The sequence below is a fragment of the Heloderma suspectum genome, chromosome 1 (genome assembly GCF_057233095.1).
Source record: "Heloderma suspectum isolate Gila_16-S chromosome 1, 16-S_ref, whole genome shotgun sequence".
Lineage (NCBI taxonomy): Eukaryota > Metazoa > Chordata > Lepidosauria > Squamata > Helodermatidae > Heloderma > Heloderma suspectum.
In genome coordinates, this window is record NC_139458.1 from 54,720,947 (window position 1) to 54,793,035 (window position 72,089).

General features: G+C 44.9%; 1 protein-coding gene across 1 annotated transcript; it reads left to right on the forward strand.

Moving 5' to 3' along the window:
• Nucleotides 1-1,303: 1,303 nt before the first annotated feature.
• On the forward strand, nt 1,304-32,495 carry SPTSSA (serine palmitoyltransferase small subunit A). The gene is made up of 2 exons (XM_084843888.1): nt 1,304-1,477; nt 12,779-32,495. Exons 1-2 carry the CDS (start codon nt 1,375-1,377, stop codon nt 12,880-12,882), a joined length of 207 nt encoding a protein of 68 aa, XP_084700014.1. The 5' UTR covers nt 1,304-1,374; the 3' UTR covers nt 12,883-32,495.
• The last annotated feature ends 39,594 nt before the right edge of the window (nt 32,496-72,089 follow it).

Genomic DNA, 72,089 nt, shown 5'->3' on the forward strand with positions numbered 1-72,089 from the left:
CTCTGCCTTTTACTATGCATGTAGCTGAAGAAAGCCTTTTTGTTGCTTTTAGCATCCCTCGCTAACCTCAGCTCATTCTCAGCTTTAGCCTTCCTGATGCCATCCCTGCAATTCTGTGCTACCTGCTTGTACTCTTCCTTTGTAGCTTGGCCTTCCATCGTTTTGGCCAAGGCCCACTCCTTAACGGAGGCCTCTGGCCAACCATTAGGCTTTATTACCGTAACTCTCAAAACTTCCTCTTTTCCACTCACTTTCCATTTCTTTCATTATCAACAACTTCATGTTAGTAGCAACTACCTTCCCGACCATCTGCTCCCATCGGTAGTACATGCCCTGGTCTCCTCTCATTTAGACTACTGTAATGCGCTCTACGTGGGGTTACCCTTGAAGACGGTTTGGAAGCTGCAGCTGGTACAGAATGCAGCGGCTTGCCGGATTAAAGGCAGCCTCCAGGGAGATCACATCACTCCAATGCTGAAGGAGTCGCACTGGTTACCAGTTGTTTTCCAAGCCAAATTCAAGGTGTTGGTTTAGACCTTTAAAACCCTATATGGTTCTGGCCCAGCCTATCTTAAGGAGCGCCTCCAACACCAGACAGGCCGCTCATCAAGATCAACCTCGGATGGCCTTCTCTCTGTCCCATCAGCCAGGATAGCTAGACTGGCGGGGATGAGGGAGAGGGCCTTCTCTGCAGTGGCCCCCACTCTGTGGAACTCCCTCCCTAGGGAACTCCGCCATGACCCCTCTTTAATGAGCTTCCGCCGTGCATTAAAAACATGGTTGTTCAGGCAAGCGTTTGGGGTGGGTTAGGGTATTTTTTAGAAATATGTTTTTCCTGTAGAATTTTATTGTTTTAAACTGTTTCATTATACACTTTGTACATCGCCCAGAGTGGCTGGGTGATTAATAAATGTAATAAGCAAACAAACTCTTTGAGGGGGAGGCTTCCCAAGAGCCAGACAGTAAACTTCGAGCCTGAGCAGGGTCTTGAACGTCAGTCGTCTGCCTGCGAATCACACTAGTTCGTCCATGACAGTCGCAGAAGTTTAGAGGAAAGCTCACGGCTGAGGCCTCAGGCGCGACGGGCGCCTTCTTCCCTCGCACGCCCAACCCCGCCGACAGGTACCGGCGGAAGGAGGCCGCCTCAAGGGTTATGAATCAACACAGCAGAATTTCGCGTCAGTCACCCCCGGGGGATTGGTCCGCCCTGCCGGGGAAGGGCGGGAAGAGGCCCAGCCAATCCGCGAAGAAGCTGGCGCCAAAGCGCCCTCCCGCTTTACCAGCCCCCCTCGGCCGCCTTTCTGCCTCGGCTCGGCTGTTCTACGTGCCTGTCCGGCTCGGGTGAGGCTCACGCGCGGAGGCGCTGCCGCGGAGATGGCGCTGAGCTCGGCCTGGAAGCAAATGTCGTGGCTGTATTACCAGTATCTGCTGGTCACCGCGCTCTACATGCTGGAGCCCTGGGAGCGGACGGTGTTCAGTATCCTTTCGTGCGTTCAACTGAGGGGGCTCGGGAGGGGCGGGTGGCGGGCAGCGCGACGGAAGTCCCGTTTAAACCGGGCGCGGCCCGGGCTGGGTGACCAGGGCAGGGCGCGACGGCACTGGCAGGTAGAGGGCGAACGGGCGCGGCGGGGAGCCGCCTGGCTTTGGAGGAGGAGGAAGGCCGCCGCTGGGCTACCGATTCCTGGGTCAGGATGTGCGCACAGCTAGCTCTGAGGGGTTGGGGTTGAGGGAGTGGTGGGAGCTGTAGGTGGAAAATTCATGTTGGGGTCTGCTCTGCTGCAGCCGAAACAACAAAGATGCAAGTAGTGAAGTGAACTAATCCCCAAAAGCTTATACCGTAATACTTTTTTCTTTTCTTTTTTTAATAGTCTTTAAGCTGCCACACACTCTTCGGTATGTTTGGGACTGAATATATATCTTGGGTTGTCAGCTAGGCCTGCTCCTTCCTGGAGGAAAGGTCATGGCTAAGCGTAAGGTGTGTTTTTTTAAAATACACAGTTACTATACTTCTATCTCGCCCTTCCTGTCTTCCCCGCCCTCTCCCCCCATCCCCTAGTTCAGAGCAGCTCCCATTTTTTTCTCATCCAAGTACTGATCAGGGTCAACACCTCTTGAGCTTGGCCATTGCTATGGTTTTAGGTACTCCAGGGCTAATCACTGGGTTTGGTAGTGGAAGGGGAGGCATGGCCTGGAACCACCAAGTGGCACTTGGCCTCGATCTTCACTTAGCTGCTTAGGTTGAATTCTCTACCAAGATGGGAAGCCTTTGCTGTGTGTTTCCTGAGCTATGTTTGTGTAGTAGCGGCATTGTGTATTGTGTGCTTCTGATTTTGAGGCTGAGGGGGCTGTGTGAGTTATATCAGTGCTCTACCTAGTCCATGATGCTGGGAAAACCCAGTTTTGATAAACAGGGTACTTGGGATGCCCCCTGAGTGCTTGAGTGAGCGAAGCAATGAGAAAATAAGTACCATCGTGCCTTTGTGCCCTCCTCAGTTTCTCAGTGGATGAGAAACAAATAAAATGGAGAGGAGTTCTGAGGATAAGAGGCTTCAAGTGCTTGTAGTTTGGGATAATAAAATCTGAGGAATGTTAAAAAGGCTTCATTGGTTATTATTATTATTATTATTATTAATTAAATTTATTAATCGCCCATCTGGCTGGTCACCCAGCCACTATGGGCGATGTACAACATATAATAAAACAGTTTAAAACAATAAAATTCTACAATAAAAACATTTTCTAAAATACCCTAACCCACCCCAAATACCTGCCTGAACAACCACGCTTTTAATGCACGGCGGAAGCTCATTAAAGAGGGGGCATGACGGAGTTCCCTAGGGAGGGAGTTCCACAGAGTGGGGGCCACCACAGAAAAGGCCCTCTCCCTCGTCCCCACCAAGTCTAGCTGTACTGGCTGATGGGACAGAGAGAAGGCCATCCGAGGCTGATCTTGTTAAGCGGCCTGTCTGGTGTTCCTGGAGGCATTCCTTAAGATAGGCTGGGCTGGAACCATATAGGGTTTTAAAGGTCAAAACCAAAACCTTGAATTTGGCCCGGAAAACAACTGGTAACCAGTGCAACTCCTTCAGCACTGGAGTGATGTGATCTTGCCAGCGGCTGCCTTTAATCAGGTGAGCTGCCGCATTCTGTACCAGCTGCAGCTTCCGAACCATCTTCAAGGGTAACCCCACATAGAGCGCATTACAGTAGTCTAAATGAGAGGAGACCAGGGCATGTACTACCGATGGGAGCAGATGGTCGGGAAGGAAGGGGCGCAGCCGCTGTATCAGGTGGAGTTGATACAGTGCTGTCCGGCTCACAGCTGACACCTGAGCCTCCGTGGACAGCTGGGAATCCAAAATGACCCCCAGGCTGCGGACCTGGTCTTTCAAGGGTAGCCGTACCCCATTCAACACCAGGTCAACATCCCCCAGCCTCCTTTTGTCTCCCATCAGTTATTCCTCCCCATCCAGCCACTCACCGTCTCCAGACATTTGGACAGGGATTCTACGGCCAACCTTGGTGAAGATTTGAATGAGAGGTAGAGCTGCGTGTCATCCGCATATTGATGACACCGCACCCCAAACCTCCTGATGATAGCCCCCAGCGGCTTCACATAGATGTTAAATAGCATCGGGGAGAGGATGGAACCCTGTGGCACCCCACAAGTGAGTGGCCACAGGTCCGAAACCTCCTCTCCCAGTGCTACCCTCTGGTACCTGCTGGAGAGGAAGGACCGGAACCACCGCAATACGGTGTCCCCAATGCCCAACCCCTCCAGGTGGAGGATACCGTGGTCAATGGTATCAAAGCCACTGAGAGGTCGAGGAGAACAAGGAAGGAGCATTCACCCCTATCCAGAGCCCTCCTCATATCATCCACCAAGGCGACCAAGGCCGTTTCTGTCCCATGCCCAAGCCTGAAGCCCGACTGAAATGGGTCTAGATAATCGGTTTCTTCCAAGTGTGCCTTCAACTGCATCGCCACCACCCGCTCAATCACCTTGCCCCAAAATGGCAGATTTGAGACTGGGCGAAAGTTGTTCAGAGCTTGGGGATCCAAGGAGGGCTTCTTTAAGAGCAGTCTTATCACTGCCTCCTTGAGGGCTGATGGCATCACTCCCTCCTCAAGGGAGGCGTTCACCACTGCCCTGATCCCCTCACCCAGTCTATCTCTGCAGCCCATAATGAGCCAAGATGGGCAAGGATCAAGTAAGCAGGTGGTCGGCCATACAGATGAAAGCACCTTGTCCACTTCATCAGAAGGAAGAAACTGGAACCGATCCCACAAAACCAGTTTACCACAGGCCACCTCTTGCTCACTAACTGTATCCACAGCGTGCGGAGTAACACTCCTAATCCGGTCAATTTTATCTGCAAAGTGCCTTGCCAAGGCCTCACAGGAGGCCTTAGAATGCTCCAGTGGTTCCGGAGCCACAGGACCGACCAGGCTCTGGACCACTTGGAACAGCCTCCTGGGACAGCACTCTGCAGACACGATAGAGGCAGCATAATATTCATTTTTTGCTGCCTTCACCGCCACGTGATAGGCTGAAGATACAGCTGTAGCCCGTGTCTGATTGTCTTTGGAGCAAGACTTCCGCCACCGGTGCTCTAGCTGTCTCACCTCCTGTTTCAGAGCTCGTAACTGTGGATTGAACCATGGTGCAGTCCGAGCCCTGTTCAGGGGGAGAGGGCGTTTCAGAGCCACCCAATCTAATGCCCCAGTGATTGCGGCATTCCAGCCACCCACCAGGGTCTCGACCGAGTGGCCGTTGGCGTGCCCCAGAGAATCCCCAAGCGCGTTCAGGAATCCATTCGGATCCATAAGACACCTGGGGCGGATCATTTTAATGGGTCCTCCACTCTGCGGAGGGGTTGTGGAACCGAGAAATCTAACGTCACCAGATAGTGATCTGACCATGACAAGGGGGTGGTGGATATACCCCCCACTTCCAGCTCACTCCCCGCTTCTCCAGAAACAAACACAAGGTCTAGTGCATGACCGGCTACATGGGTGGGCCCAGTTAGAATATGGTGCAGCTCCCAGGAAGCCATGGTCTCCATGAAGTCCCGAGGTGCTCCTGTGAGGATGGCCTCTGAATGTACATTGAAGTGCCCCAACACCAGTAAGTTAGGGGACTGTACACGCACATGAGAGACCACCTCAAGCACCTCGGCCAGGGAGTCAGTCGTGCAGCAGGGTGGACGGTACACGAGCAGAATCCCCAGACTGCCCTTCAGGCCCAACCTCCAGTACATGCACTCAGCAACCTTGGTCTCCCGGAAAGGGGGTCTGGTGAAGACCAAGGACTCTCGGTAGATAACAGCCACTCCCCCTCCCCAATCCCCAGCTCTCGGCTGCTGTGCATATGAAAATCCAGCTGGACACATGGCCGCAAGAGTTGGAGCAGCAGCCTCGGCCAACCAGGTCTCCGTAATACATGCCAGGTCTGCACCCTCGTCCAGGATCATGTCATGGATGAGGGAGGTTTTCTGGGTAACAGACCTGGCATTGCAGAGCAGCAAACGAAGGCCAGAAGATGGAGTCACTCTTCCCCTAGCCATCCTTTGGCTCTGGACAGGGCCGGAGCAGGGGACAGATACTACACATCTCTCCCTTGTTCCCCTTACCTGGCATGGCCTGCCCCTAGTGCTCCACCAGCGCCTGCCGCCCAGCCTCAGTATGTTCTGGCCCCCAACACTCCCCCCACTGCCTCCATCAGGTGGACACATGCCCCCTCACTCCTGCCTATCAGGCAGGCTACCCACCCCTAAAAACACAACAGAATCCCCCAGAAATTATATAAAAACAACAATTAAAAAATTCCCTTAAACATAATGCTAGGCAGAAGTCCGTGGGGAAGGCCTGGTGGTGGTGGTGGTGGTGGTGGTGGTGGTGGTGGTGGCGGCGGCGGCGGCGGCGGCGGCGGCGGCGGCGGCAGGCCTCTTCCCCGGTGGTGGTGGCTTCTCCTGCAGGCCCTGGCTATCCCAGGCCACCTCAGCCAGCCAGCTTATGTAGCCCCTCCAGGGAGGGCAGGTGGAAGCAGCACAGCTGGCTTGGTACCTGGGGGCCTGGTCCTGCAGGGACTGGTGGTCTGCCAGGCAGAAGTCTGTAGGGAAGGCCTAGTGTTGGTGGAGGCAGCAGCGGCAGCAGGCCCAGCAGCAGCAGGCACGCCTCTTCCCCGGTGGTGGTGGCTTCTCCTGCAGGCCCTGGCTCTCCTCTCTTAGGCTGAGTAACTTTTCTCCTTTAGTCTCTTGAGGCACCTTCCACTTGTACATTCTTACATTACTCATTTCATGAGATGTACAAATTAACAATTGTACTCTGCCTTGAATGCTTTCAACACCCACTGAACTAAGTGAGATCTGACTAGGGATGTCAGAGAATTTTGCCACGGATCACGGTATTTGCGTTCCCCTTATTTTCTCCGTAGTCTACGTAAATGTTTACGTAGACTAGTCGTGCCAGCCCATCGGTGCCGCCATTTGCATACGCGTGTGGTTTTTGTTTTACTCAGCCATGATAGGCTATGTAAACGTTTACGTAGCCTATCACGGCTGACTGCAGGGACGCAAACAGCCGCCATTTGCAGACCCGGCTATGGCCGCCGCCATTTGCAGACCCGGCCGGCCAGGATTCGCAGCGGGAGGGACGGGGCGCCTCCCCCCGGCCAGAATTTCGGGGGGGAGGGACGGCGTGCCTCTCCCCGGCCAGAATTTCGGGGGGAGGGACGGAGCGCCTCCCCCCCACCGCGAAGCAATTTCGTCATAAGGTAAGTGACTTTCGTACATCCCTAGATCTGAGTAGTCACATCAGATAAGTGACTTTGGTGCTCTGTGTTCAGCTCCTGTTTCAAGGTGGTAAGTTATCCTGGCCTACCTGGAATGTGTATAAATTTAATCGGATGCTTCTTCTGTTTCAAGCATGGATAAAAAGGTAATACAACTGGCATTTCTGTTTAGAGCAAGAGCATTCCTGGAGAAAGAGAAATACAGTATTGAGATGCTGTTTGTCAGAAGAGCATGATTTTCACCAAGGTTCATCAAGGGGCTTCACTGAGTGGAGGCGTTAACATTGCTGTGGTTTGGGTCTGGAGAACCGTGAGGGTTTGGAGAACTGTGTTTCATAGGGAGAGTTATGCAGCATGTTGTAGTTCAGGGGTCCTCAACCTCTTTGGACCTATGGGCACATTTGGGAATTTGAGAGACTGCTGTGGGTACCGCCACAAAATGGTTCCCTTAGAGGATGTGGCTAGTCACATAATGACTGCCATGGGTGTCTGGCTAGTCAAAAGAGGTGTGTGTGTGGAGAAATAGCCAACCTAGAGGCTGGAGGTGAGGAGGGAATAGCAAGGCAAAGGAGGAGAGGGCATGAGGCTAGGAGATGGGATAAAGAGCAAGGTAAAGAGGTGGGAGAGAAAGAGCAAGGTTAGGGGCTGGGAGTGGAGAGAAACTGAGATGAAGGGGCGAGTGGGAAAGAAAGCAGGGCTAGGGGCTAGGAAGGAAGAGGAAGAAGGGAAGGGAGGCAAATAGCAAGGAAAGGGGTTGGGAAGAGAAATAATGAGGATAGCGAGAGGGAGTGGAGAAAAAGTAAAGGAGAAAGGTCTGTGTGGGTGGAAGAAGATCTGGTTGGGCCAGAAAGCAACTCTTTCCTTCTCTTCCTGCACGCTGAACAGCTGATCAGCAGCAGGAACAGGAACCTGGTGTCCTAACATTTTCAACTTTTAAAAAATTAACAGGAGAGCTTAGTGAGTGCTGTTGGAGGTGCCTGTGGGTGTAATCACACCCACGGGTGCCACATTGGGGACTCCTGTAGTAGCTGACCTTGAAAGGATCTGAGGGTGGCTCTTCAGAGTAGTGTGATGAGCAATTGGGGCTGTGGCTTCTGCCAGGGTTTCCTGTACAGGCTTTATTTTAAAACACAGTTGGGAAATCATGCTAGAAAGAAAAGCTGTTGTTTCTCATGGTAACTTTTGTATATTTCACTAGAGTTCAAAACAAGTTATTGAAGGGAATGTTTCTTGATGTTACTATTTATGTACCAGGAATAAGAAAAAACTATTTCTGTACCACTGGCCAAAAGAAAAGTCCTTGCCTACCCACTATATGGCATGGTTTTATCATAAGGACTCTAACAAATGTTGCCCAAGTTAAAAGAGAAACGGCATTGTGTGCCTGCCAAGAAGTAATGCATGGTACCAAATATTAGTATCCATTTCATGGGACTACTTGGTCTTTAAGTGTGTTTTCCATTCAGTGGTAGCTCAGTTATTTCTATGCTTCTCTTGATTTTTAACTTTCTCTGTCGGCCGTTGGCTGGAGTATAAGAGTTTCTGTTAAGGCTTCCCAGTAAAAATTTATTTTCAGATCATCAGCAGTATATTTCTACATTTCTCCCTACTGACTCTTCACTACTGAACATTCTATTATATTCTTTCTTTTCTAGTACATGCTGTTAGAATTTGGAGTTATCTTTATTTTGTTTCGAGCCTTGTGTGGCGCAGAGTGGGAGGCGGCAGTATTGCAACCGAAACTCTCCCCACGACCTGAGTTCGATCCCAGCGGAAGCTGGGTCTCGGGTAGCCGGCTCAGGTTGACTCAGCCTTCCATCCTTCCGCGGTCGGTAAAATGAGTACCCAGCTTGCTGGGGCAAAGGTAGTCACGACTGGGGAAGGCAATGGCAAACTACCCCGCTACAGTCTGCCAGGAAAATGCCAGCAAAAGCGGCGTCCCTCTAGGGGTCAGTAATGACCCAGTACTTGCACAGGAGGAATCTTTCCTTTCCTTATTTTGTTTCAGAACTTTTTGCCTTTGCTTACACTGAACAGATGTTAAATTGGTTCAGGATATTTAATATATGGATATAATTACTGTAAGCTTAGGTATGTTACATATAACTGTTTTCCTCTAATTTTTTTTATTTATTTATTACATTTATATCCCGCCATTTTTCCTCTTTAAGAAACCGAAGGTGGCGTACATAATCTTCCTCCTCTCCATTTTATCCAATCTACTCTAATTTACTCTAATCAGTGCCAAAGGTGGCCATTTGAACAGTCTAAGATGTAATCCCCCAGACCTGGTATATTTTCCTAATTTTTCAACCAGTTGTTTATTTTAACTATGCAGTGGCTCCCAGAAAATAAACACTAATGCCCCCAACCAGAAAACTATAGAAGACTTTATGCCTGCTGCTATATCCATGCTTTTACAAAACATTTGCTGCATGCAGTAATGTGTGTGGTTCTGTTTCCGTTAGTTATATATCCAGTGCTGTATATGCTTATTTTCTCACATATTTATGCACATTATTTAAAAGGCTTATTACAAGCAAGTCTGTTACAAAAATATTAACTTGCAACATTTGTAATTATACTTGTATTATGATTTATAATGCCAGCATTTCATTGTCCTTATCAAAGTCTAACTTCCTCTGTGGGCCAGATTGGGAATGTCCATGGGTCAAATTCAGCCTCTGTACCAGACGTTCCCCACCGCTGACTGAAGTCATATTTTTGCCTTTGTCTGCTTAAAATGCTTTTCTCTGATAAGTAAGATATTCCTGCATTTTTTCAGACTTATTCTTGTGTTGCAATAGAAACATTATTCAACCAATCTTGTTATTTACCAATTATATTTGGTTGCCACACTCTAAAATCACAGTGTTCATCTAAATTGAAGTTTCAGTCTTTAAATATAGATGCTAAAGGTGAAATACTAGAAACTAATTTCTATCATTTTTTTTACCCCAAATGTCAAGACAGGTGTTTGTTATAAAATTGTTAGTATTTTTTCCCCTCATTTTAAGAAATACCATCAACTGACTTGTTCAATTTTACTTGAAGCCACCTCTGAGAATAAAATATATACTCTCTTCCTTTTTCAACCATTGAAAAGCCATGCCAATTTGCTTGCACCATAATTAACAGCCCTCCCTTTCCCCAAGGTTTGCTTGCTCTTGTTCTTATTCTTGCTTTCCTGCCATCTCAGATTCATATTTTTTTGCCATTCTTGCAGGGTTTTTGTCAGCTATTGTAAAAGAGACATTTTGAAATTAATTTTGGGTAAATGCATTAACTTTCCTCATTAAGGATAATGCTTAATTTTCCAATACATCCAAAATTTTCTGTACTAATTCTTTTAACTGGGCGTAACTATTTTTATATACCTATCTAGACCTGCCATCAGTATTTACCCCCAGGTATTTAATTGTCTTTTTTGTGCAGATTTTACACATTCAGCTATTAGGGTTTTCTTCCTAAAAATAAGAAGGGGCAGAGGTTCTGGCTTCTTGTTATTTACTTAGAAGCCAGCTATTTCCCCATAACTCTGAAATATACACATATTCTCATTCCGTGTGTGAGTGAGTGAGAGAGAGAGACATATAATTTCATTGGCCTATAAACCCAATTTGTTCTCTACCTCCAATTTTGATTCCTTTGATCTGGGTTTCCTGTCATATCATAGTTGCAAAAGGTTTAAGTGAAATTTCAAATAATAATGCTGACATTGGGGAGCCTCATCTAGTACCTCTGCCGAGCTTAAACGTTTCAGAATTCTGTCCATTAATTAATGTTTATGCTCTTGGGTTAGAGTCTTTGTTGTTTCAGCCAAGTAAGCTTTTTGATACTGGGATCACCGTTATATTAAGCCAAGGATTTATGCTTATCTTTTTACTGACAAATGTTCACGTGGCCCATTAAATGAATTAAAAGATCATGGCTTAGGTGTAAGTTGAGTACTGCATGCTTCTATCTGTCTAACCTCTCCTCAGTAATTATACATGGGTGCCGTGTCATAAATTGCTGTCAGGTATAATATTACCAGCATTACCTTGTCCTTCTATATGATACTTACCTGCAAAAAATGGTCCAGGTTATGCACTATGCTGCACGTAGTACAGAACCTGGCCAGACAAAAGTGAGAAAATTGCGTGTGTGGCCAACATCATACGTTTCTGGGTCCACCGGTTCTGGTCAGCAGGGAACATTTCCTTCTTGTTGCTGCTAAGTGGCAAATGATGAGACTAATATTGACAAACATTCACTCTTTGGGATGAATGTATTGGGCAGAAACTGGTAGTTATCCCAGGCCAAGGAGTGATATCTGCTCCCTCTCCAGATGCTACATCTCGATGTCTCCTTGTCTTCTTCCTGAAATAGCTCAAGGGATCCTGTGGAGGGGAGGAGCCCTACTTATTTTTTGTCATCATTTCTGAAATCACGGTGGGGATGAAAAATTTGTGTGCCTCTCTTTGTGTGCCTCTCTCTCCTCCCACACTTTGTGCTATATGTTCTAATATATATTGCCACAGTTCTGTAACTCCCAATCAATATTATTGCATAAGTCTTCACCAATGCACACCTGGTTCAGCTTGTTTAATGTAGTTCCGGTAGGCTTTTTGAATGGTCACTATTGGTGTGGGAGAAGCTTCACCTGCTCGCAAAACAAATTGCAAACTAGTAATTAACTTACCTTGGCCCCCATTTTGAGCCTAAATTAAGTGAGATCTTGTAGCTGTAACTGCATCAACTTGAACTTAGCATGAGAGCCAGTTTGTTTAGTTTGCAATCTAATTCCCACTTATCTGGGAGTAAGTCCTATTGCATTCAATGGGACTTACTTCTGAGTCAGTAAGTATAGGATTGCCTTGTCTCTTAAAAATGTATGCAAAAAGAAAAAGTGACAGACAAGAAAGTTAAGTTTTTCTTCTTTATTTATCACATTTCTATATTGCTCAATAGCTGAAGCTCTCTGGGCTGTTCGCAAAAATTAATACCACAAAATACAGCATAAAATACAACATAAAATATATATGCTTAAAACTACAGTATAAAAGTACAACCAGAATAAAACCTAGCAGCAGTGCAGAGATTTAAAATGCAATAGCAGATTTAAAACACAGCTAAAAGGCTAAAATGCCTGGGAAAATAAAAAGGTCTTCACCTGGTGCTGGAATGTAGATGCCAGTCAAGCCTCTCTAGGAAGCTCTGTCTGCAAAGAGGGTGCCACAGAAACCCTCCTCCTGGTAGCCACCCACCTCACTTCCTTTAGCAGGGGCTCCTGGAGAAGGACCACTGAAGATGATCTTAGGGTCTGGGCAGGTACATATGGGAGGAGACGATCCTTCAGATAACCTGGCCCCAAGCCATTTAGGGCTTTGAATATTAATGCCAGCAGTTTGAATCAGGTCTGGAAATGGACTAGCAGCCAGTTTAGCTGGAAAAGTACCAGCATAATATGATCACGCTGGCCAGTCCCTGTTAACAATTTTGCTGCCCTGTTTTGGACCAGCTGAAGTTTTTGGACCATTTTGAAAGGCAGCCCCACATGTAATGCATTGCAGTAATCCAGACAAGAGGCGATCAGAGCTCATTTGTCCATTCCCTTGCTAGTGGTAAGCAAATTGGGGATTTGTAGGCTTTCAGTCCAATCAGAAGCTAAATCCTTTAGCAGGGCTAAATTAATTCCAGTTATTTCAGATTAACTGGCTTGGTTATTGTGTTGGGTCTCAAAATGTAGTAGTTTGTCTTCATAGTTTTGCCGTCATAGTTATGCTGAGTTGCTGAACTTTGATATTCTGTATTAATCCAGTTGACTATCTACAACTAAACTTAGGCTGCAGTCCTGTACGCACTTACCTTGGAGTAAGCCCCATTTAACTCAAGTGAGACTTCTCTAGACTTGTATAAGATTGTGGTGTATTACTCAACACGTGGCTTTCATTTTAGCTTTAGTGTGCTGTCAATGTGTGGTTTTCCTTCACTGTCATTCAGATTCCATGTTAGTGTCCATCCTTGGAATGGCTCTTTACACTGGCTATGTTTTCATGCCTCAGCATATTATGGCCATATTACATTATTTTGAAATCGTGCAGTGATGAAGAACATCACAAGCAGTGACCAGTCAGAAGTTAAGGATGAGGCTGCTAAGAAGAACTAACCATCTACGATTAAGGATTTCTACAGATGATAAAACAAGCAAGACATGGTGGTGGTGATTGCCAGTTGTGCACACAAAGAGATTCAACATGCCTTGAGTTCTGGTGGCATTTTCTTCCTTCACGAAATTCCCTTGTATAGTAATTTTTGTCTATTAGCATTGTAATTGTTTGTACCTTTGATATCAGTATTTTCTTAACTTTGTGACAGTCTCAGTATTACACTGTGAAAGGTTTTCTTAATGTAACTTTGAGTACATTTTGCCTTCTATTTTTAATCAAAAAATCATCTTATTAAATGGGGCTTGAAGCTTTTGCTATTGTATAGTTATGTCCATCTGGGTATATTTCTAGTAACACATTTTGTAAGAAAAAAGTGTTTAGATTCATATGGAGATGTGGATATATTCATGGAATCTTTCTTACAAAACCTTGTTTGTAAGACCTAACTCAGGTGCTTAAATTGCTATCTGGACTGTTCAACAGAATATTTGGTATCTTTGCTTTAGCAATAAATGGAAAGTTTTTTGTGTTCCATTTGGAGAAGAATGTGACAACTTAGTACTTTATGTATGGAACAACATTGTGTAAGGGAAAAGAACTGGACCCAAACCTTGTGCGCACTTAAAAGATTTAGTTTATTTTATGCATGTCATCTGGAATTTTGTGATAGCACCATAATGCTGCTATTATAGCTTCTGATTGAACTATACTTGTATATGTTTATTTCCTAAGGAGCATATTTTAATATAGACTGAGTAAAAAGACCGTGGCTATGGCTGTTGTCTATAGTATAATCATGTCTGTATTGTGAACCCATTGTTGTAACTTTGAACACTTTCAAAGTATTGAAAGAACTTTGAATACTTAGACCAAATGACCAAAATTTAAGGTTTGATGTGGACTTGAGTTAAGACCTACAGCAATAAGGAGCTGTCTACTAGGTTTAAATCTTGTCTTAGTTTTTATAGCTTTTTTCAGATTTGTATTCTGAAGTGTAAGATGGCAATTTTTAAGGTGGGGGCTATTTTTTTTCCAAAATAAAAGCTGAAAGCAGAGTTGATGCCTAATTGTGTCTCCTTAATTTTAGGAGATTGTATTAGATAATACTTTTTGAACAATGCTACAGTTGTCTCAGGCAGCGGATGCTGGGAGGAGGCAGCAAAGCGTTGGAGGAGACAGCTGTGGGCAATATGACCTGCCCTACCTTCCGTAAGCTAGCATGTGTGGTGGAGGATGCTGTCCCATCGCCAGTGTTGAGGAAAGATTGAATGCCAGTCCAGTTAGCCTTTGTACATGGAATGGGAGGGGGCACCATCTTGTCCTTCACCTCACGCAGCAAAATGTCTTGGGCTGATGCTGTGAATAAAACCTCTGAGGGCAGAGGTACAGAACGTCAGACCCTAGTCCAAACCTGGTCCTCTTCGGGTCCCAAGAGGGTTCCCCAGAAGGACCTTCCCCTTCCCCTGGCCTCACCCTTTCCCCTAACCTCCAATCATTTGGAGGTTTCCTGGGTTTGTGCAGTTTTCCCTCATTCTGAAACGTTACAATGCCTCTCCGAAGGCTTAGTTACTGGCAATAAGAACTTTAAGCTAAAATGTGCAGATATAGTCGGTATTTTTGGCCCTGCTCCTTTTTCCTTTAGCTCCACCCACCACTGGAGTGCAGCTTCTCCAAAATGCAATTCAGCCCCTCCAGCTGAAATAACTTCTACACCCCTGCCCTAGGGTCTACACATAGAAGGAACTATGTTCTGTGTAGGAAGTCCTGGACAGGATCCTCAGAGGAGAGAGATGCTGACAGCTGGGAAGCTGAATAGAAAAAGAGACCAGAGTTAAGTTGATGGAAGAAAGTGGGTAGGATTCAAAAGCTGGGACCAGAGGGAACGTTGGTTGAAGAAGGCAGAGACCTGCAAGGGGATGTGGGGAGGAACCACAGGATTGAGGGGGGTCTGGAAAGACGGGTTTGGGAAAAACTGTACACAAGTGAAAGCATGGCTTTCGGCTAAGCAGGCAAACTAGAGGCTGGGTGACTACAGACCAGGTAATAAAAGTGGGAAAGAGGCCGAGCAAAGGGGCATTGAGGGAGAAAGAAATTTCACCCTTTGATTTGAGCCAGCCAGCCATATCTTAGCTTCATACAATATCTGATCCATGAGATATGGCAAAAATAACTTTAGTATGTTACAACTGAACTTATATTAACTACAGAAAAGAAATCTGGACAAATTTGAGTTATTACTGAAAGAACAAGGGCTTTACATACATACGTTTGTACCCACAGACTAATTTCCCAAACCTACAGCTCAGTCAACAACACAGCTTAGCTGAAGTAAGTGGATTTTAAAATGTATTTAAGGTGCAATCCTTCACATGTTTATAGAGAAAAAAAGTCCTACCATTCCCAGCATTTTCCAGCTACCCATGGAGGCTGGAGAATGCTGGGGATTGTAGGACTTTTTCTGTCTAAACATGCATAGGATTGCATCCTTAGTTTATGAGCAGGAAGTTGGTAGTTAGGAATATACATGAGATTATATTATTCTACTTTACACTGTTACTTTCTAAACAGTTCTGATCCCATTTAAAACTAAAAAGCACAGGTTGTCTTCTTTTTCTAACATGAAACCTGCAATGTTGCACCCAGCTCATTTATTTATTTCCTCTGATTTTAATACATATGTATCAGAACACAGGGTTGTAACCTAGGGTTTTCTTATGGAAGGGTCCATTGCTCAGTGATAGTGCAATAATAGAGTTCTGACTGAAACCCAGAGTGGATTCACCACCCTCCTGACACTGGAGCCACCAGCCTCCACTGAGGGGGATTCTGGTTCATGAAAGCTAGGCCAGCCTATATATGCTCCTTCTGAGGCGGTAGTCTGAAGAAGCTGTTGGTGATGTATTCCGGCTGCTTAGGAAGGGATGTTGTGTGTGCTCAGCCTTATTCCTTTCCTCCTGTCAGCATCTTGTTATCTGTTATGATGAAAGTTGGTCTATAAATAAATGAAATGGCTCACAGCATCATAAAATACAATTACATTAAAAATACCTTACAACTAAAACATTAAAACTAAAAATATAGACCCATTCAAATACACATTGGGGTGCAGTGGCATGAAGAGAAGAGAAAAAGGACAGGCTGGTAAATGGAATTTTGAAAAAATTTAAAACAAAATAAATCTCACACATTTAGGGCACAATCCTATGGCCGCTAGTCAGCGGCTAGACAGCCATCGGATAGGTTGGTTCCTGGGAACTGACCTCGGAGCCCACGCTCTGAGGTCAGTTCCAGGAGAACTGACCCCCCCCCCCGTATCGCTCTGTAGGCAGCGCGGATTGGCTCTGTGCTTGTAAGAGCAGCGCAGAGTGGCGAAAACAGGGCGTTCCTGAGGGTGGACCGGGGCAGCGAGGTTGGAAATGCCGGTACAACATCCTATGTGTCGTCCAGCTGCTGCTTCCTGCGCACCAAGGTCCTGCGGCTAGACAGCTGAAATTGGCTGTCTAGCTGTAAAAGCAGAGCAGGGAGAGCAAGGAGGAGATCCGCTCCTCACCACACCTGCCCTGCATTGGGTAGGTAGTCGCCGCTGGGGTTGACCATCGATCCACATAGGATTGCTCCCTCCAAATGTTTAGTTCATCTGAATGTGGGGGAAAGGAAGCAGCAGAAGGGCCTTCGGGGACAAACTTTTTTCCTGAAAGTGCCACAGTGCTATGCCGTCCAAAGTGCCCAATACCTCTCATCAGTAATTCCAATCAGATTTCTGACCAGCACATGCACAATGGAGCACTTTCCTCTGTTTTGCTGTCCTCCTTTGCACAGGTGCAGTACAACATAAAGAAAGCACCAGGCAGGCTGGTAGGGGGGATCATTTGCCCAGATATTTTTAAAAAAGATTTTACTAGTTTTCCAAAACAAAATCAACCAAACCACCAGCACCCTGAAAAAGAGACAAAAAGGGAACTAAACAGATAAAAATAAATACATTAAGTTTAAATCTAATTATTGACAAAGGGTAGTACATTTAACATCTATTCATATTTTTCCACTTTACAGTTCAAGATATAAGTGGAATTCATAGGCTGCATAAAAGTTTTCATTATAATTCTTTAATATATCATGTTGATAATTAGGGCGCAATCCTATCAAGATAGGTGGCCGCCTATCCAAAGCAAGGCAGAAGAGGCATGGGAGGGAGGGGATTGTTCCATCCACGCCTCTCCTGCCCTGCTATTTTCCACTAGACAGCTGTTTTCGGATGTCTAGCCGGGGACCGACTGGGAGAGGAGGCTGCGTGTACGACACATCCTACACAGCTCTGCTCTCCCCGCCCTGGAATGCCCCAGCCCCGCCCCTTTTCAGTCACTCTACGTTCCTCTTCTGAGGGCAGAGGACGGGACTTCTCTGTGCTGCCTCCGAGAAACGAGCATATCCTATGGCCCTCTAGACAGTGTCTAGTGGCCATAGGATGGCTCCCTTAGTCTCTTTTCCATAATCTGAGGAAAGATGTTGACAAATAGTGCTCTGTATGTCCCTGATCACTATATAGAATAAAATCCTGCCATATTTGATAAAAGTCAGATGTTCTGACTTTGCCTTTAGCTAATTTCAGTTGATATGTCAATTTTTCTGCCATGGCTATTTGCCATAATTCCATATACCATGATTTCAGTGTTAAAAGTTCTGCAGTTTTCCAGCTTTTAGCTGTGACTCCTTAGGCTGCTATCAGCATGAACTCAATTAAATCCTTAGATGTCATTTTTGCATTTTGTTTTCCCCATATTGTTAATAAGGCCAACACTGGTGTGACGTGTATGGCTTGATGTGTAATATCATTTGCCCATACTGACCTACCTGGTTGCTAAATATGGTCTTCAGTTGTACTCTGCCACACTCACATGCCAGGCATCAGGTTGCTGTGAAGAGGACAGAAATGGGTGGGGGGTACCACATTTTTAGAATATTTTTCTGGGCATGCATAGCAGAACAGGAAATAGGTATCCATTTCCTGTTCTTCGACTAGACAGAGGAAGCAGTAGCATTAAGCAGCGCACGCACTATGAGTAAAGAAGCAAGCAAACTTGGAGTCCAGTGGAGACTCTATCCCTGTTCAGGCATTCGCCTGAACACGTGAGGGCATAAAGTGGGTAGAGTGATGGGGCTGTGCACACCGCCCCTGCCCTCCACCATGTCTCCAGGTGCATTGCCCCCCCCCCCAATTCAGACCTTGTTGAATCAACAAAGTCTCAGGGGGAGTTCTATCCACATTGACTTGAAAGTGAGTAGAACTCTTCATGCGATCGTGGTCATGGACCCTTCCTTATCAGAACTTCCTTTCAGACCTTGCTGATTCAACACAGCAAGGACTGAACTGTGGGGGGCAGGTTCAGCGTGCCTGGAGACATGGGGCAGGGCCAGCATGACAGTCTACCCACTTTAAGCCCTCACATGTTCAGGTGAATGCCTGAACAGGGCTAGTGTAAGTGTTTTAAAAGAATCTCTGTGTGTAGCAGTACTGGAGCGACCTGGGCAGCCACAGCATATCCAAGGCAGGCTCTCTGCTTTTTTATTGTGTTGACAGTTGTGCTTGCCTGGCAATTAATTTTTTTTAATTGCTTGTGGGGGCTGTGCTTGCCTGGCAATTTTAAAAAATGAATATGGGGCTGTGCTTGCCTAGTGTTTTTTTAAAAAATGTTTAATTTTTTGAACAGCCGTCCTGTCTCGTGTTTCTTCTTGTTATTTTTAAACTGCTTCTGGGGGCTGTATGTCTGTTTTTTCTACTCCCCACCAGCTACAAAGCTTGCTTATTGATTGATTGATTGATTGCATTTATACCTCGCCTTTTTTCCTCTTTCAAGGAACCCAAGGCGGCTTACATTATCCTCCTCCTCTCCATTTTATCCTCACAACAACAACCCTGTGAGGTGGGTTGGGCTGAGAGTGTGTGACTGGCCCAAAGTCACCCAGTGAGCTTCCATGGCCGAGCGGGGACTAGAACCTGGATCTCCCAGCTCCTAGTCCAACACTCTTGCCACTACACCATGCTGGAGGGGAGGGGGGGGGGCTGTGCTTGGCAATTGGCTTTTAAAAAAATGCTTGTGGGGGTGGGCTGTGCCTGGCAATGTTTATTTTTGTGTTTTAACATCTCTTGAGGACTTATTATTAAGTCATCATATCATGGTGTGCTGTGCATTCATGGTCTAGAATTTCATGTACCCCATTTTTCGGTTTCTGTTGTATGGCTTACTGGCTGCTGTGGTTTAAGAATGGTTTCTGTGTTACTCCCGGGACATTATCATTATTGTTGAAATTAGTGTTATTATCATGTTGTGCTTTGCATTTATGATCTATATGTTCATGAGCTCCAGTGTCCACTTGCTGTGGTATGACTTGCTGGTTGGAGTGGATGACAGAGACTTGTTTTCTGTGTTACTGTGTGGATTCCCCCCCCCCCCACCGCCACACACACTGCTTTTCAGCCATGACTCTACAGTTTGTTTTTGCTCAGAACACCTTTCTCAAGGTTGGGTTTTGCTGGGGGCAAAGTCCTCCTTCAATGAGTGGGATGCATAACTGGAGGATGGGGTAGCTGTAAGGGGAGGTGGAGGCCACACACCTTTTCTCCCAGCATAGAACCACGTTTGACAACACCCAGACTTTCTGAATCAAGGAAAGACACTATTCTTTATTTATGCATTGCATAATAATGCTCACCAGAATGCTCAGGGTTACTGTGAGATGGAAAACGAAATGAGGGAGGCCTCCAAATTAAGAAGTGTTGTAATAATGAGTGACTTCAATTACCCCCACATTGACTGGATAAATGCATATTCCAGTCACAACAAAGAGGCTAAATTTCTCGATGTCCTAAATGATTGTGCCTTAGAACAGTTGGTCATGGCACTGACCAGAGGGGAGGCAACCATGGATTTAATCCTAAATCGTGTTGCCCAGGACCTTGTTACGTGATGTGCTCTAGTTAGACCTGTGTACAAACTTGCACATGTTCTAACGAGACTCACACAACCGCTTATAAGGAATCTTTAGACATTGGCAATAGAGCGTCTATGGCTAAGAAGGCAATTCCCACCCAAAGAGATTTATACTCAAGACACTGTTGGAGAGGATAATGCCACAATGGCACATTTATTGGGGTTTATAAAGATTCAAATGCACAAGCTAGTTTTGGGGAATTAGCTGAGCAAATGGATTCAGCACTTAGGACCAATTGGGGATGCTCCAGCCTTCACCAAGTTGTGCTTTGGTGGGGAAATTAGCTGCATTCTTGGTGAAGCTGAGCTCCAGGCCTAAAAGTGGTTTTCAAGACCGTGGGAAGGAGTCTTCCTGAAGCTTGAAGCACAGAGAGAGAGAAGAGAAGAGAAGAGAAGAGAAGAGAAGAGAAGAGAAGAGAAGGGAGTTGGCGGCAGCTACAATTTCTAGAAACAACCTCTAAAAGCAATATACCTTTCCTTGGGCTGAAACCCTTTCCTGAAGACAGGAACTAGTGTGCACTGCAATTCCTGGTCTCAGGTGAAGAGGAAGGAAAGCACAGAGCCTTGACTAGGGGAGGCAAAGCACCCACTGTTGGCACCTTGCTCTGGTATCTTGGCGATTTCAGTGATTTCAACATGGAGCCTTTCCTCTGGGAGGAGAGACTCTGAATGATTTCAGCAGCAGTGTGGCACCATCCCCCTGGAGGGGTGAGGCAGCCAGTGATTTCAGCAGCATGGCCCCCCACCTCTAGGAAGAGGGGGACTCAGGACTGCCCCAACCTGAGGCTTCTTATACAGTTGAGAGAAAGGCAGTGACATCGCAACTCTGATGATCCAGACACTGCTCATAGGTGCTGGGAATGGTGCTGCTTGCTATGGGAGAAAGACTGAGTTGGCTTTCCATCCTGTATAACAAAAGAGGGTGCTTGGGGATGATGGGTGTGCTTGCCAGAAGCAAAAGCCCTACTTACTATCTCTTACTCACTTAACAACAGATGACCTTGCATCTTAATGACTGTCTTAAAGACAGGTGTCAAGGCTGGAGTTCAACTATAGGAGCATATTGCAGGTGGTTGACTAGGTAACTTACCAGATATCACTCTTGCTATCCAGCATATTCATAATTTGCTGAATTTTGACCCACACCTTTGCCTTTGGGGAATGCATTTTAAGAAGTCCATTAGAAACTGAATTGCTTGATCTAGTCTTGCATGTTGCTCTCAACCCCATTCCTGTGCCTTTCTTCCACTTTTGGTAAAGCTGGGGATAAAGATGCCTGGCTTTGTGGCTGTGTCTCAAAATGGAGTCAGTACTGTTCACTCAAAAGAAAGCTACTTTGTAACAACCTAGTACAAAATGTGAGTATTGTTGAACCAACTGTAAAGAGATTGCAGAGAAGCTGAATGAATTATTCATCGATCTTCACTGCAGCAGATATAGGACAGATACCTGTGCTTGAACGGGTGTTTTCAGGAAGGGAGTCTGAGGAACTGAGGCAAACAGTGCTGACAAAAGATGACGTTCTCAACCTTACTGATAAATTAAAAGCAAATAAATCACCAGGCCTAGATGGTGTCCATCCATGAGTTCTCAAAGAACTCAAATATGAAATTGCTGATCTGCTAACCAAAATCTGCAACATGTTCCTAAGATCAATCTTTGAACCAGAGGATTGGAAGATGGACTATGTAACACCAATTTTTAAAAGGATCCAGGGGGGATCCGGGAAATTACAGGCCAGTTAGCCTAACATCTGTTCCATGTAAGTTGGTTGAAAGCATCATTAAAGATAAAAGTAGTAAGCATATAGAAGGACAAGCCCTGCTGAAAAAAGGAGGGTAAGGGGAGACATGACAGAGGTATACAAAATTATGCATGGTGTGAAGAATGTGGATAGACAGACATTTTTCTCCCTCTCTCAAAATATTAGAACCCAGGATCATCCCATGAAGCTGATTGGTGGGAGATTCAGGACAGATAAAAGGAAGTATTTCTTCATGCAGTGCATAGTTAAACTATGGAATTCACTTCCTCAAAATGTAGTGATGGCTACCACTTTGGATGGCTTTAGAAGGCTACTAGTCCTGATGGCTATGTGCTACCTCCAGTATCAGAGGCGGAAAGCTTATGTACACCAGTTGCTGGAGAATATGGGCAGGTGGGTACTCTTGCACTCATGTCCTGCTTGTGGGTTCCTGCTCAACAGCTGGTTGGCCACTGTGTGAACAGAATGCTGGACTAGATGGCCCCTTGGTCTGATCCAGCATGGCTCTTCTTATGCTCTTATGTTCTTATTGCTTAAGTGCACCTAGACCTTGCAAGGGAGGACGTTGTGTAGCAATCTTGATGAAGTTGGCTTTGTCTCTGGTGGTCTGCCTTCTCCCCCACCAGCCACAGTGGGCAGCAGCTGCCACTGCTAGTGATTGGGTCTTCCATGTGTCCTTCCCTTTCCTGACTCTCATGCAGGGCTGTTGGTCTTTCATGGCCCCTGAAATAGGAGCAGGGATTGTCCAACTGATTGAGGAAGCAGGCATGTAACAGTGCCACCACCTCCTTCCTCCTTTTGATACCTCTATATGAGAGTCAGTCAGTAAGATCCAAATGTCTTTGTTTCTTTCAGTTTATTTTTATTATTGCTTGCCACTTTTGTAAAATGGATGAGTCAAGGAGATATATATGTCTCCCCCCACCCCGCCCGCAGAATAAATAAAACCAATGCATAGTTAAACTATGGAATTCATTTCCACAATATGTAGTGATGGCCACAAACCTGGACAGCTTTAAAAAGGGATCAGACAAATTCATGATGGATAAGGCTCTCAATGGCTACTAGTCATGATGGCTATCTATTACCTCCACTATCAGAGGCAGTATGCCTCTGAACCTCAGTTACTGAGGAACGCAAGTGGGAAGGTGCTATTGCACTCATGTCCTGCTTGGGAGCTTCACTTAGGCATTTGATTGGCTGCTGAGAACAAAATGCTGGACTGGATAGGCCCTTGGTATGATTCAGCACAGCTTTTCTTATGTTCCTTACCACAATAAAATATATACAGTATTTTAAAAAACAACCCAAGAAATTAACATTAAAAACCTGAGTAAAACAGCAATAAAAACCACTGTAAGTGTCAACGGCAGGCATGCTTGGGCATCTGCCAAGGACCCACACACCAGCAGAAGCCCACTGGCGAGAGCCCCCTGGAGCTGCTCCTTCTCTTCACTATTGCAACCTGCTTGTTCACCTGCCTCTTGCTCTGGCCCAGGCAACATGGCAAGAAGGAGAAGCAGTAGGTGCCACTGTCTATTAGCTCACTGACTCTTTGCCTGTCAAGCAAGCAAGTGGTAGAGAAAGAAAGATCAGGGAAAGAATGATGAGAAAGAAAGATCAGGGAAAGAAGATCAGGGACAATAGCAACTAGTGACAATGGCAGTGAGAAGGTAGACTCACTGAGGGAAGGGACCGATTGAGGTGTCTTGCCCAAGGACCCTCAAAATCCTGGCACTGACAATACAATATTGACCCAATTTGCATGACATGCTTGGCTCTTTGGGGGTTGTTTGACCCATGATAAGCTGTGGGGTGTGCTGAGTGACATTTTGAATATGCAACCCCCACTCGGAGGTTGCCATGTCATGAGAACCCAGCCACTGAGGGTTATTTGAGAGTTGAACAACTCATGATGACAAGCTCAAAATGGCACCTGGCACATGCCATGGCTCATTGGCGGGGTCAGTGTAGCATGTTGTGCAAACTGGCCCATTGTTTTATTTTATCAAATGTATAATACAGCTGCATTAGAGAATAGGTAACCTACTACAAACAGAAAATAACTGAACTGAAAAAAATCTGAGAAAAGAAATTCAGTTAGTATAGAGCAGGGGAGTTTTCAAAAAGTTTAGGGAAGAAAATTCTCTTGCATCTATACTTCACTACATAATGCTCTCAAGTAATTCAATGTAGCGAGTAGAGAATGTAGAATTTCACAGAAACGGTAACTTCAAAGCGCTCCACGTCCTACAAGCCCCTATCACCTTTCAACACAATCTCCAATTTCTCATATAATGAAGCTTCAAAGTTTCCTCTGAATGTTAGCTATTCTAATAAAAACTGGTTTTATAGCCCATCTTCTCCCTGCTGTACTAGTCATGTTTTAAATATCTTGATTAAGTTGAGACATCAAACGGACAATTTCCAAATCCCTTTTCCTAGACACAGAATAAGGAAATAGTATCCTGTTTGTGTGTGTGTGTGTGTGTGTGTGTGTGAGAGAGAGAGAGAGATGGAGATTCTGTCCTCCACTTCAGTAGGTGTAGGTATGAAGTCTAGAATTGTTTATTAAATGATGGCTTATGCTATTTTAAAGCTACAGTTCTATGCATACTTGCATGGGAGTAAATCCCATTGAACCTAGTGAGACTTCTTAGGGCTTTTCTACATGAGCGATTTATTGCACACTTGTGATTGGCCACGCATGAAAATTTGCAGGTCCTTTACATGATGTTGTCAACCTCCAGAACATGTCCCACATTTTTCTCCATTTATCCTGCTTTCAAAAAGATTGGAGAAAAGCTGGAATACCGCCCCCCCCCCCCGCGGGATATCGCCAGTGTGTAATGCTGGTGTAGTGCTATAATTCAGACACTAGATGGCAGTGTTTCATTGAACATATAGAGCATTGCTGAGAAAGGAAGTTTTCAATTCTACATCACATGCTCACTGTCTAAAGGAGCCTGTCGTAATTCTGCAAAGAAATGGAAGCAGAAAGCCCTGGTAAAGTTGTGGAATTTTAGCCTGCTGTAGAAATGCTCTTAATATAGAAGTGAATTTTATCTTTGAAGGCTATTTGCTTTGCTGCCCTGAAGCCTTCATGTGTTTGGGTCTATAACCTTGCATGCTACATACTGCTGAAACACAGATTTCTTTCTTTTTTTTTTTAATGGGCTTTGTATCAGAATAGAGGGGGATCTCAAGAATGTAGGTATCTCCAATGGGGGAGTGGACCCAAAGAATGTTCATTATATAGAAAGAACCAGACATGGAGATCTGGGTAACAGTCAATAAAGTGTTATAGACTCAAGTGTTAACCATTGCCCCCCCTACAGAACACTTGAAATGAGCTGGGTAGGAGTGTCCCAAAGCTATAGGGAAATTGCTAATAGGAAATGACAAGGCAATCAAGATAGCAAATGTAGAGGTTAACTTGAAGCACAAGGCTGAGGGCACAACTTTTCCGGCGACATTTCATGCTGAAGTTGGATGAAATGTCGTTACAACCTTTATTAAATACAAGTGTGTGAAGGTTAACTGGGGCAGGTGAAAAAATGGGTGTGTGTGAAGAGGAACCATCCTGGATGTCCCTCAGATGCTGTGCTCACGCTTCAGCCTAAAACCCTGTAGTGAAGCCTTCAGCATGGTGTGTAGGTTAGGCAGTGAGCAGGTACCATCTATAACTGCTGCCAAAATCAACAGCGGGCAAGTCCTTGCCCCTCTGCTCCACCCACTAGCTGAGTACAGATGACTCCACCTACCTTGGGGGCAGCCCTCCTGTCCCTTGTTAACTAGGAACACAGGAAGCTGCCTTATACTGAGTAAGACCCTTGGTCCATCTAGCTCAGTATTGTCGACACTGACTGGCAGCGGCTGTCCAAGATTTCCAGCAGGAGTTTTTCCAGTCTTACTTGGAGATGTTGGGGATAGAGGCTGGGACCTTCTGCATGCAGAGCATGTGCTCTGTCACACTGAGCCATGGCCCTTCCTAGAACGAGAGGGACTTCCGGCCCTCACAAAACCACAGCTCTCCCCGTTGCCTTGTAATGGCTGGAATCCTCTAGCCATTGCAGGGTAGCCACTTGTGAATTGCCAAAAAAGAGGACAAAAGCAGACACCAATTCTTATCTTATATATATAATTCAAAGTTGGGAGTTAGTTGGTCATCCCTTTTTGACTGCCTTCCTGTTGACCGATTCTCATGAAACACACTTCATTAGAAAGCTCTTGACACACAGATTCCATGAATAACAACAGTTTTCACTATAATTCAAAGTTGGAAGTTTATTTATGTCCATAAATCTTTTAGCAAGGCAGCTATACTTACTAATGCAGGCAAGGTTATTCTGTAACCCAAGAACAAGCACTGTGACTACACCAACCAGATGGTATTACCCAGAACAGAAGGTGAGGGAAAGACCTACCTGAGCACAGACTAAGTCACTGGTGATGATGCCAGGCTCAATGTGTCATGCCCTTCGGGGTTCATAAACACTCTCAAGTGGTTTGCCACCAAATAAGTTGACTCTGAAGAAGGGAGCTGTGGTCATCCTGCTAAGGAACCTGGATGTGACTCAAGGTCTTAACAATGGCACAAGATTCATTGTACTTGCCATGCACAAGCAATGTCTGCATTAGGAAGCCCTCTCTGGATAGGCTAAGGGTAAGCAGATCTTTCTGCCAAGGATAAGCCTTGCACCTTCCAACTCATCTCTCCTATTCCAGTTCAAGTGTCACCAGTTTCCCATTTGTCTGGCCTTTGCCATTAACATCAACAAGAACCAGAGAGAGACTGTGGATCAAATAGGCATCTATCTGCCTACACCTGTCTTCTGCCATAGACAACTCTACGTTGCCATGAGTCATGTGCACTCACTAGCACATCTCAAAATTCAAGTCATCAATGGATCAGAACAAAGACGTTACAGTGGCCACCCTGGAGTTTACACCAAGAACACTGTATTTAAGGAAGATGTGTAAAGATAAAAGATATAACACTTTGAATGTTTCAATAAACAGAGTTAGTTAAGTTAAACCTTTCCTTAGGCTGGCTGGCTTGAAGACTTAAGTTAAGCACGGCAAATTGCTGATTTTTCTCCGCGAACGGTGTTTGTGGGTAACCAACTGGTTTGCATAAAATTTGCATATGCTAATTTATATATGCGGGTGCACACGTAGAAAGAATTTTTATAATTTAAATAGAAATACAGTACATCTCACCATCGTGTGGAAGACTGTGACTTGGTGATCTGTATGCCTGCTCAGTCTGCTGTCCATGTGCTGTTGATGGACAACTTCAGGGCAAATCTCAAAAATCTCAAATCTCCCTTTGGATGGTTCTTTATCTTTAAACCGGACTTGGACTAGACGGACGTTTAAATAGAGGACACCTTCAAAATAGAGGACAGTCTGTTGGCAGCCCTTCAAATTGATGACTGTCCACTGTAAAATAGGACACATTGGCCACCCTAGGCCATCACAAAATTGGCTTCAGAGAGGTCCAAGAAAACCTGTGTTGCCTCTAGGGCCCACCCCAAGCTTCCCCACACCCTGCAGGTAATTGTTGTAGTTCAGGGCGGCCTTGCATCTAGCTAAAGAGTAAACTCTGCCAATAAAGGTATTTTAGAAAAGCTGGGATTGATTGCCTGACAGTGAGTGAAGAGGAATGTTCTCCAACTAGTTCCAGCATTGCAAAGAGCCTTTCATTAGGCAAGGTGTGTCTTGTCTTTTCCCTCACAAAATCTTTATGTTGCTCTGACAGGTTGGTTTAGGTAAGTGCGATGCAGAAATAAGTTTTCTTGAAAACAACTTTTTAAAAAATCAGAATTTTTGTCTCGGGGAAAGTGTTTCTCCTCATCTGCAAAGGTTAGAGAATGCTTACTGATTTTGATGTATTTGTATTTATTTAAAATATTTATAATGCGCTTCTCTGTGAAAAAGGAAACGCCTAAAGTGGCTTAAAAGATAGACATAAAAGCAATAAAATACAGTCAAAAGAATAATAAATATATAATTTAAACAGCTGAGAGAATAAAATAGGTAAAAGGAAAAGCAACCATGCAACCCAGTGGAAGAGAATGTAGCAAGTAAAAATTTAATCTTCTACCCCTAAAATCTCTCTGAAACAAAAGGATGCTAGATGGCCAGGAGTGAAAGGGAATGGGAGTTGTAAATGGCTACATATTACCTTCAGTATCTGAGGCAGTTTGCCTCTCTATAACGATTCAGTGGTAACTGGTAACTTCTGGGGCTGGTAGGGCAGGAAACAGGCTACTGGCAGAGGCGGAGCCAAGGGGTTGCCATGGGTGGAGCCTAGCAAAAAAATTAAGTATTAATAAAAATAACATAAGCTGATAGTTCTGTTAGAAACAAAAAATGAAATCCTGTGCCCTGTAACACTGTCCTTCTATGCACAGTCATATAAGTGCAAGACCCATTACACAAAGTGGAACTTACTTCCAGGTGAAAATACAGGGGATTTCAAGATGTCCTATGAGGGAAATTCCATAACTGGCCAGTGTTGAGTGAGGATGCTTGGTTTGGCCAAGGAATGTTATGATGGTGACTGTTCGAGGAGGAAATGATGGAAAAGTGGGGTTGAGGGAGAGGGGATGTAACAGGGCCAGGTGAAGACCTTATTTTCCCAGGCATTTTAGTCTTTCAGTTTCTGTTTTAAATCTGTTACTGTATTTTAAATGTTTACATTGCTGCCAGTTTTTATTTTGGTTTTTACTTCTATTTTACACTGTAATTTTAAACTTTTATAGTGTATTTTATGTTGTATTTTATTACTTTAATTATTGTGAACTGCCCAGAGAGCTTTGGCTATTGGGCAGTATAGAAATCTAATAAATAAACAAATATTTGTTCTTCTGGAAAAGGGCATGCTTGGCTGGCTGGCTTGCTTGAAGACTTAAGTTAAGCACAGCACATTTCTGATTCAAAACAAAGTGGGGGAAGCAGAAAGCCATTTCACAGAGAGGCACATTGAGGCAATATGCACATGTGAGAGTCAATACAGTCAGAGACAATGACTGCAAATTAAAATTTAAATCAGACCACCACAGCATATTAACACAGCGAGGGGCATTCTCCCACTGAGAGATCAAGGTGGGTTTTAAAAAAAAGTTTGCTAGAACAAGGCAGAAGTGCCTTTACACATTAAACAGAAGGAATTTAGCAAGAAATGCATGTCCTAGGACAGGGGTGGGTAGAATGTAGATCTCCAGACGTTTTGGACTTCTCATGGACCCAGCTAACCATGGATGACAGCACACAGAACAGAGCCTCAGCCAACAGCCCAACAGTGGGCGGGATCTTACGGGAGAAGAAGTTGATCCTGAAGATATCCGATCCCAGGCTGTTTAAGGTCAATAGCAGCACTTTGAATAGAGCCTGTAAGCAAATGTGGAGGTAATGCAGTGAACACGGGATCGATTTCATATATTCCCGGAGTGGGTTCCATTTAGAATGCTCGCTGCTGCCTTTGGTAACAGCTTCCAGTTCAAAGACTTGCCAAAGGCAGCTTCACATAGAGCAGGTTACAGTACTCCAACCCGGATGCTACCAACGCTAAGACATGTGTGACTGTGGCCAGGTCAGATCTCGCCAGAAGAGGGTGCAGCTGGCTTAAATGACTCCTGTGCAGAAGGAGTCCTCCTTGTTGTGATGTGCCTCAGTATATTTGTAGACAACTAATCATAATCCAGAAGAACAGAATAAAGTTTGGCTCAAAAAAAAAGAAAAAAGATCTCTCTCTTTTATTAGTCACTCTTACGATCAAAGCATCCATACTTGGAAATAGTTTCTCTGAAAACAATGGGGCTTGCTTCCAAGAAAGTCTGCAAAGGATTAAATTATAAACATTGTGTGTGCACTTTTATAGAGCTGACAAGAGCCTAGAAGATCCTGTGGCTAAAGGAAGATGAAGGAATGGATTCCAGTGAGGCAGATACATACTAGCGTTTTCCTGCGGCCCAAAGCATCTGCTTAACTATGCGTTGCTCCCGCTGAGTGCTGAAACCCCAGTACACTCTCCTGTAATTGACTGCAATTGACTTTGAAAGGCCGTATCAGCAGCAGGACTTTGTATAAAATTGGCAGGTCTGCTTAAAAACAGCAGGAGCAGTTTGTGCTGGGAGCGGGTGGAGGGAGATTTGGAGAGCGCTGGGGAGAAGCCTATAAAAGGCCCTGGATAAAGTTGTTTCAAACAGTGCCAAGAGCTTCTTGCATTCAAAAGGGAAACTGACAAGACATTTAAGGGATGGGCAGTAGCTCAGCAGCAGAGCCACATGCTTTGCGTGCAAGAGGTCCCAGGTTCCATTCCTGGCATCTCCAGGCAGGGCTGGGAAAGGCTCCTGTTGTAAACTTGGAGAGCTGCTGCCACTCACTGCAGACGGCACTGAACTAGATGGCAGGTCAGTGGTCTGACTAGGTATAAGGCAGGTTCCTACAAGAGGATAATATTTGTTAACCAGAAGTGTTTCTCTCAGGGAAATATATTCTTGCATTTGATGTCCTCCCACAAATTGTTTCTGAAACTATGCAATGCCTTGTATGCCCCTGTACGTTTTTCTGCAATGCAGAAAACAAGTGGTTTCTCCATGGCAATGTTCATTGAACTAGAGACCAGCGGACAATTCTTTCCAGAGAGCATAGCATGGTAGAGGCATCGTTTCATGTGGTGTGCCGACGTAGTAAACTGGTATGGTAGGTGTTTGTAATGCTTCACAAACCTGCAACATCTCTTTTAGCCAGAAACAACAGCGTGACAAACGAAGATAACGTGCATACAGTGGGTTGGACTCAACCCTCATGCAACTGGACTTCTGTTCAGGCAATGAGACGTCCTTGTCCTCCTGTCCCCTCCCCTCCCCGTGGGAGGGCCCCCATGTCCTAAATTTGCTCTGTAGAAGATCTGGGGGGCACACGGGGCTGCAGGGGAAGGGGGAATCTGTTCCTCTACTGGTTTCTTTCTGCTGGTAGAATGACCCCATTGTATACAGACCCATGAAAAAATGGTGTCCACCATGCCACCTCTTATTCTCTTAAAAAACAAATCACTGAATGTGTGCAGTAATGGGGTAAAGGACTAGCAGAAATGCCTTCCTGCCTGCAGCTTTATGGCTTTGTCTTTCCTCTGCTAAATATTTGGTCCATCTAGCCCAATATTGTCCACTGTCATGTGACCAGTGTTGAGATTCTTGGAAAGATGAATCTAGCTTCTTACCAAGCTTAGCTGTAGAATTTATTTTATAGTTCCTTCCTCATATACAGCCACAGGCGGACTAGTTCTTACCTTCTCTGTATAGGATATATCTTGGGATTGACTGTCTCTACTTAGCCCAGGAGATGCTGATATCCTGAGCTGGATCAAGGAAAGGATCTGCCACAAATATTACAGCTGACAACAGATCTCCAAGGTCTCAAAAAAGAAGCTTCTCCCAGCCTTGCCACCTGAGAACTTTTCAAGTGGAAATGCCAAGGATTGAACTGAGATGGGTGGGGTTATGCATGGATGTGAAGATGTGATACAACTCTGAGCTAGGGCCTCTTGTGTTCCCACAGCTACCTTGTATGAATAGGACAGAGCCGTTAGAATTTCCTTCATTGGAAACATCTTTCTTTCGGGCATCATGTCCCTTGACTCACCTCTGCTGCAGGATGAGATGCTTTCTGCCAAGGACAGCATCAAGGATAGGCATGGTTGGGCACTTGCTGAGGGCTCACACTCCAGCAGGGGCCAAATTATAAGAGCCCCTTGAAGCTGCTGCTCCTCTTCACCATTGCAACCTGCTTGTTCACCTGCCTCTCACTCTGGCCCAGGCAACAGTGGTGGTGAGAAGAAGGAGCAGCAGATGCCACTGTCTACCTACTCACTGGCTCTCTGCCTGTCAAGCAAGCAAGGGGTAGCAATGATGAGAAAGAGGAGAATGTGCAACAGCAGCTGTTGACAATGGTGGCGAGAAGGTAGACTCACTTAGGGAAGGATCCCACTGAGGGTGTCTTGCCCAAGGGCCCTCAAAATCCTGGAGCTGGCACTGCTTTTTGCATTTCCTCCTCTTGCCTTATCCAGCTTTGACTTCTCTGCAAGTTCTCAGAAACCTTTCTGACCTTTAAAAAATAATATCTTCTTTGACACTCGTACACAATCTTTGACTCCCTTTAGCTTAATCAAATACTTCAGCCAAATCCCCTGCAGCTCAGAGACCCCACAATAAGAGTCCTCAGACAGGAGGTATTTGCTGGGATTAAATGATCCAATTTGTCAGGCTGCCTGCTGGTAGCTCATCACCCCTTTTCCATCAAGTATACCTTTTACCCACATGTTACCTGAATTCAGGAAGCACTGTTGCCATATTCTTCTAATCATTCAGCAAGGGACAACTCTATCATTCTCTCATTGCTAGAATCCAATTCATTAAAGATGGGAACAACTTCAAGTCATTTAGTCCTTCTATGTCCCCTGCCCCCATGCCAGCTAATTAGAGTTGTTCCTACAACATGTTTCTCAGCGCCTAGTCCAATCAAATGGTAAATGATCAGGTATGCGAAGGTTCTCCACATGACAGGTCATCAGTGGTAGACCTTGTGTCAAAATTTCTAGTGTGGGTTATGCAGCACAAGCAGCTAACCAATTTACGGGCTCTCTGTCAAAGTGGAATCTACGGAAACATTACTCCAGATTTTATATATCAGGATTGTAAGTTTTGTTTCTACCTTTGTAAAAAAAACTTTCTTTTTTACACACACAAACTCACCCACCTACCTCCTCTTTACTCTTGTTACACATCTACACCACTCACTGCTCAGCCCTTGTCTCTCTCGTACTCACTACACCATGGATGGGGAATGTGTGGACTGCAAATGTCAGCATCCCTCACCATTGGCTATGCTGGCTGAGGCTGCTGGGAGTTGCAGTCCACCAACATCTGGAGGGTCATACATCCCTCAGCCCTGTACTACATACACACCTGCACACCACACACTCACCTGTACCCTTCTTACTATGGGCATTTTCCTCCCCCAAGAAGGGATGGATGTGGGGACAAAGTGTTCAACAAAGGGCCTGTGGTCAGTTCAGGTACAGGCACCTCCATGCCTTTCCCCACTAGCACTAAGAATCTGAGGAAACTGGGCAGTGGGTAATGAAGTTCTTCCTCAGCAATAAGAATGGTCAGAGCTCAATGTAAATATCTCTAAATTGGTGCAATAATGTTGAGTCTTCATACTGAAACATTTAGGAACCTCTGTTGTAAGGTCAGGTAAGGGTAAGCTTCTTCACGTTCAGTGGAATTCTGCACCTTTTGAATGAAAAAGGAGATGCTCATTCAAGTCCTTGCTAGCAGGATTATTATCAGGATCTTCTCACAGTTGCTGTACATCATCATCTGGCCCTATCAGCTTCTTGGTCTTGTCAAGTGACAAGCTGAAGAAGGCCAAGCAACTTGCAGGTACAGCACAGCATACATTATAATTAGTGCAGCATTTGACTGGAATTAAGAAGGTGTCTAAGAACAACCGTTGTCTGAGTTACCAAAGGCTGGGGACCATTGCAGCCCTTTGGGATTTGGGCTGTGTTAAAAGTGGATCTCATGCTGTTAAATGACCTTTCATCCCAAACTAGCCCACTAGGCCTTCATCATCGCCCTTGCACACATTCCAGGGAGCTCAGCTTGATCACCTTCATGAGGCTAGAGTTTGATATGGTATTTTTAGTCACTGGCTGACAACATGCTAACCTACCATGGGTTGTGTTCAGGACTGAACCACGGTGGGTTAGCGTGTCATGTAAGGGGTGTTTTGCTTGACCATGACCTGTGAGCTACCCACCCTTGTTACCTTGTAGGTATGGGGCCCTGGGGTGGCATACCGTGCTGTCTGTCTGGCTCCCCGTGGATAGGTTTGGCCGCTCTGTTGATAAATCCAGGCAATCATAGAGACAGCCACCTAAAGCGTCCGGAAGTTCCAGAAATGCTCTAACCCACATGGCCATGTGTGGGTTTATGGCTTTATGCTCTAACCCACATGGCAACTCTATGGTTGCAGTCGCACAGTGACAGCTGGAGCGGCCAGCGCAAACCCATTCCCAGTGTGGTAGCTGCTGGTATACACAGCCGCAGCAGCAGGAGGACTACAAAGGAACCATGCTGCAGGGATGGGTAAGTGAACCACGCTGCCCTGTGTGGTTCCACAGGCATGTGGGGGATGTGCATGTCATGGTTCCCTTACCCCTCCCTGCAGCGTGGTTCTGCTACCCACCCTCTCCTCATGATCATGTGAACGGGCCCATTGTTTCTGTAAGATTTATTTATTTATACATACATACATACACACATACTGCCCAATAGCTGAAGCTCTCTGGGTGTCAAGGGCTCCTTGGAGGCCTCTCTCAGTCTAATCCAGTAGCCAAGTCCAGACACAGACAAAGGGATTCCTTTCAAAGCTTTATTCTTCTTTTACAACTTAACAACTCTACCGTTTGCAACTAGATCTGAGCAGCACAGTACCTATGCCCTAAGTTGGAACAGTTGGTCCACGTCTGAAAGGGAATTACTGGCAGACCCCTGAACTTAAGGACTAGGAAGAGTCCCTCCCCTTTTCCCTTGGATCCTCTGGACGCAGCTGTTGTTTGAGCGCCAACCGGGTACTACGCCTCCTTTCTGCGCGCTCCATTTGGCGCCGCTGTCAGCGTCGCGCGTCCACCAAGTCTGCTATCCGCGCTCTGTCACTCCCTGGACTGCTATCTAAGCTAGGAATGCTGGTGGGAGGAATCTCCGTCAGCTATTGGCCCTGGGAAAGAGGAGCGCGCTCCTCTCCCAGGAGCGACTGCTCTTCCTCAGAATCAGAACTACTCTGGGATTCTATGGGCTCAGTGTCCACCCTGACATCATCCCCGCTCCCATGAGGCCCCCCCTCGTGCTCCTCCCCTGGGGCCCCAGGTTTGTGGGGGTACAGCTGGTGGAAACGCCTCAGCAGCAACGGAGCATGCACATTTTCCGTGGGTTCCCAGGATCGCTCATCAGGCCCGTACCCCTTCCAATCCACCAGATATTGCAAGCGGCCACGAGAAAGGCGGGAGTCCAGAATCTCCGCGACCTCAAACTCCTCCTCCCCCTCCACCAGCACTGGCGGTGGGGGGGAGCCGACTGAGCGATGAGGGTCGCCAGAAACCAGGGGGGACAGCAAGGACCCATAAAAAACGGGATGGATCTTCATGGAGAGTGGAAGAGCCAGGCGAAAAGCAACAGGGTTAATCTGGGCTGTAATCTGGAAAGGCCCCATGTGGCGAGGCGCGAGCTTCCTTGCGGGCGAGTGAGAGGGGAGGTATTGGGTGGACAACCAAACCCAGTCCTCCGGTTGCAGAGACGGACCTGGCTGGCGCCGCCGGTCTGCAGAGGCCTTGTAGGCTGTCTTGGCTTGCTTGAGGGAGTCCCGTAAGAGGTGGTGTACCGCTCGCAACTCCTCTAAAAAGTCCTGGGCTGCTGGCACCGAAGAGGGAGCTAGGGTGGATGGGAAGGCCTTGGGGTGGTAACCAAAATTGGCAAAAAATGGAGTTTGGCGGGTGGAAGCATAGCAGGCATTGTTATAAGCAAATTCTGCAAGAGGCAGCAAGGAAAACCAGTCATCCTGCTGGTAATTTACATAACAGCGCAGATATTGCTCCAGAGTCACATTGGTGCGCTCAGTCTGACTGTCCGTCTGTGGATGGTGGGCGGAGGAAAGACGGAGCGTCACATGTAGCAACGCCAGTAGCTCCCTCCAGAAACGGGCAGTGAATTGGGCCCCCCTATCGGAAATGAGACCCTCGGGCCATCCATGGAGGCGGAAAACATGCGCCACGAACAGCTCTGCCATCTCCCTGGCTGTGGGCAACCCAGAGCAGGGGATGAAATGGGCCATCTTAGAAAACAAATCTACCACCACCAGAATAGTGGTTTTACCGTGTGAGCGAGGCAAGTCAGTGATGAAGTCAAGGGAGAGCAGTTTCCAAGGTCCTGAGGGGGTAGGCAGGGGGTGAAGCAAGCCTGTGGGATTGCCTGAGGGGGCCTTCGCCTGCTGGCAGGTTGGGCAGGAGGCTACATAGGACTTGATGTCCTGACACACACGAGGCCACTAAAAATCCCTCGTCACTCCATGCAAGGTCTTGGTGACGCCAAAATGCCCAGCTGTGGGGGAGTCATGGCACTGATGGAGGACCTTTTCGTGGAGGCGCTGGAGGACGGCGGAGACATGAAGCTGATGGGCATCGGAGTCCTCAGAAAATATAAGTAAATCATCGAGATAAACAATGAGGAAAGTGTCCAAATAGTCCCTGAAGATGGCATTCATAAAACGCGAAAAAGTGTGTGGGGGGGGTGCAGGCGAGCCCAAAAGGCATTACTAGGTATTCATATGCTCCGTACCGGGTCCCAAAACAGGTCTTCCACTCATCCCCCTCCCGGATGTGAATGAGATTGTATGCGTTACGCAGGTCCAACTTTGTGAAAATCTTGGCTCGCCCGAGGCGCTCCAGCATCTCAGGTATGAGGGGGAGGGGGTACTTGTCAGGGATGGAAACGGAATTTAGATTTCTGAAATCGTGCACCGGGCGGAGCTTTCCAGATCTCTTGGCCACAAAGAAGGTAGGAGCGCAGGCGGAGGAGGAGGAGGGGCGAATGAAACCACATTTGCGATTTGTGTCCAAAAACTCCCGCAGAGCTCGAAGTTCCGGCTCTGACATCGGATACAGCCGGCCAGCGGGGATGGTCGCCACCGGAATGAGGTTAATGGCACAGTCAAAACGGCAGTGGGGGGGAAGCCAGTCAGCCTCCTTCTTGTCAAACACATCCTGAAAAGCTGCATACTTCTCTGGGAGGATGACAGTAGCTGAAGGACTTCCAGAAGCAGACAAGGAGGGGGAGGAAAGGGTTAAGGCCTGGGCTGGGACTGGCACCTCCTCCGGGAGGCAATGCTCCCGGCAGTAGGGAGACGCAAACTCCATTTGCTGAAGCCCCCAAGAAATCTGAGGGTTGTGCTTAGAGAGCCAGGAAACACCCAGCACGATTGGGTATAAGGGAACCTTGGCTAAGTGAAACTGAATCTGCTCAACGTGGGACTGGGTGCGCAGAGTGAGCGGAACTGTAATACGGGTCACCGCGCCCGAAGAGAGAGGACGCCCATCAATGGTCTCCACTGCCAAGGGGGCAGGAAGGGGCAGGGTAGGGATCTTGTGGAAGAGGGCGAAGGTCTCATCCATGAAACTGGTCATAGCCCCCGAGTCCACTAAAGCTAGGGCCTCCACCCCACTCCACTGAGAGGAGCGGAGGTGAACATGCAACAGCAGATGGGTGGGTGGGGGGGGTTGGAGAAGGCACCCACCCGGTGGGGAACTGACCCCCACACTGGAGGCCCCAACAAGCTTGGGGGGTAGTCTAGTCAGGCCTGGGGACGAGGAGGAGGAGGAGGGGGAAGGAGAGGAGGAGGAGGCAGCGGAGCTGTGGATTTCACTCAGCAGATCTTGGCAAAATGCCCCAGCTTTCCACATCGAAAACATCGGCGCTCAGCACACCGGCGCTCAACTCCTCTGGCGGCAGCGAGGCTCGGGTAGCTCCCAGCTGCATCGGGGTCTCCTCCACCCCCAGCACCGGAGCGGGGGGTGGGGGAGGAGGCAGGAAACGTGGGGGAATGGGAGGAGGGAAATCCCGGCCCCCGGCGCCCCGCCGGGTCTGCCGGCGCCCCTCCAGCCGACAATCTATCTGAAGGCAGGTCTGGATGAGGTCCTCCAAAGTAGGCGGGCTGGGCGTGCGCACCAACTCATCCAAGATCTCGTTGTTCAAACCGTCCAAAAACTGAGCCACTAGCGTGGCATCATTCCACTGTAAATCCTGCATCAGCAAGCGAAAGGTTGTCGCGTAGCTGGAAACTGAGTCCTTGCCCTGCCAGAGGCGGCGAATCTCCCGAGAAGCCATCTGCGTGTGCAGGGGGTCACCGAAGAAACGTGCCATGGCTGTCATGAAACCTTGATAATCCCCGAGCAGGGGTTCATTAGTGAGCAGGAGCCCCCAAGCCCATTTAGCTGCCATGCCTGACAGTAGGTTAATGATGAAAACCACACGAACCTGTTCCGTCTGGAAATCCTCAGACCTAAGATGCATGTACAGCTCTGATTGGGCCCTGAAAATCTGAAAAAGTCCTTTCTCACCAGAAAACTTCTCTGGCAATTCCACTGGGCACTTGTGGCGTGGGGGAATCGGAGGTGGAGGGGGTTGAACCACAGCCTGTCAATTTTGCACGGCCGCCGTCAGTTGAACCATCTGATCACGGAGCATCTGGTTCTCTTGCGCCAGAGCTTGCACCGCTGGGTCCCCGGCACCCTCCATAAGGCAATAGGAGAAGAGAGAGAGAGAGGAGAGAGAAAAAAAAAAGAGGAACGGGGACCAAGCTGTCAAGGGCTCCTTGGAGGCCTCTCTCAGTCTAATCCAGTAGCCAAGTCCAGACACAGACAAAGGGATTCCTTTCAAAGCTTTATTCTTCTTTTACAACTTAACAACTCTACCGTTTGCAACTAGATCTGAGCAGCACAGTACCTATGCCCTAAGTTGGAACAGTTGGTCCCCATCTGAAAGGGAATTACTGGCAGACCCCTGAACTTAAGGACTAGGGAGAGTCCCCCCCTTTTCCCTTGGATCCTCTGGGCACAGCCGTTGTTTGCGTGCCAACCGGGCACTACGCCTCCTTTCTGCGTGCTCCATTTGGCGCCGCTGTCGGCGTCGCGCGTCCACCAAGTCTGCTATCCGCGCTCTGTCACTCCCTGGACTGCTATCTAAGCTAGGAATGCTGGTGGGAGGAATCTCCATCAGCTGTTGGCCCTGGGAAAGAGGAGCGCGCTCCTCTCCCAGAAGCGACTGCTCTTCCTCAGAATCAGAACTACTCTGGGATTCTATGGGCTCAGTGTCCACCCTGACACTGGGCGCTTCAAAAAAATTAAAACCAAAAAGTACACAGTAAAACAATACAAAAATATAGAAGCATTAAAACCACAATATAACAATACAACCAGAATAAAACCAGGATAAAACCTAACAGCAATGCAGAGATTTAAAATACAGATTTAAAAACGCAAAGCTAAAAGACTAGAAAGCTAAAATATTAAAATTTAAAACTGCAAAGCTAAAAGACTAGAAAGCTAAAATATTAAAATGCCTGGGAGAATAAAAAGGTCTTCACCTGGTGCTGGAAGGAATACAATGTAGGTGCCAGGCGAACCTTGCTAGGGAACTCATTCTACAGCTGGGGTGCCACAGCAGAAAAGGCCCTCTTCTTAGTAGCCACCCACCTCACTTCCTTTGGCAGGGGCTCATGGAGAAGGACCTCTGAGGACGATCTTAAGGTCCAGGCAGGCACATATGGGAGGAGGTGATCCTTCAGATAACCTGGCCCCAAGCCGTTAAGGGCTTTGAATGTTAATACCAGTGCTTTGAATTGGGCCCAGAAATGGATTGGCAGCCAGTGCAGCTCGAAAAATACTGGCGTAATATGAGCTCGTTGGCCAGTCCCTTTTAACAATCTTGGTGCCCTATTTTGGACCAGCTGAAGTTTCCGGACTGTTTTCAAAGGCAGCCCCATGTATAACGCATTGCAGTAATCCAGACAGGAGTTATCAGAGCATGGATAACTGTAGCTAGGCTATCTCTGTCCAGATAAGGGTGTAGTTGATATACCAGCCTAAGCTGATAAAAAGATGCCTGCCTTAGCCTGAATTTTGAGTTCACAGATGGTGCTGTAAAAGTATGTGCCATAAAATTAAAGAGCACTGGCCTTAAAGATGTAGCGGAGCTCATGCATTACCATCAGTACCTGCCCCAAGGAGTGCATAAACAATTTTGCTCTATTAGAACAAATTTCTTTAGTCCTGGACACATTCTCTCCTGCTCCTCAACATTTCATGGGTATTTCTTTATGCAGCCTAACCTTCTCCTTATTTCCCCTTTCCTACTCTTCTAAACAACAACATTAATTCCGAGTTCAAAAGCTGAATTGTCCCCTTATGCTGCAGCTTTCCTCAGGCTTTTTCAGACACATCCTCCTCCTTGTCCTGCTGTAATAGCTGGCAGGCAGAAATATCAGAAGAAGGCTTCAGAACAAGGCGTTTAGGACCAGAGGCATCACTCACCTGTCCTGTCTGTGTAGGCGGGCTTGCTTGGTTAGAGTGCCACCTCAGCCTTTCACAAAAGCAGCCAAATGGTCGCTTGTGCCAAGGAACCAAGCTCTTCTGCCCAGTTTATTTATTTGGAGGTCACTGTGCGCACACACACACACACATATATAAATGACTACCTACCGCATCATAATATCTGCCTATCTGCTGAATAAGAAAGATTTCCAAAGTACAAACTGCTGCAGAACGTCGGTGCCCTTTAATCAAGGTGAACATTTCTAATCTGGGCCTAGAATCACTAGTGTGGCTGTTTGCTAAGGGCTATGCTGGCAGAACAAACACTGCCACCCGCTGAGGCTCAAGGCCCATTCAGACATCAGCGGAGCAGCTGGTAACCATTATTCCTATAGTCTTTCCGAGTGGCACTTTATTCTTCTGCTGCTGGCTGGCTGCACACCATCCCCTTCACTTAAAAACAAAACAAAACACACACCTGCTGAGATAAAGCCAGGTTGCAGAAGGCAGGCATGAATAAATCTACTCTATGGGTGCTTCTAGACTAGGGTTTTATTGTACCATTGCCTTGCCTCATTCACAGAATTTTATGCGGGGTCCAGATGCTGTCTTCCACTCGTAGCCCTCCCGTGTTTTCTCACTACTTCTGTCTTTCTTCTTAGAACGGGAAATCCGTTAAGGAAAGATAGAATAGCTGTACAATGTCTTGTTAGTGATAGGACCCCTCCATCTGTAAGCTCTCTATGATTAAAATGATTAAGATTACCATGCTATATTATATAATATTATATATATATATATAGAGAGAGAGAGAGAGAGAGAGAGAGAGAGAGTGAGAGAGAGCAGCAGCAGCAAGAACACCCTGGATCCACTGTGGATGCTGTCAGTTGTAATTCAAAATATATAAGAAAGGTGGAAAGACTAATAAAAGAGTATTCAAAAATATGTTTAAGCTAAATGTTTTGGCTTCTGTCCTCATCAGTAGCTGTGCTGTTAACTTGGTATCAGGAGTGGAAGTTGGGAATGCCTGGAGATGGAAGTTCCATAGGAGAAAAAAAAAACAGAGGTATGATTGTTGTAATGCTTACGAATGATCTTCCAGATCAATGGCCCAATTAAGGCCATTGGGACTAAGAGGCTGGTGGCTACCAGGAAGAGGGCCTTTTCTGATGTGGCCCCCTGGCTGTGAAATAAGCTCCCTAGAGAGGTTCACTTGGCATCTACATTGTTCTTCCAGCACCAGGTGAATATCTTTTTAATTCTCCCAGTATTTTTGAATTTTAGCTTCTTAATCTTTCTGGTGTTTTAAATTTATATTTTAAATCTCTGCATTGCTGCTAGGTTTTATTCTGGTTGTACTGTTATATTGGATGGGTGATATTCTGGAGGTGACGGACTTGACACTGGGGGAGCTGGGGGTGGCGACGGCCGACAGGAAGCTCTGGCGTGGGCTGGTCCATGAAGTCACGAAGAGTCGGAAGCCGAATAAACAACAACAATTGTTATGTTGTGGTTTTAAGCCTTTATATTTTATATTGTTTTATGCTGCACTTTGTGGTTTTAATTTTTGTGACCTGCCCAGAGAGCCTTGGTTATTGTTGGTCTCTCTCCAACAATCCTGCAAGGTAGAACCAATCCAGCCGGATCTCCAATTTTCCCAAATTAACCCAGTAGCTCCCACCCAGGCCAAAAGGCACTGTATTTAGCACTGAAGTTACTCAGACAGGTCACACCAACAGAAAGTTGGGATAAAGTTTATTGGTAAGGAAAGGGGCAAAGAGAAGGGGATAGGGGGAAAGGGTTTGGGTGTTACAAGATTTTACAAGTATACCAACTGATTACAACTCTGCAACCCAATTCAGAGATCACCACTCTCCAAGTGTATACTCCCAAAAGAAAACAATAAAGCTAGCTACACTATCCTATACATACCAAAGTATGGGCCTCCCAGGATAACCAATGACCAGCAGCATCCCCTGGTATCATCAAGGCAAGACAAGACGCTCACCTCTTTCTTTGTTCTCCTTTTAAGGTCTGGCCCTAGCAACGCCAGGCAGATTTTGGCAGCACCCAATCCCAGATCAATTCCACATCACCCCATCCTGCCCGTCTAAGGAGGGTACCTCATTCCGCCCGGCACCACTGTTATCTCCTCCCCCCTTATGCAGAGCAACTTTATGGCCTTGAGCTGCCCAGCTGAATAATGGCCTGGGCCCAATAGTCTCCAGGTGTCTGCTGTGTATGTGACTATCCTGCTGGTCCTCCAACTCCTTACTCTATTAAACCATTCTTGACAGGCGGTATAGAAATGAAATAAATAAAATAAAAAAGAGTTCTCAGTGTATAGAAAAGATCCAGAAATTTTCCCTTTTGTCAGGCGTGTCATTGCCTTTTGTTTGTTCTATTGGAAGCAACTGTAAATGCGAGAGACTATGTGAAGGTGAGTTGAAATGGCTTGCAACAGGCTGCTCCAGTTTTTTTTAGTAAGAATCACGGATTTGTGGTTATGGAATCTTGTTCTTAGGTCTGTTGTAGTTTTCCCTACATATTGTATACGACATCCTTTTTTTTTTTTTTGCATTCAGTGAAATAAACCAGATTAGTAGAAGTGCATGTTAATGATAACATCGACACCTTGGGAATCAGCGAACTAAAATGGACAAGCATGGGCGAATTTAATTCAGGTGACCATTATATCTATTATTGTGGGCAAGAATCCCTTAGAAGAAATGGAGCAGCACTCATAGTCAACAAAAGGGTGGGAAAAGCAGTACTGGGGTACAATCTCAAAAACGATATAATGATCTCAGTACGAATCCAAGGCAAACCATTCAACATCACAGTAATTCAAGTCTATGCCCCAACCACTGAGGCCGAAGAAGCTGAGGTTGATCGGTTCTATGAAGACCTACAACACCTTCTAGAACTAACACCAAAAAAAGATGTCCTCTTCATCATAGGGGATTGGAATGCCAAAGTAGGAAGTCAAGAAATCCCCAGGATAACAGGCAAGCATGGCCTTGGTGTACAAAATGAAGCAGGACAAAGGCTAATAGAGTTTTGCCAAGAGAACACACTGATCATAGCAAACATGCTTTTCCAACAGCACAAGAGGTGACTCTACACATGGACATCACCAGATGGTCAATATCGAAATGAGATTGATTATGTCCTTTGCAGCCAAAGATGGAGAAGCTCTATACAGTCAGTAAAAACAAGACCTGGAGCTGGCTGTGGCTCAGATCATGAGCTTCTTGTTGCAAAATTTCAGCTTAAATTGAAGAATGTAGGGAAAACCACTAAACCATTCAGGTATGACCTAAATCATATCCCTTGTGAATGTACAGTTGAGGTGAGGAATAGATTTAAGGGATTACACCTGATAGACAGAGTGCCTGAGGAACTATGGACTGAGGTCCATAGCATTGTTCAGGAGGCAGCAACTCAATCCATCCCAAAGAAAAAGAAATGCAAGAAAGCAAAGTGGCTGTCTGATGAGACTTTACAAGTAGCTGAGGAAAGAAGGGAAGCGAAAAGCAAGGGAGAAAGGGGAAGATATATCCAACTGAATGCAGAGTTCCAGAGAATAGCAAGGAGAGACAAGAAGGCCTTTTTAAATGAACAATGCAAAGAAAACGAGGAAAACAACAGAATGGGAAATACTAGAGATCTCCTCAAGAAAATCGGAGATCTCAAGGGAACATTTTGTGCAAAGACGGGCATGATAAAGGATAAAGAAGGCAGGGACCTAACAGAAGCAGATGAGATTAAGAAGAGGTGGAAAGAATACACAGAAGAACTATACAGGAAAGATCTGAATGTCTCTGATAGCCATGATAGTGCGGTCACTGAATGTGAGCCGGACATCCTCGAGATTGAAGTCAAGTGGGCCTTAGGAAGCATTAGTAACAACAAAGCTAGCGGAGATGACAGTATTCCAACTGAGCTATTTAAAATCCTAAAAGATGATGCTGTTAAAGTGCTGCACTCAGTATGCCAACAAATTTGGAACACTCAATAGTGGCCACAAGACTGGAAAAGGTCAGTTAACATTCCAATTCCAAAGAAGGGCAGCATGATGGTAGCCCACAACAAATGAAATGCAATTTCTTTTGAAGAGTTAGCCTTTGCATCACAAAGAAGGGTATTTCTGGATATTACTGATGCTTGATTGATATTGTAGTCAATGTTGTGGCTAGGGTATCCACATTGCTGGAGATGTTCTTTACGTTCGTTACACTTTGTTATCTCACATTTTCTCCAAGGAACTCAAGAGAGTATAAATGGGTCTTCCCTCTCTTATATTTTTCCTAGAAACAACCCCATGAGTTATGTCAGGCTGAAAAAAAGCGACTGGTCCAAAGTCACCCATGAAGCCAGTGATAATGGTTTTGGGGGAAATTTTGTACTGAAAAATTTTCTAATGCAAACTAGGTTAATTTCCATAGGTTAATTTGCACAGGAAAATTTTCAGTTTGCATCAGAAAATGTTCTGATGCTCCAGGGAGATCTAATTTAGCATTTTTATTTTACTTGAATTTAGTAAACAAAGCTAAAAAAAGTTCCCCATGTTAATGTTTGTGTCCCAATACACCACAAATATTTGACCTGAAATATTTAAGGAAAAAAACTAAAACACAATGTGATTTCAATTGTATATTATGTAGACATTTTTACTGGAATACTTAAAAATGAAAAGACAATAGCATGTACTTCCCTTACATTTGTTGTTGTTTATTCGGTCAGTTGCTTCCGACTCTTCATGACTTCATGGACCAGCCCATGCCAGAGCTTCCTGTCGGCTGTCGCCACCCGCAGCTCCCCCAAGGTCGAGTCCGTCACCTCCAGAATATCATCCATCCACCTTGCCCTTGGTTGGCCCCTCTTCCTTTTGCCTTCCACTTTCCCTAGCATCAGCATCTTCTCCAGGGTATCCTGTCTTCTTATTATGTGGCCAAAGTACTTCAGTTTTGCCTTTAATATCATTCCCTCAAGTGAGCAGTCTGGCTTTATTTCCTGGAGTATGGACTGGTTTGATCTTCTTGCAGTCCAAGGCACTCTCAGAATTTTCCTCCAGCACCACAGTTCAAAAGCATCTATCTTCCTTCGCTCAGCCTTCCTTATGGTCCAGCTCTCGCAGCCATAGCTTACTACGGGGAAGACCATTGCTTTAACTATCCGGACGTTTGTTGTCAGTGTGATGTCTCTTCTCTCAACTATTTTATCAAGATTTGTCAGTGCTCTCCTTCCAAGAAGTAAATGTCTTCTGGTTTCCTGGCTGCAGTCAGCGTCTGCAGTAATCTTTGTGCCTAGAAAGACAAAGTCTGTCACTGCCTCTATGTTTTCTCCCTCTATTTGCCAGTTATCAATCAAGCTGGTTGCCATAACCTTGGTTTTTTTGAGGTTTCACTGCAACCCAGCTTTTGCACTTTCTTCTTTCACCTTCGTCATGAGGCTCCTCAGCTCCTCCTTGCTTTCAGCCATCAAAGTGGTATCATCTGCATATCTGAGATTGTTAATGTTTCTTCCAGTGATTTTAACACCAGCCTTGGCTTCATCAAGCCCATCACATCGCATGATGTGGTCTGCATACAGGTGGAATAGGTAGGGTGAGAGTATACAACCCTGCCGTACTCCTTTCCCAATCTTAAACCAGTCCATTGTTCCATGGTCTGTTCTTACCGTTGCTACTTGGTCGTTATACAGATTCCTCAGGAGGCAGACAAGATGATTTGGTATCCCCATACCACCAAGAACTTGCCACAATTTGTTATGATCCACACAGTCAAAGGCTTTAGAATAGTCAATAAAACAGAAATAGATGTTTTTCTGAAACTCCCTGGCTTTCTCCATTATCCAGCGGATATTGGCAATTTGGTCTCTAGTTCCTCTGCCTTTTCTAAACCCAGCTTGTACATCTGGCAATTCTCGTTCCATGAATTGCTGGAGTCTACCTTGCAAGATCTGGAGCATTACCTTACTGGCATGTGAAATAAGTACCACTGTTCGATAGTTTGAACATTCTTTGGTGCTTCCCTTTTTTGGTATGGGGATATAGATTGATTTTTTCCAATCTGTTGGCCATTCTTGTGTTTTCCAAATTTGCTGGCATATGGCATGCATCACCTTGACAGCATCATCTTGCAAGATTTTAAACAGTTCAGCTGGGATTAGGGGTGGACGAAAGTCACTTACCTTTTCTCGCAGCTTGTTCGCGGTGGGGGGGAGCGCTTCGCTGCTCCCCCCGCGAAGTTCAGGCCGGGGGGGGGAGGCTTCCCGCCTCGCCTGGCCGAAATTCAGGCCGGGGGGGAGGCTTCCCGCCTCGCCCGGCCGCGAACACGAAAGTAAAAAAAAAAAAAAAAAAAGTCCCCTGATAGGCTACGTGACGATTCACGTAGCCTATCATGGCTAGATCTGGAAAGTCAGCCGTGATAGGCTACGTGAATCGTCGCGTAGCCTATCACGGGTGACTTTAAAAAAAAAAAGCGCGTACGCGAATGGCGGCCCCCATAGGGAGCCGCCATTCGCGTTCCTTATTTAGTTGCTGTAGTCTACGTAAATGTTTACGTAGACCACGGCGAAAATAAGGGCAACGCAAATAGCGTTTCCCTTATTTTCGCCGTAGTCTACGTAAACATTTACGTAGACTACAGCGACCAAATAAGGAACGGGAATGGCGGCACCCTATGGGAGCCGCCATTATCTGTACACACTTTTTTTTTTTTTTAAAGTCACCCGTGATAGGCTACGTGACGATTCACGTAGCCTATCACGGCTCACTTTGCAAATCTAGCCGTGATAGGCTACGTGAATCGTCACGTAGCCTATCAGGGGACTTTTTTTTTCTTTTTCTTTGATTGCAATGGCGGGGGCGGCAGCCGGTCAAAAGACCGGCTGCCGCTCCCGCCCCGCTCGAACACCGGATGAACCGCCAGCCGGACCCGCCGCTGGGAGGGACATTCAGGGAAGGTAAGTCCCGTCCCGGGAGTGTGTGCGGGGTGCGGGGGGGTGCGGAGGATTTCTCCCCGAAACTTGTTCGGGGGGCCGAACATGTTGGCGCTCGGCCCCCCGAAGTTTCGGGGAGAAATTCTCCGCCATCCCTAGCTGGGATACCATCATTTCCTGCTGCCTTGTTATTAGCAATGCTTCTTAAGGCCCATTCAACCTCACTCTTCAGGATGTCTGGCTCTAGCTCACTGACCACACCGTCAAATCTATCCCCAATATTATTATCCTTCCTATACAGATCTTCCGTATATTCTTGCCACCTTTTCTTGATCTCTTCTGCTTCTGTTAGGTCCTTGCCATCTTTGTTTTTGATCATACCCATTTTTGCCTGGAATTTACCTCCGATGTTTCTAATTTTCTGGAAGAGGACTCTTGTCCTTCCTATTCCATTATCTTCTTCCACTTCTGCACATTGCTTGTTTAAAAATAATTCCTTATCTCTTCTGGCTAACCTCTGGAATTTTGCATTTAATTGGGCATATCTCCCCCTATCACTGTTGCCTTTTGCTTTCCTTCTTTCTTGGGCTGCTTCCAGTGTCTCAGCAGACAGCCATCTTGCCTTTTTGGTTTTCTTTTTCTTTGGGACGTTTTTTGTTGCCGCCTCCTGAACAATGTTGCGAACTTCTGTTCATAGTTCTTCCGGGACCCTATCTACTAAATCTAGTCCCTTAAATCTATTCTTCACCTCCACTGCATATTCATTAGGAATATTAGTGAGCTCATATCTAACTGCTCTGTGGGTCTAGAATATACTATTCTATGATTCTTCCCTATTCTCTTTAGTCTGATTCTAAATTGTGCAATAAGAAGTTTGTGATCTGAACTACAATCAGCTCCAGGTCTTGTTTTTACCAACTGCATAGATGTCCGCCACCTTTGGCTACAAAGGATGTAGTCAATCTGATTTCGGTGTCGACCGTCTGGTGAAGTCCATGTATAAAGTCGTCTCTTAGGTTGTTGGAAGAGAGTGTTTGTTATGCACAGTGAGTTGTCTTGGCAAAATTCTATCAGCCTATGTCCTGCTTCATTTTGTTCTCCCAGACCATGCTTGCCTGTAATTCCAGGTGTCGTTTGACTACCCACCTTAGCATTCTAGTCTCCTGTAATGAAAATAACATCTTTTTTTGGTGTACTATCCAGTAGGTGCTGCAGATCCTCATAGAACTGATCTACTTCTGCTTCTTCAGCATCTGTGGTTGGGGCGTATATTTGGATCACTGTGATGTTAAATGGCTTACCCGGAATTTGAATTGAGATCATTCTGTCATTTTTTTGGATTGTATCCAAGCACTGCTTTAGCCACTTTATTATTAATTATGAAGGCTACTCCATTTCTTCTGTGGTCCCATTCCAGTCCATTTCAGTTCACTGACACCCAAAATGTCTATATTTAATCTTGACATTTCCCCACTAACCACATCCAATTTGCCCTGGCTCATAGAACTTACATGCCAGGTTCCTATGGTGTGTTGATCTTTAGAACATCGGATTCGTCGTTCACCACCAGCACCATCGGCTGCTAGCCATCCTTTTGGCTTTGAGCTAGCTGCATCATCACATCTGGGGCTAGTTGAACTTATCCTCTGTTCCTCCCCAGTAGCATTTTGACCAGCTTCCAACCTGAGAGTCCCATCTTCCGATGGTATACCGACATATCTCTGGTTGTACTGATCCATGTAGTTTTCATGGCAAGAATACTGGGGTGGGTTGCCGTTTCCTTCCCCAGGGATCGTATTTAGTCTGACCTCTCTGCCATGACCTTCCCGTCTTGGGTGTCCCTTCACGGTTTAGCTCATGATGTCATTGAGGTGCTCAAGCTCCAGCACCACGGCAAGGTAACGATCTCCTTTGCTGAAGACTTCCCTTACATAGTTTAAATTAAAAAACAAAAACAAAAGGTACTGCGAACTGTTGACAGACCAATTAATTTTAGCATCCCAAAGAAATGTTCACGGTATGCTGACACTCATCTATTTCAACAGAGTTCAGCTCTCTTCCACTAAGGTTGTTGGGACACCTTCAGTTTCACTGTCACTATTGATTAGTTCCATTTCACTCTGTGACATATTTAAAGGACATACATGTATTCTCTCACATACTTGTTAGGGATGATCACCTAAAAAACATTAATTACAACTTTGAAACTCCCAAGCTTGCCTAATATTGTATTGTCAGTTGGCATATATTCTTATTTAGTAATGAACTTATGAAACAGAAAATTTTCCATGGAAAATAAAGCACTGGAAAAGTTTCAATTTTGGAAAATTTTCTGTGGAAAATTTTCTGCCCCACAGCACTGCCTGAAACTTTGTGGCTAAGTGGGGATTTGAACCTGGCTGCCCTCGGTCAGTTGAGTTCTTGTTTATTAATAGTGCAAATACCTTCTAATTCCCAAAACACATACTTGATTCCATGGAAGGAATGGCTCCAGCAAAACCTCCCATGGACAGAAAGGCTCCACCCATCGGGGGAGGTATTTGATCCAGGAAAGTTTTCTGGTGGCTGAGTGGGGCAGGAGGTGATCTTTGCTGATTCACCCTCTCCCTGCAATCCCGTCTCCCCGAAAAATCTGTTCTGAAGGATTGAGGTACCCTCTGGAACATTGGGGGAAGGTGGTACTAGGGGTGCAAAGGGAGGGTGAATCGGTGACAATTGCCTCTCTCCCTTTCCGCCAGCGAGAACATTCTGAGTGGAATTTTGCTTGAGTACGCTCCACTGGCAGAATAAACACTGTGGATTCAACTCTGGAAAAACCTCCTAAAAAATACAAGAATGCCCACTAACAATATATTCAGTCCAGCAGTCTAACTGCTACACTATATTGACTCTAAATGCTTCCAGTCTCACAGAACTTTGGCCAGTCAAACCTTTCATTTGGTGACACTGCAAAATAGTCCTTTGAGTCTTTCTACACAAGGCATTTATTGTGCACTCATGATTCCTTACTCATGGTAGTTTGTGGATGCTTTACATGATGTCGTCATCCTCCAGAGCCTCTCCTGTTATTTTCAACCATTATAGCATGTGTGTGTGTGTGTGTGTGTGTGTGCATGTCACCTAGTGGTTGTGTAATGGAACGTATAGAAAGGCTGAGAAAGAAATCCCCCAGAAAAAAATGTGTGTAAAGGAGCTGATCTTAATTCCACAAAGAATCCAGAAGCAGAAGCCTTGGTTAAGTGGCAGCTGACACAACAGCAGAATTTTGCAGGCAGATGTGTCACAGTCCCTCTAGCTGCCATTGGCTTAGCAGCTCTGATGTACTACAAGGACTGAGAAATTGAGTGCTAAGGGGAACTTGGATGATCTTCCAAGGTCTATGAACATTTTTTGTTAATTAAAATGTAAGTATAGCCTAGACATCATAGGCTATCCAATGACATGTTGTGGGTCACATTGTCTTGGCTGTGTAGTGTTGGAGCCTTTTGATGGTATGGACAGATGATGCTTGATGTGTATTTATGTAATGTTATTCTTGCAGTCAACACTAGATGACACTATATTTTCAATTATATCAGCAAAGTGCAGCCTATGTTGAATCCTTTCCTTTTGAATCTAACATTCAGTTACTCTGTAATCTATATCATGAACTCTGATAATATGGGTGTTTAATACAAGACATGTATTAAAAAATTCATTGTAGCCAAGAGGTGTGTGAGAAAACGAGTGCTTAGGTAGTCCTCCATTGCCCCCAGTGGAAAAGATGATTGGCAGGTGGGAGAAAACATGTGGAGAGGGTGGGATTCTCTGAGTACAGCAGTGGGTGTTCCACCTGCTGATATCGTGGCAGATGTTCAGGCTGGGACCAGAATAGCCTGCTGGAGTCAAAGCTGTCCACAGCAGCCTCTTGCAGATGCATAAGAACTGCAATAAAGCAAGGAACTTCAAAAGAACTTTAAAAGAAACATGCGCTGGCTGTGTGAACATACTCTAAGTCCTTCTGCATCTGTTGGTAAACATATTTTAGCCAAACTTACAAATTTATTCATGTGGCTATTTGTGCCAATATATCCATCAAGTTCTTCTCACAAATTCAGATCAGACATGTCATCTTTGGTGCTTTCAGTGGATTTTTATTTCATTCTGTGGCCAGGCTGTTTCTACTCTGTGCTGAGAAAATCAAAGATCTGCATCAAGAATGCTGAACTAGGGATGGGTGAATCTGTCAATTTCAGATTTTTTTCGGTTCTTCTCAGTTTTTCATTTTTTCAGTCTTAGGTTTCATTCATCCCAAATTTTGAGAATGTTTCTGAATCCTAAATTCAGTTTGTCCTGAATGCTGAGAAAAAAAATTAGCATGAAAATTCATAGGTATTTTTGTGTGTATTTCTCCAAACACATGCATTTTTGTGTGCAATTTTGCCTAATGTACACATTTTTGGCAAGCAATTTTCCTAATATAATAATTTTTGAACATTATTTCACTAATATACACATTTTTCTGTGAACATTTCCCTAATATACTAATTTTTATATGCATTTTTTGAGAACTCCATTGCAAAATTCGCAGAAGTGCAAAATTAAGTACATTCTCATTAAAATGTGAACCAAATAAATTTTCCTCCCATCTCCAATTACAACAGTCTTATCCTGAAGTCATCAAGGCCACATTCAGCAGCACTGAAGCCACAAACCCCATCTTTCAAAGAAAGTACAATATTGGGCAGTACCCAATGGGGCCAATGCATTTATGCAATTGATGTAATGCTAGCATAAGCAGCCTGTAGTGTAACACTAATAGTATAAGCGGGTGTGACAGTTTTTCCATAGAAACCTGTTGTGTCAGCTTATGCTATGGGCATTGAACTAGAGGTCACTTACGCTAGTGCTACATCAGTTCTGTAAGCTCAGCAGCCCTGTTGGATATTGCCCACTGTCTAGAAAAGGCCCTTCTAGTTCCAGGGAGGAAAAGATGTTCATGATCAATACAAAAAAGGATTGATATGACAGTCCATATCTACCCCTTCCATTTAGGGTTGTCAACTGATCAGAACTATATTGTCTGTGAATGTGAAGTCTCCATGTAGCAATCATAGCTAAAACCCACTGATAATCAACCCATTTTCATTAGATCAGTCCTGCCCTGTCCTAAAGCAATCTAAACTACTAGCCAGCATCACATCTTGGGAGAGTGAATTCCAAAAGTTAATGATGAATTGTGTGAAAAGCCTCTCATAAACCTGCTGCCAATTAATTGTATTGGGTAACCCTGAATTCTCATCTTAGAGAGAGAAAAGTTCTCTTTGCATCATTCATAATTTTATTCATCTCTATATTTTCCTCCCTTTTTCCACGCTAGAAATCTCCAACCTCTTTAGTCTTAGAAAGTTATTTGTCTCAATAGTCGTTACTTTTCACTTATAATATTTACACTGAATCTCACTTACTATTCTGTTGTCCAGTTACCCGGTGTGGAGGGCTCCTTCTGGAGCTCTTAACAGACTGTTTATTAACTAATTTGGTCAAATGTGGCTACCTTACTGCTCATTCCTGACTTCAAATCATGTATGAATGTTAAATAGCACCAGTCCTAGTACAGATCCTTGGAGGATACTACTGCTTACTTCTCTCCACTGTGAAAATTGTCTGTTTATTTCACTCACCGCTTCCTGTTTTTTTAACTGGTCAGTTAAATCCACAGGATCCATCCTTCTATCCCAGGATGGCGAAGTTATCTTAGGAGTATTTGATAAGAGAATTTGATGAAGTGTTTTGAATGTCCATCTCTATAACATCTACCACAGCCATTCCCAACCTGGTGCCCTCCAGATGTTCAACTCCCATGAGCCCCAGCCAGGATGGCCACAACTGTCAGGAATGCTGGATGTTGTAGTCCAAAACATCTGGAGGCCACAACTACTGGAGGGCACAACAATCCAACATCACACTAGTGGGCAACTGCTAGCACCACACAACGTTCTCCCTCTCTCCTTCCAACTGTAGTCCTCTGTGCCATCTGAAAATGTCCTCTGGAGGGTTTCCCAGCCCTCTGAAGCAGATTTTGAGAGTGCCCATGGGGGTGCAGGAGAGGAGAAATCGTCTCCCTCCCAGTTCTGCGGACAGAGCTGCTTCTGTCAGCAGAATGACACCATTGTATACAAACCTAGGTTGGGGAATGGTGGTCTACCAGATCATTCCTATTTATTTATTTAGGTGCTGCCTTTCCACTAAAATAACACTATGTTTCTTGATGCTCTCATAAGATTGGCAAGCAAGACACCCCTTACAGAAGCTTGTTCTAACATATGTTTGACAAACATTTCTTTAATAATAATGCTTTCCACTGTTTTTCTGGGACAGATGTTAGGCTGATAGGTCCCTAATTTGCTGGCTGTCCTCAAGATCCTTCTTTTAAGGGGTGTTACATTAGCTATTTTCTTGCCCTTTGGTATAGAGTCTGACTGCATATTTCATTTCAAAGATCAACAATTTCACATTTGAGCTATTGAACAATGCTTGGGTAAATGCCATCTAGTCCTAGAGACTTGTTTATTATTTTGTCCTAAAACCTCCACTATTATAATTTCTATATGGCAGAATTCTTCAGAAGCACCACACGAGAACAAATGTTCAACTGTGAGTCTCTGTCCAACATCAGTAGTGAGGTCTGACATAAAAAATTAATGTAGAGTGCAAACCTATGCATGTTTAGACAGAAAAAGGTCCTACAACTCTCATGCTGGGACTACTAGGACTTTTTTCTGTCTAAACATGCACAGGATTGTGCCCTTAATGCTTTCACAATTTGCCTGTCTTCTTTCAGTACTCCTTATACACCTTTGTCATCCAGAACCCCAATAAACTTTCTGGCAGGTTTCTTGCTTTCAATATGTTCCAATAAATGTTTAATATTACGTTTTTTTTCCGTGTAGGTTAGTAACTTGCTCCTCAAATTCCTTCTTAGCTTGCCTTATTATAAACTTGCTTTTGGTTTGCTAGAGTTCATACTCTTTTAAAATTCTCTTTCTTTGGGCATGGCACCTCCTCCACATACATACATATACATATACATATACATATACATATACATATACATATACATACATACATATATATATATATATATATATATATATGTCACTGGAGATACTGCTTAGCCATTCTGTCACCCTTTTGGACTTGTGTCCTTTCTGATCAGTGGTATTCATTTTTTTAGAGCCTCTATTGCCATGATTTTTAAATAGACTCCTGAAGGGACTTGACCTTCCTAACTGTAGCTTTTGGCTTACTTTTAACTAATCCTCTTCTTCTTAATTAACACTCCCCAACTCTTTTTGAAAATATTTATGACCACATTGGACTTATTGGGCAATTTTCCACATTGCCCAGGCCATTTAGACAAGTTAGTTTGCATCATATTTTATCTTCTGTGTTATCGGTTATTTGTTTAGTTGGAAAAAAAATAGTCCAAATGCTAAATACTGTTTAGGAGAACAATGCTCCCTGAGAGGGAGGCTGAGGGGCCATTGGATGCTGTGGATCTCCCTTGGCACAGGCAGAGAGGGAGGTTCACAGGTGGCAGCTTCCCTGATATGGCACTAGAAAACTTTGCCACCAGCACTGCTCCACCAGCACTGCTCTGCCAAGGGCTGGGGCTGGGAATGGGGCATTCCAGGGATGTGTCCAGGTTGTGTCCGGTTGGAGTCTATGCCTCCTCATTCCCCCAACATGCCCAAAACAAGGACCAGGAACTACACCAGCCATGCTGTCAATGTGAGGGAAATGAAGGTTATATTTCTGGGTAAAGTGAAGGTGAGAGGCAAGGTGGAATTCAAGGTGTTCTTTGAATAAGCCATAGCAATTTGAACTGAAAAACAACAAGAGATATGGGGAGGCTTCTATTAGTATCTTGTCTACTGAAAAATAGTTTACAAAATTAAAAACAACAACGAAGAGAACTTGAATCTGTGTTTCAGTCTCTGCCCTCCTCTCTGAATTATATTTTGTATTTTTTAGGCTAAATTGCATTTGAAATGAAATCTTTTCTAGTGACTTATTTCCCAGGTAAGTATGGTACACATCTCTTTAATGCAATTTACATGTTTGGAGAAAAGTAGATGTTGCGGCGGGGGGGGGGGGGGGCAAAAAAAGATGAATTATGAAGAAGTAAAGAGGAAAATAATTTCAGGAGGTAATGGATGAGCTCTGTCCGGAAGATTAATCAAGGCAGTTGCAAGAGAGTGCCAAAAGCATAACTGAAGTAGAACTAAATATCTGATTGTAATTAAAACTTTAGCCTTCTAATGGCTCCATGAAAGATATTTTAATAAACGTGAAATGCACTTTCTAAATGGCACGCTAACTTTTAATGACTTGGGTGTTTTGTTTGATTAGTAACCTGGACTGTTAAATTAAAGCCAACTGCAAGTGCATGATAAAATATTGATGGTTTCAGGCAAATGAATTGGGGGAGTTATGCTTGACGGATTTTTTGGTATCATTAAGGATTTTAACTGGTGGAAAATATATATTGCTGGTGCTTAAAGATAGTTAAAGAGGATCTAGCCATTTATATGCCCTAGTTTTAATTTTACAGTAATAATGGGGAGGGGGGGGGAATCTGAATTATTCACAGATGGCTGGTCAAGAGGGGTCACTTAATTTAAAAAGTGTTAGTTTAATTACACCTGTTTCTCATTTCCAGCATAGATAATTAAATATTCAGAGGTATTTGGTTATTTTCTTTGCTTAAGAATGCCTGAAGCTTTTTTTGTTTGGTTGGGAGGGGGGAATCTTTTTTCCCCTATAAGACGCAATGTGTACATGGCAGAAAACATTCTGTTGTTTCTAGGCAAAGCTGCTTAAGGGATATTAATTGAATTTGCAAGGTTTTGACCTTCTGGCACATGGGACCATGACAGAAAATGTGGCTGTTGCCATAAAACAGCATTTCTTCTCCATCAAAATTTAGAGAGCTTTACAGATCTCATTTGATTGAACAGGACTCAAGGCACAATCCTATGCATGTTTAGACAAAGAAAAGTCTTACAATTCCCAGCATTTCTCAGCCAGCATGTTTAGTCAGTTTTTCTGTCTAAACATACATAGGATTTGCACCCTTAATTGGTTCATACCCACTAAAGCTTCAGAGTGTGGTTGCTGTCGCACTGTCTTTGTGAAAGCCCCCACTGAAATTATTGGCAATTGTGCAAGAGCAGCTCCCAAACATTTCAAAGAGAAGCAGCCATACTTTTGTACAACTCCTATTAATTTAAATGAAGTTTGTGCACTTAATGGAGCACACAAATGACATTTCTTTTCTCACTTCCATGCCATTCCATGTTTCACAACTTCTTCTATTTTCCTGCTATGCTAGAGGGGGGAAGGGGAAACCGCTATTTGTCAACCATCATAAAAAAGAAATACTTTGAGAATATGCAGTTTTGCATTTTAAATTTACTTAAAGCATAGCATTATCATGACTTGGGGAATAAAATGGAGTCTGCTTCTGCTGCCATGATCCTAAATACTTGGGAATAAGCATCATTTTGTTGTAGTGAAAGACAATATATATTTAAAGTAAAGAATTAAAAATGAGCGTCTGTAATCATGGGCATGCCCAGTGCCCAGTTTGCTGCTCTCTAACTCTGAAATGTTTAATAATAAGAAAGGATGCTGCAGTGAGAATCCTCAGCCCTTGTGGGGCCCACCTTTTGGGGCCTGCCATGCTCATATCAGTCCAGGTGCTGACACAGGGACTTTTTGCCACTGCCCCCATCACCTGCGCCTCTTTGGATGGTCATTTGAGATGCCCCTAGGCTGTGGGGGGCCTGGACTTTGACCTCAAGGTCTAGCCCTAGCTGCACCACTGGAGGGAGGTCTGCCACCAGTGGCCTCAGTGCTGTGGTGGCAAGCTCCACCGCTGTTGCTGTACTGTGCATGGTGTTCAGTAACCAGTGGGGCATTCTGGGGGCAGGGCAGGGGAGGCCTTGGAACTGCTGTATCCTCTGCCATGCCCATCTAAAGGCCAAAAAAGTATGCCAGCTCCAAAGCTGCGTAGGGTGGCCAGTTGTCCTACTTCACAGAGTCCTCTGTTTGAAGGCATCCGCTATCTGAAGAACTGTCCAGTCCAAGTCAGGTTTAAAGATAAAGAACCATAAGAAACTGAAAGAGGGGAGAGTTGAGGCCTTCAAGTTTCCCATCAAGAGCTGGCACCTGGTCAGCAGACTGAGCAGGCATACAGATCACCTGGTCACAGTCTTCCCCACTATGGTGAGAGATACTGTACTTTTATTTAAATTATAGTAATTATTTCTAAATTTGCATCTGCATATTTATATTAGCATATGCAATTTTTGGGCAACCCAGTGTCCTCTTTTCTCTCAATGTGTAACTGGCCACTGTAAGCCCCGATGCAATGGCTGAAGAGGTCCTGTCCCATGGGCCCACCCACCTAACCACTCTCCTGTAGGGCCACATATATGAGCTATGGGAATTTTCAGTCTATTAACAATGGAAAAGCCCCGTAAACAAAGGTGCCACAACGAGAAAATACTACCAGCAGCAATATGACCCCTGCTTTATAAAGGGAAGCAGCGTAACCAAAGCAAAAGCCCCCACTGAACTATGGGAGAAAGCATGTTCCTATTGGAAGTGAAAGCATTTTTTATTTCATCAGAGGCACAATCGCTGTAGCACTGAAGAAGGAAATGTCTCTGGCAGGGAAACCAACACAGCCCCTGCTAAGCATATTACTCCTTTGATTTATGGGATTATTATTATTATTCCATCTCTGTATATGATTCTTATAAGGGACAGTTAAAAAATACAACAGCCTTTACGTCACTGAAAATGTGAAAATACAATAGTCTTTAGTCAGCTCTGAAGGGCACAATCCTGTTTTAAGGATAAAGATACTAGATAGGCAGGTGTTAGCAAGAGGATTGAGCCATGTACACCGCTGAGCATATTGGTAATAACATGCAACAAATAAATAGTATAACAAAAAGCCTCGAGGACATCTAATATATAATGCTTCCCTGTTCAAGAAAAGATATAGCTCCCAGCTACACTCTGTTATTTGTATAGTCATCTATCTGTTAGGTTTGAGTAAGCGGATGAGGTGAGGCATCTTTCAATTTCTATATAACAACAGCTGTTATTAAAAGTCTTCTGTGGTTTTTATTGAAGGCAAAATATCTCTTCACAAGCAATATCATTGTTCCCACTGCAGGAGATAATACAGTGCTTTTGAACTGGGCTGGAGAGATGAGTGTGATAGGTTGTACTGTGAGTATAATAATCCTTGTAGCTTGTTCATAAAACAGGGGACCAAATGTATCCTGATCCTACTCATCTAAACAAAATTCTTGAAACGCTATTTGCATTGCATTGCAGAGGCAAGGGCAACTACATGATATTACTATCACCAGGTGAACGCCTAGATTCACAGAGAAGTTGTCTCTCTCTGGTCATTCAGTTGAAGTCTCATTATGCCACTTACCCAAATGTATTTATTTATTATAGATATTTTTATACCACCCTTCAATCATATTTCCAGGGTGGCTTGCAAGAAAGAATAAAACAATTAAAATGTAAAAGTACAAAAACATAATAAACTAAAACACCACAAAAGCAGCATAAAATAGCAAGGTCAAGGCTGTTTCTAAAATAGCATTTGCCTGGTATGAAAGTAGGCAGCAGGGAAACAGCCCTGGGGAGAGCATCCTCAACTGGGGTGCCACAGCTGAGACAGCCCTCTCTCTGGTTACCCATCCACCTTATCTTAGATCTAGCCTGCAGGCCTAATCTGACCCACAGAGCTTCCCATCTTGCCCACAGAGGCTTTGGTTCCATCTAGGGGCCCCTCCCACTCCCTCCCCATGCGGCTTGGGGAGGGGGCGGGGAATCCTCCTGTCATCTCTAGTAATTGAGTAGAGATAACAGGGGAATTCCCCTTGCTTAGCGTGCTGAATGTCCTCTTCTGAAATTCTTAATGTACAGGTAGTACATATCATGGGGGAGTTGAACCTCAGGCCTGGGGGCCAAATGTGGCCCTCCAGGAGTCCCAATCTGGCCTTCTGGCGTTCAGCAGAAAGCCACACCTCCTTCACATGACCTACCACCTTCCCCCAACCACTGATGATTTGCTGGTTTCCTGGCTTTTGTGCATCCTTCCCACCCGCCCACCCACAAGGGTTGAAATGCGTCTCCTAAGGCAGAGTTACTGTCAGTAAGAGCTTTAAGCTAAGATTTGCTGGGTTTGGTTGTTTTGGTTTTGTATTTTGGCCCTGCCCTCATTTGCCTTCAGCCCCAGCCTCTCCTGAAATGTCCCTGAGAGCTTCTCCAAAATGGAATTAGGCTATCAAGCTGAGGGCTCCTTCACACTGAGCTTTTATCCTGTGACTGAGATTGTTTCTTCATGGAAGTTTGTGGGCTCTTTACATGCCATCATGATCATTCAAGGTGCCTCCTGCACTAAATGCCCTTTGTTCCATTTTTAAATAGATCACAGATAATGAGCTATCATATTACCCCGTTGTGTTCCGCTCCAGTTTCCTCCGTGAAAAAAGTAAAAGCAGCAAGAAGAGGAGCGAGATCAATGAAAGATAATGGAAGACTCAGACACTGGGAGAAGGAGGGGGAAGGGGGTGGGGGGGAAGGAAGCACGTGAAAAAAGGGATTCGTTGTGATCCTACATTTAAAACAGAAGCAGAAAGCCCCGTTTTAAATGCAGGATTTTAGGCTGGTGTAGAGATGCCCTGAGAGAGGTTCTGCAGCCCTGACATATGGAGACAGGCCATCCATCAAGTTCCCTGATCCTAAGCCAAGAAGGGCTTTAGGTCAGTGCCACACTTTGAACTAGGCTTGGAATGGGAAGGGGAGCCAGTGCGGTTGGTACAGCACAGGCATAACATGATCGTAATGGATAGGAAATAGCATTTTACTGCTTCTTTGTAGGCAAATTACATGTGACAAGCACACAGACATGTCTATTTTATTATGTTTACATGCAACAGGAACACAGAGTAAAGCAGACGATGAGCATCATGTACCATATGGGCAGGTGAGGATGCTTTCTACACATTGCCTCCACCAAATAATATCAAGATCAGCCTAGGTCTAAAGGCAGATTCTAGATTAGGCCTGGAGCACCTCCAACTGAAGAATCTTTGAAGTCAGTGGCTTGAGCTGGAGAACCTGGAAGCTGCAGCAAGCACTATAGATCAGGTCTGGCCAGGCCAGAGGCTTCAATACTTGATGGTGAGCACCCATATTCCCTTCTGCACATGGAGAGGGCTCTGAGGCCTGATCACAGATAGTTGTCTTACAACTGGTTACCAAGCTAGGCCCCAGCTTCAGATGGGGAGCGGCTGTGGCTCAGTGGTAGAGCACCTGCTTTACATGTAGGAAGTCCCCAGTTCAATCCCTGGCTTCTCCTGGCAGGGCTAGGAAAGAATCCTGCCTGAAACCCTGGGGAGCCACTGCCAGTCAGTGTTGACAATATATAGACTGGTGGTCTGATTCAGTATAATATGTCATTGCCATGTAGGGTGACCCTGTGTCTCGCTTTACAGAGGACAGCCGACTGTTTGAAGGGATGTCCACTCCAAGGCTGATTTAAAGATGTGTTGTTGTTCAGTCGTTCAGTCGTGTCTGACTCTTCGTGACCCCATGGAACATAGCACGCCAGGCCTTCTTGTCCTCCGCTCTCTCCCGGAGCGTGCTCAAGTCCATATTCATTGCATCCGTGATGCTATCTAGCCATCTCATCCTCTGCCATCCCCTTCTCCTTTTGCCTTCAGTCTTTCCCAGCATCAGGGTCTTTTCCAGAGAGTTTTCTCTTCGCATTAGGTGGCCAAAATATTGGAGCTTCAGCTTCAGTATCTGTCCTTCCAATGAGCACTCAGGGTTGATTTCCTTTAGGATGGACTGATTTGACCTCCTTGCAGTCCAGGGCACTCGTAAGAGTCTTCTCCAGCACCACAGTTCCAAAGCATAAATTCTTCGGCGCTCAGCCTTCCTTATAGTCCAGCTCTCACAGCCATACGTTACTACTGGGAAAACCATAGCTTTGATTAGACAGACCCTTGTTGGCAAGGTGATGTATCTGCTTCTTACTATGCTGTCTAGATTTGCCATAGCTTTCCTCCCAAGAAGCAAGCGTCTTTTACTTTCATGGCTACAGTCACCATCTGCGGTGATCTTGGAGCCCAAGAAAAAAAAATCTGTCACTGCTTCCATTTCTTCCGCTTCCATATGCCAGGAAGTGATGGGGCCAGATGCCATGATCTTTGTTTTTTTAACGTTGAGTTTCAAACCAGCTTTTGCATTCTCCACTTTCACCCTCAACAAGAGGCTCTTGAAATCCTCTTCGCTTTCTGCCATTAGGGTGGTATCGTCTGCATATCTGAGGTTGTTGATAATTCTCCCGGCAATCTGAATTCCGATCTGTGATTCATCCAACCCGGCGTTTCTCATGATGTACTCTGCATATAAGTTAAATAAGCAGGGCGACAATATGCAGCCTTGTCGTACTCCTTTCCCAATTTTGAACCAATTGGTTGTTCCATGTCTGGTTCTTACTGTTGCTTCTTGACCCTCGTACAGGTTTCTCAGGAGACAGGTAAGGTGGTCTGGTACCCCCATCTCTTTCAGAATTTGCCAGAGTTTGTTGTGATCCACACAATCAAAGGCTTTAGCGTAATCAATGAAGCAGAAATAGACGTTATTCTGGAATTCTCTTGCTTTCTCCATGATCCAGCGAATGTTGGCGATTTGATCTCTAGTTCCTCTGCTTCTTCGAAACCCAGCTTCCGGTTGTTCTCCGTTTGCATACTGCTGAAGCCTAGCTTGTAGGATTTTGAGCATAACCTTGCTGGCATGTGAAATGAGCGCAATTGTACGGTAGTTTGAACAGTCTTTGGCGTTGCCCTTCTTTGGAATTGGAATGTAAACTGACCTTTTCCAGTCTTGTGGCCACTATTGAGTGTTCCAAATTTGTTGGCATACTGAGTGCAGCACTTTAACAGCATCATCTTTTAGGATTTTAAATAGCTCAGTTGGAATACTGTCATCTCCGCTAGCTTTGTTGTTACTAATGCTTCCTAAGCCCACTTGACTTCACTCTCGAGGATGTCCGGCTCAAGTTCAGTGACCACACTATCATGGCTATTAGGGACATTCAGATCTTTCCTGTATAGTTCTTCTGTGTATTCTTTCCACCTCTTCTTAATCTCATCTGCTTCTGTTAGGTCCCTGCCTTCTTTATCCTTTATCATGCCCGTCTTTGCACAAAATGTTCCCTTGAGATCTCCAATTTTCTTGAGGAGATCTCTAGTCTTTCCCATTCTATTGTTTTCCTCGATTTCTTTGCATTGTTCATTTAAAAAGGCCTTCTTGTCTCTCCTTGCTATTCTCTGGAACTCTGCATTCAGTTGGATATATCTTCCCCTTTCTCCCTTGCTTTTCGCTTCCCTTCTTTCCTCAGCTACTTGTAAAGTCTCATCAGACAGCCACTTTGCTTTCTTGCATTTCTTTTTCTTTGGGATGGATTGAGTTGCTGCCTCCTGAACAATGCTACGGACCTCTGTCCATAGTTCCTCAGGCACTCTGTCTATCAGGTGTAATCCCTTAAATCTATTCCTCACCTCCACTGTATATTCATAAGGGATATGATTTAGGTCATACCTGAATGGTTTAGTGGTTTTCCCTACATTCTTCAATTTAAGCTGAAATTTTGCAACAAGAAGCTCATGATCTGAGCCACAGTCCGCTCCAGGTCTTGTTTTTACTGAGTGTATAGAGCTTCTCCATCTTTGGCTGCAAAGTACATAATCAATCTGATTTTGATATTGACCATCTGGTGATGTCCATGTGTAGAGTCGCCTCTTGTGCTGTTGGAAAAGCGTGTTTGCTATGATCAGTGTGTTCTCTTGGCAAAACTCTATTAGCCTTTGTCCTGCTTCATTTTGTACACCAAGGCCATGCTTGCCTGTTATCCTGGGGATTTCTTGACTTCCTACTTTGGCATTCCAATCCCCTATGATGAAGAGGACATCTTTTTTTGGTGTTAGTTCTAGAAGGTGTTGTAGGTCTTCATAGAACCGATCAACCTCAGCTTCTTCGGCCTCAGTGGTTGGGGCATAGACTTGAATTACTGTGATGTTGAATGGTTTGCCTTGGATTCGTACTGAGATCATTCTATCGTTTTTGAGATTGTACCCCAGTACTGCTTTTCCCACCCTTTTGTTGACTATGAGTGCTGCTCCATTTCTTCTAAGGGATTCTTGCCCACAATAATAGATATAATGGTCACCTGAATTAAATTCGCCCATGCTTGTCCATTTTAGTTCGCTGATTCCCAAGATGTCGATGTTCCATCTTGCCATCTCATGTTTGACCCCCTCCAGCTTACCTTGATTCATTGATCTGACATTCCAGGTTCCTTAACAATATTGTTCTTTACAGCATCGGATTTTCTTTTCACCACCAGACACATCCACAGCTGAGTGTCCTTTCGGCTTTGGCCCAGCCGCTTCACTCTTTCTGGCACTATTTGGAAATTCCCTCTGCTCTTCCCCAGTAGTATATTGGACACCTTCCAACCTGAGGGTCTCATCTTCCGGCGTCTTATCTTTTAGCCTTGTGATAAGTTCCATGGAGTTTTCTTGGCAAGAATACTGGAGTGGGTTGCCATTTCCTTCTCCAGTGGACCACATTTTGTCAGAACTCTCTGCCATGACCTGTCCTTGGGTGGCCCTGCACGGCATAGCTTATGGCTTCACTGAGTTACGCAAGCCCCTTTGCCACAACAAGGCAGTGATCCATGAAGGGGGATTTAAAGATACAGAACCATAAAAAGGGAGAGCAGGGGCCTTGAAGTTGCCCATCAACAGTTGGGCTCTTGTCAACAGACTGAGCAGGCACTCAGCTAACCTGGTCACATGCTTCCTAACTAGGGTGAGATGTACTATATTTTTATTTAAATGATAGTAATTATTTCTAATTTATATCTGTACACATACATTAGCATATGCAAATGTTATGCAAATCTTTACCCTCCTTTGTCCTTTTTTTGGTGATGCATTTCCTCTCTTTTGGGCAATGAGTAGTGGCCATCCTTGTCCCAGGAGAGACCTGTGCAGGAATAATAGCCAGGTACCTGGAGGGACCTATTCTGTCAAAATATTGTTCATTATCCATTTCAGGTGTACCCACCATGCAGCCTTATTAAGACTTATCTTGAACATAAATGTTAGGAGTATTATTAGCTTCCCCATCATTCCTCAAATGATTTTCCTGTTGCCCTGATCAATTTGAAATTTGTCATCATTATTCTTCATGTTGGCGATGACGTACTCTGTTGCTTCACAAAATGGCAGCTGTGTTTGTGTAATCTGCTGTGTGCAGAGTCCATTCTCTCTACTTTTTTGTTTGGCTCTTGACTCTGCATGTGTTATCTTACTGGGAAGCAGCATCTTTGAAGTGAGTAGCGATACTGCTGTTCTTTGACAGCTACTTTGTAATGCTGTTTTCCTTTGCTTGGTAGGTTAGCAAATATTTCATGACTTATTTTCCCCAAGTTTGTTTCTCATGAAGAGAGGAATAATCTCTGGAGAAAGATGCTTGGCAACTGACAAAGACTAACATATGTATATATATATATATATATATATATATATATATACACATACATATATACGTAATTATACCTTTAAAAATATAGATTATTTCTCTACACACTGACAACTTACTCAAAACTTGGGAATTTTGAAACCAACAGATCCCTAGTTATTCCCTGAAAGAAAGAAAACATCATTAAATGATCATAACATCTTTTCTTAGGATCAGTGGTCTGCATGTTGCTTTTATACATGAAAAATCAATAGGGAAGCAATGAAAAAAAAATCAGCTTTAACTCTAGAGGGCAGTGCAACACAATGAAATCTGAATCCTTACCTTATAGACAGTTAGAGACCGACCAGCGTTCTTTCACAACAAAGGCCCAAATTCTACCTTGTGCTTAATGAAACTAATAACAAATTGTAAGATGAGGAACAGTTCTCCTTTGTATCATAATTAGATGTTGTACTAAAAAACGTCTTGATACCACACCGTATGTGCTGTGAAACCCTGGCTAGATCTACACTGGTGCTTTTTATTGGTATTGAAGTACACTGATAACTGTTGGGGTACATTACATATTCCATATACTGCTTTTCTAGCATTATTTCCCACTTTTTATAATGTATTATCCAAACTACTGCAACAGATGTTATTGTGTGTACTATGAGGCATAAATGCATAAGAGGGATATAGTGTTACCATGATGGGATCATACTGATATGATATGAGGTGTAGAACTGGCCCCTGTCAGTGTGTTGAAGGAGGGCCTAACTAGGTGGTTTGAAGAATGTGTGTGGCTGACATCAACCAACATTTTCCAGTTAACGTATAGTAAGTGAAATATGTAGTGTTCCTGCAATCCACATCCCCCCCCCCAAATGGATCCAACAAATTGGCAGCAGCAGAGGGGTGGGGGGATGCGGAAATACCAAGGAAATACAGGTCAGCAGTAGCCATGGATACATCATGTCTAGTTATTCCTTGATTCACAGCTTAACCTTACTATTTATATTTTTATCCTACCCTTTCTCCATGAAGCTTAGGGTGGGGGCCTTGCAGAGTTTTCCCCAAATTCTGTCCTCACAACAACCCTGTGGGGTAGGTTAGGCTGAGAGACAGTGACTGGCCCAAAGTCAACCAGAGAGCTTCATGGCTGAGTGAGGATTTTAACACGGGACTCCCTGGCTCCAGTCCAGGGGTGGGGAACCTCTTTCATCCTGAGGTCCGAATCCCATTTTGGAGACACTCTCAGGGGCTGCAGTCCAGGGGTGGGTGGGGCTGAAGGCAAAAGTGGTGGGGCCAATTAAAAATACATAGAAGTACCCACATACTTTAGCTTACAGTTCTTACTGCCAATAACTAAGCCTTAGGAGATAAATTTCAACCTTTTGGAATGGGGAAACGCTCCAGAAAAGCCAGGAAACCACCAAACACTTGATGGTCAGGGCAAAGGGAGTAGGCCCAGTGGAAGGGGTGGAACCCTGGAGGGCCAGATTCGGATTCCATAGGGGCCCTGAGATCCTGAGATCCCCCACCCCTGTCCTAGTCCAACAAACTAACCACTACACTGCAATTGTAGGCATGTTCACTTAGAATTAGTTCAGTGGAACTTACTCCCAGATACGTAGGGTTAGAATTGCAGCTTTAGTCCTAGAATTCCAGTCTTACCATGTAGGATTGGTTTCCATGTACTTGGATTCAAAATGGCCACCACTGGGCAGCGTGGACACGATCTTCTTGTGAGTACATAGCAGAGGGTGCCATTTCCAAGCCCAACTTTCTGCCTAGTATACCACACTAGTAGATGATATCTGTGATTCAGCAATATCCTGAATGAGAGTGAATGCAGGAGAACCCATCCCCATTTTCTTCAAGACTGATGTCGGGATTTGGACAAGGTATGCAACAGGATTCCTCACAAATGTTGCATAAGAATGGCTGGAACACCACAATTATGGAACAGATGTCCATGACAGTAGCTCATATACTGTTTTCTTAGGATGCTTGATAATGGCATTTTGTCTTTCATCTGCACTCACATAGCTCTATTGACTGCAAGGCAATGAATCCCCCTGCCAGCTGTTTTCATTGGCTGTTTCCCCAGTTCCCATTGTCAACAACCCTAAGAAGATGGCCTACAAGGATCTTGTCACTGACATTTGTTAACAGACTATAAACTTACAAGGTGACTTTAGGCAAACCCCTATTACCCCCCCCCCCTTTAATATGTACAGTCTAGCTTACAGAATTCTTCTAAGGATTCCTGAGCGAATGTATGCAAAACTCTTTAAAAGCGTAAAAAGCTTAAAATAACCACCTTGAATGCCAATTTTCTTGGTAGAAAGGTAGGGTTCAAATAAATAAATAATAATAATAATAATAATAATTATTATTAGTAATATTGATTGATCACTTAGAAAATGCTGGTCTATTTAATAAAGTGAATGGTCAAACACTAATTGAAGTTATCTGCAAAGCCTCTCCCATCACTGATACATCATTAGCCATTGATCATAGACTATGTCTAGAAATATGGGCAGAAACACAGCCAATTTCTTGGTTACAACTGTATGTTGTTAAGATCTCTGTCAATATTAGCAGCTGTTTTGCATATTAGCAGATAAAATATACCAGCAAGATATAACTGTTGTTGGAGTGGGGTTGGGTTTTTTTGGTAAATAAATTATTTATAACCTGGTATAATGCTTATACTCCCAGCATCCCTGATCATGCTGGCAGGGGCTTCTGGGAGTTGAAGTCCCAAACCTTTGGAGATCTACCTTTCACCCATCTCTGATGTAATCACTAATATCACCATAGAAAGGCAGGGAAAGATACCAATCCAAGATGGAATTATGGATATGATGGCAACAGAGAGTTCACCTGTTGACATTTGATTTAAATGGCAGTTGGCTGAAGTATTATGTAAGAAGAGATAGCATATTCTTCATTATTAATTGCTCTTAGCATATGTTCATGCTTCTTGCCCCAAATTTATGTAAGGCTCTATCATAAAAGGTCACCAGAGAAATCACTAGGGGTGAAATGAATTTGGCCCTCTTGATCTCAAGTTTAATATTCATTAAGAGGTCTTGGTATTCTATTTTACGCTGTTTGAATACTTGCATGACTTGTTTGCTAATTAAATCCTTAATGAATCATATCTGAATATATAAAAATGTGTGAACTTAGTATAATGTACACCATTATACTGTCCAGAGCCTCATGTGCTGAGATGTACACATGGAGCTCTTGCATGTGTGAGCTTCCTCATTCAGCTCAAAAGAGGGAGAAGCTCTATGTGTGCAATTGATGCACACACGGGGCAAGCTCCTTTATTGCACTCAGCGAAATGGGAGAGCCCTTGCAGGATCACTTCAGGGGAGCCGCCCTCCCCTGCCATATGCAAGGCATCCCTGAAATAGAGCACCAATGATTTGCACCAAATGAACTTAAGTAAAGAGATTTCATTTAAAACCAAAGTATTATGTATTATTTACATTATCTTTTTACTAAAAAAAAATCAAAACTATTTTGCTAATTCTAAAAAGCTCCTGAATGGGATTTAAATGTATGTACATTGATGTACACTAATGTACATTTGCACATCTAGGCAATTTCAGTTGCCTTGCATTTTAATTATTTTACTTTCTGGTTTGAGGTCCCCCACAATGCCTTTTTTTACCTATTATTGAATGGGTTCTCTTTCAATTCAGCTATTTTTAGGGAATAAATGCTCACCCAGATGTTGAACATTTTGAAATGACCTTAAGAAGGATAAATGTACCCACTAGTTACTCCCTGTAAGATTTAAGGCTTTTTGCAATGGGCAGCATGCCTGGAAGTTGACACAGGCAGGATGTGAAGTACAGAATGAAGTAAGACATCTATTTATTAGCAGCACTGTGTATGCATTGAGACTTTAGAAACCCAATCACCATTTGAGATATAAAACAAAAATAGCCAGTGGGAAGTCTGATTTATATTTGAATAAATGTGGCTTCTTTGACCACAATGAGGTAGCGTAATGTTTCAGTCCTTGGGAAGCAGTTGCAATGTCAAAGTCCAAACATGCATGATGGGAAATACTGGTGACCTTGAACATTAGTCTATCTGTCCACTTCTAGACTTGAAAGGGAAAGACTGTTTCCTAAACTATGTAAAATGTATGCATTTCTAATGTGCTATTATTATTATTATTATTATTAATAATAATAATAATAATAATTACATTTCTATACTGCCCAATAGCCAAAGCTCTCTGGGCGGTTTACAAAGATGAAAAAGACCCACCTACTGCCTGCCCATGCAAGACCTGCCCACTGCCTTTCAAGAGATACCTGCAGCCAGCTAATAGCAGCAGAGGGCAGCAGCTTCAAAGAACAAGAAGAAAGGGGCAAATGCAGATCTTTACTTGTTCATTCTTAGCTGTTGCTCTCTCTTTTATATTGTTTTATATTTTATATTTTAATATTTTAATATGTGCTTGGGAAATACATTGAGTAACTCAGGGCATCAGGGGTGTGTGTGCCACCATAACTGTGGATGGGTGGGGGGAGGTATGGCATTGTGGGATTAATAGGTCAGCTGAGGAGAAGAGGGGCTAGATACCTTATGGCTATCTGGTTCTTCCCCCAACCAGATGGTTTCGGGCAGCCTTACCAGCTTGCCCTTGGGTCTGGTGCTGCTGCTGAATGCCAGGTCAGTCCAAAATAAAATCTCCCTCATCCATGATTTGATTGTGGATGAAGGGGCCGACCTGGTATGTATTACTGAGACCTTGGTGGGGGAACTGGGAAGGATTATTCTCTCCCAGCTATGCCCTCCTGGGTACATGATACAGCACCAACACTGACTCAGGGGTTGAGGAGGGGTGTGTGGCTGTGGTCTATAGGAATTCAATCTCCCTGTCTAGGCTTCCTGTTCATTCAAGTAAGGATCTTGAGTATCTATACGTTGTGTTGGGTACCTGGGACAGATGAAGGATTCTGCTGGAGTACCGCCACCCCGCTACCCATCTGACTCCCTGCCCAAGCTGACGGAGGTGGTCTTGGACTCAGTGTTGAGGATCCCTAGGATAATGGTCCTGGGGGATCTCAACTTCCATGCCAAGACCACTGTATCCAGGGTGGCTCAGGACTTCATGGCCACCATGACAACCATGGGGCTGTCCCAACATGTCATCGGCCCAACACATGTAAAAAGACACACACTTGATCTGGTTTTCTCGACTGGGCAGGAGGATGGTGATCTGAAAGTGCGGGAGTTAACATCTGTCCCCTTGTCATGGTCGGATCACTTCATACTGAGGTTTAGACTCTCGGCATCCTTTCCCCTCTGCAAGGGTGCGGGACTATTAAAATGGTCTGTCCCCAGAGGCTAATGGATTCCAGAGGGCTCTGGGGGATTTTCCTGTTGATATGGCTGGTGCTCCTGTCGAAGCCCAGGTCGCTCTGTGGAATGCAGGGATGACTTGGGTGGTTGACACGATCGCACCCAAGCGCCCTCTCCCTCTGAGCAGAGCCTGGCCAGCTCCTTGGTATACACCCGAGCTGAGCAAAGTGAAGCAAAAGGGGAGACAGCTAGAACACAAGTGGAGGAAAACGCGTGCTGAGTCTGATCGAAAACAGGTTAGAGCTCATTATCGAGCCTACTCTGTGGCGGTGAGGCTGGCAAAGAGACAGTTCTTTTCCATCAGCATTGCATCTTCTCTGTGTTGTCCAGTGGAGCTTTTCCAAGTGGCTCGTAGCTTGCTACATTCTGGGCCAGGGAGAGAAACTGTGGAATCCTCGGTAGCATGCAGTGATGAGTTTGCACAGCACTTTGAAGATAAAGTCTCTCAGATTTATCATGAATTGGACACCACAATTAATGCAGTTCCATTAGTAGAGGTGTCCAGAGCACTGTCAGGTCCAGTCTTATTGGATGAGTTTCAGTTACTGAGGTCTGAGGATGGGGACGAGGTGCTTGGCCAAGTCCAGTTGACCACTTGTGTGCTCCATCCTTGCCCTTCATGGCTTATTACATCAAACAAGGAGGAGATGTCCAGCTGGGTCCAGAAGGTTGTAAATTCCTCCTTGAGAGAGGGAGTGGTGCCGGCCTCTTTAAAAGAGGCAGTAATCAGGCCACTCCTGGAAAAGCCTAGCCTGGACCTGGAAGGCATTAACAACTATAGGCCAGTGGCCAACATCCCCTTCCTGGTGCTTGAGCAGGTGGCTGCAGAACAACTCCAGGCACTCTTGAATGAAACGGATTATCTAGATCCATTTCAATTGGGCTTCAGGCCCAGTTTTGGAATGGAAACTGCCTTGGTCACCCTGTGGGATGACCTTTGCAGGGAGAGGGACAGGGGGAGTGTGACCGTGTTGATTCTCCTGGACCTCTCAGCAGCTTTCAATACCATTGCCAATTATATCCTTCTGGATAAGTTGTCTGGGTTTGGAGTTGGAGGCACTGCATTGCAATGGTTCCACTCCTACTTGGATGGCCAATTCTAAAAGGTGGTGCTGGGGAATTATTGCTCTGTGCTTTGGCAGTTATTCCACAGGGCTCTATTTTATCTCCAGTGTTGTTCAACATCTACACGAAACCGCTGGGGGAGGTTCTTCGGAGGTGTGGGCTGAGGTGCCATCAATATGCGGATGACACCCAGCTCTACCTCTCCTTTTCTTCAAACGCAGGTGAGGCAGTGGCTGTTCTGAATCAGTGCCTGGGCACGGTAGTGCACTGGATGAGGGCCAATAAACTGAAACTCAATCCAGACATGATGGAGGTACTGTTAGCGGGTGGTTTATCTGCCCAGCTAGGTGAAGTTCAACCTGTTCTGGAGGGAGTTGCACTCCCGCTAAAGGACCAGGTTCGTAATTTGGGGGTGCTCTTGGACCCAGAACTGTCACTTGAGGCACAGGTGAACTCAGTGGCACAGAGCACTTTTATCAGCTTAGGCTGTTATACCAACTATGCGTTCTCTGGACAGGGATAGCCTAGCTACACTTATCCATGGTCTGATAGCTTCTCATCTGGATTACTGCAATGTGTTATATGTGGGGCTGCCTTTGCAAACAGTCCAGAAACTTCAGCGTAGCAAGATTGTTAACAGGGACTGGCCACAGCACGCCAGGATTTTTCCAGCTGCACTGCTACCAGTCCATTTCTGGGCCCAATTCAAAGTGCTGGTATTAACATTCAAAGTCCTAAATGGCTTGGGGCCAGGTTATCTGAAGGATCGCCTCCTCCCATATGTGCCTGCCTGGACCCTAAGTTCATCCTCAGGGGTCCTTCTCCGAGGGCCTCCTCCAAAGGAAGTGAGGTAGATGGCTACCAGGAAGAGGGCCTTTTCTGCTGTGGCACCCTGGCTGTGGAATAAGGTCCCTAGAGAGGTTTGCCTGGTGCCTACTTTGTACTCCTTCCGGCGCCAGGTGAAGACCATTTTATTCTTCCAGTATTTTAGCATTTTATCTTCCCAGTCTTTTAGCTCTGGTGTTTTAAATGTGTATTTTAAATCTCTGTATTGCAGCTAGGTTTTAGTCTGGTTGTACTGTTCTTTTGTGGTTTTAAGCTTTCATATTTTATATTGTTTTATGCTGCGCTTTGTGTTTTTAATTTTTGTGAACCACCTAGAGAGCTTTGGCTATTGGGTGGTATAAAAATAAATAAATGA

Coding starts and splice junctions, on each gene's coding strand:
- SPTSSA (XM_084843888.1), top strand. CDS start 1,375: ATGGCGCTGAGCTCGGCCTGGAAGCAAATGTCGTGGCTGTATTACCAG. Junction 1,478..12,778: donor CTGGGAGCGGACGGTGTTCA/GTATCCTTTCGT, acceptor ACTGTCATTCAG/ATTCCATGTTAGTGTCCATC.